The sequence below is a fragment of the Scyliorhinus torazame genome, chromosome 27 (genome assembly GCF_047496885.1).
Source record: "Scyliorhinus torazame isolate Kashiwa2021f chromosome 27, sScyTor2.1, whole genome shotgun sequence".
Lineage (NCBI taxonomy): Eukaryota > Metazoa > Chordata > Chondrichthyes > Carcharhiniformes > Scyliorhinidae > Scyliorhinus > Scyliorhinus torazame.
In genome coordinates this window covers 6193762-6264189 of record NC_092733.1, presented here as the reverse complement: position 1 = coordinate 6264189, position 70428 = coordinate 6193762, and the positions used below count along the sequence as shown (strand labels likewise).

General features: G+C 50.7%; 1 protein-coding gene across 1 annotated transcript; it reads left to right on the top strand.

Moving 5' to 3' along the window:
- Positions 1 to 9765: 9765 nt before the first annotated feature.
- On the top strand, positions 9766 to 46212 carry cdc37 (cell division cycle 37 homolog (S. cerevisiae)). Its single transcript, XM_072490852.1, has 8 exons — positions 9766 to 9943; positions 11183 to 11464; positions 16498 to 16606; positions 19895 to 20010; positions 23985 to 24107; positions 32590 to 32772; positions 35445 to 35516; positions 44846 to 46212. Exons 1-8 carry the CDS (start codon positions 9842 to 9844, stop codon positions 44990 to 44992), a joined length of 1134 nt encoding a protein of 377 aa, XP_072346953.1. The 5' UTR covers positions 9766 to 9841; the 3' UTR covers positions 44993 to 46212.
- The last annotated feature ends 24216 nt before the right edge of the window (positions 46213 to 70428 follow it).

Here is a 70428-nt window from a genome sequence, read left to right as displayed (position 1 = left end):
CACACAGCTCTCCCTGTGTAACACACTCACACAGCTCTCCCTGTGTCACACACTCACACAGCTCTCTCCCTGTGTAACACACCCACACAGCTCTCTCCCTGTGTAACACACTCACACAGCTCTCCGTGTAACACACTCACACAGCTCTCTCCCTGTGTAACACACTCACACAGCTCTCCCTGTGTAACACACTCACACAGCTCTCTCCCTGTGTAACACACTAACACAGCTCTCGCCCTGTGTAACACACCCACACAGCTCTCCCTGTGTAACACACTCACACACCTCTCCCTGTGTAACACACTCACACAGCTCTCTCCCTGTGTAATACACTCACACAGCTCTCTCCCTGTGTAACACACTCACACGGCTCTCCCTGTGTAACACACTCACACAGCTCTCTCCCTGTGTAGCACACTCACACAGCTCTCCCTGTGTAACACACTCACACAGCTCTCTCCCTGTGTAATACACTCACACAGCTCTCTCCCTGTGTAACACTCACACAGCTCTCTCCCTGTGTAATACACTCACACAGCTCTCTCCCTGTGTAACACACTCACACGGCTCTCCCTGTGTAACACACTCACACAGCTCTCTCCCTGTGTAACACACTCACACAGCTCTCCCTGTGTAACACACTCACACAGCTCTCTCCCTGTGTAACACACTCACACAGCTCTCTCCCTGTGTAACACACCCACACAGCTCTCCCTGTGTAACACACTCACACAGCTCTCTCCCTGTGTAACACACTCACACAGCTCTCTCCCTGTGTAACACACTCACACAGCTCTCCCTGTGTAACACACTCACACAGCTCTCTCCCTGTGTAACACATTCACACAGCACACTCCCTGTGTAACACACTCACACAGCTCTCCCTGTGTAACACTCTCACACAGCTCTCTCTCTGTGTAACACACTCACACAGCTCTCTCCCTGTGTAACACATTCACACAGCTCTCTCCCTGTGTCACACACTCACACAGCTCTCTCCCTGTGTAACACATTCACACAGCTCACTCCCTGTGTAACACACTCACACAGCTCTGTCCCTGTGTAACACACTCACACAGCTCTCACTGTGTAACACACTCACACAGCTCTCTCACTGTGTAACACACTCACACAGCTCACTCCCTGTGCAACACACTCACACATGTCTCTCTGTGTAACACACTCACACAGCTCTCCCTGTGTAATACACTCACACAGCTCTCTCCCTGTGTAACGCACTCACACAGCTCACTTCCTGTGTAACACACACAGCTCACTCTCTGTGCAACACACTCACACATGTCTCTCTGTGTAACACACTCACACAGCTCACTCCCTGTGCAACACACTCACACAGCTCACTCCCTGTGTAACACACTCACACAGCTCTCCCTGTGTAACACACTCACACAGCTCTGTCCCTGTGCAACATACTCACACAGCTCTCTTCCTGTGTAACACACTCACACAGCTCTCCCTGTGTAACACACTCACACAGCTCTGTCCCTGTGTAACACACTCACAACGATGAGTCAGAGTACAGGAGGGAGATAGAGAACCTAGTGGCATGGTGCAACGACAACAATCTCTCCCACAACGTTAGCAAAACTAAGGAGCGGGTCATTGACTTGGGGAAGCAAAGTATCGTACACACCCCTGTCAGCATCAATGGGGCTGAGGTGGAGATGATTGACAGCTTCAAATTCCTAGATCACCAACAATCTGTCCTGATCCACCCACGTCGATGCTATGATCAAGAAAGCACAACGGCGCCTATACTTCCTCAGGAAACTAAGGAAATCCGGCATGTCCACACTGACTCTTACCAATTTTTACAGATGCACCATAGAAAGCATCCTATCAGGCTGCATCACAGCCTGGTATGGCAACTGCTCGGCCCAGGACTGCAAGAAACTTCAGAGAGACGTGAACACCGCCCAGTCCATCACACAAACCCGCCTCCCAACCATTGACTCCATCTACACCTCCCGTTGCCTGGGGAAAACGGGGGCAGCATAATCAAAGATCCCTCCCACCCAGGTTATTCTCATAGCGCCAGAGACCCAGGTTCAATTCCTGGCTTGGGTCACTGTTTGTGCGGAGTCTGCACGTTCTCCCGTGTCTGCGTGGGTTTCCTCCGGGTGCTCCGGTTTCCTCCCACAAGTCCCAAAAGACCTACTTGTTCGGTGAATTGGACATTCTGAATCCTCCCTCCGTGTACCCGAACTGGCGCCGGAATGTGGCGACAAGGGGATTTTCACAGGAACTCCATTGCAGCGTTAATATAAGCCTACTTGTGACACGAAGAAGATTATTATTATCTTGTCTACTGAGTACTACTACACTCCGTATGCTTCACCCGATGTCTGTGTCTATGTATTTACATTGTGTATTTATCGTACGTCCTAATTTTTCCACGTATGGAACGATCTGCCTGAACTGTCCGCTGAAAAATACTTTTCCCTGTACCTCGGCAAACGTGACAATAATAAACCCAAATCCACGTCTCAGAGCCAAGGCAGTGCAGAAAACCTTTGTAACAGCATTTTTGAAATTTCGTTGTAGGACCAGGAAAATGTTGGTTCCCAGATTTGAATACCATCCCCGTAATATGTGGTAATTATAGCTGGTTATTCAATTTAGATGTTCTTTGGGGAACAGGGGTGAGGTATGGTAGATATGATTTACAACTAGGGGCACATTCTATATAAACTCTGCGTTTCATCATTCATCTAATTTGAGTGGGAGTTGAGTAGTCTGGTTTGTGGGCTGGATTCTCCGGTCCCCCAGCCGCTGGCGGACGGATTCTCTGTTCCTGCCTCCCATATCGCCGGTGTGCTACCGGTGGGAATGGCCTGATAATTCTGGCCTGTGTGTATTTGTCTTTGCTCGAATAAATAGTCATTAATAATTGTTTAATAATGGCGACTGGGCCATTTACCCTCACTGGGGCTTCACTTGTGTCCTGATACCAGAACAAAAGTGCACACCCCCATGCGGTGTTCCAGGTTGGGATACCCTCGCAGATAACATCAGCCGGCTTTGTTACAGAACATTGGAGGCTCGTATCGGATGTGTTAAAAAGGCTTCGTGGTGTGTGGAAATTCTGCCTTTTGGGCGCACTGAGAGTGAGAAACAATTGGAACTAAGTAAGGACGTGTTAAATGAAGAAGGCTGCAGGAGATGGCTCAATCTTATCTGGACGTCGCTGTCATGATATTCAAGTGAACATCACAGCACATACACACATACATAGTGATGGACAGATCAACGGACCAATTAGCACACAAACACGACAGCCAATCACAGACAAGAGCACACACAGTACAAAACAAGGAACACGACACTTCCTGGGCAGTCCAGCAGGAGACGGCTCAGGGCAAGGACCTCCAAGCCAGACACTCAGACAGTCACCATGTGCTGAGTACCAGAGTTTGTTATATAAATAGTTAAAAGAAATAAAACTGCGTTGTTCCAATCGCAACCGTGTTGGTTCGTCTGTGTCTCAGAGTACCCAACACTTCAGTCGCCAACGTAACAGTCACAAGTTTGAAGAGTGTGCCTGAACCCAAATTCATGGAATGGTCCGATAAATTGGAAGTGGTCGTATCCACAGGAGCTGAGGAGGACGAGATAATTGAAAGCCTAGCAACACATTTGAGTCTCCAAAAGGGGTTAACCCGACGAGAAGTGAGAGTTTTGAATTAACCAAGTTTCAATTACAGAGAGGCATCGAAATTAAAAAGTTACCGGGTCACTGTCCGTGTGGAGTTTGCCATAATACATATAATGTACTGCTAGTGGTGTTCACCACAACAACAGTCTGTTTAAGGATGAGAGATATGAAAAAAGGTTGGATGTTTTCTTTGTGACAAACTGGCCCACACCAAATCACTACGCTGGAGATTAAACTGTCGGTCGCAGGGTGTTGCAGAACTTAAAACTGAAATATGAATTAAATTAAATATGAAATGAGAGGCTGCAGAACAGGAGAAGCAGGTGGGATTTGTACACCCAAGTAAAGGAACAGATAACAGGAGGGAACATGTGTGCACAACTTACACAAGGGCAGAATGACCAGCCAGGGTAAAAAATTTCCATGTGGACAGGATCAAGGGGGAAAAGATGTCAAATGTTACAAGATACAAGCATAAGTCAAGATATTTGTGGTCCAGAAAGGATACTAAAAAAAACGGTGCTGATCAGCAGCATTCGCGGAAAAAGGAACAAAATTCCTTTCGTAAAAATAAGCTTACAGAGTCGCTTGAAGAAGGGGAAGTCATGGTAGGCGAGGTAGAAACCTTGCCCATTGCAGGCATTCAGTTAATTCCAGGGAATGATGTCGCAGGATCCCAGCTGGTCGTGGTCCTGACTGTAGTTGAACAGCTGATAGAGAATCCTACCACCAGATTACAACTGGACCCCCCTGGAGTATTTCTGGATTGCATGGTGATGCAATCAGAGGTTCATAATTCAAGACAAAAGATGGAGGAGTTGTGAGGCCAGAGAGATCAGGTTCCCTGATACAATTTTTAGCCAGCAAAATGAGAATGAGACAGACACAGAGAACGAGGCAAATGTATTCAATTCAAAGAGGTTGGTTGAATTACAACAGAGTGACTCAAAAGTAACACATTTAAAGACAGCCCAGCAGAGAGTAAAAGCCAGGGCAGATAGCAAGGCCCAGACACGGAGTTCTTTAATCGGAGAGAGAATGCTTGGGTTATTAACTGCGTCAGAATGGCATATTGAAAGGAAAATGAGAGAGGAAATCTATCTGGTACGTGGCCCAGACAAACGCAAATCACAGAGTTTGTCAAGTGAACGTGTTAAAAAGGTCTTGGGTTAGAGGAGATGGGAAGAAGCAGAATAGCTTGTTAGTAATGAAGCAACGGGAAGGCGAGGGGTCACAATCTGACAGTGACTTCCCTATAATTCAGTTGGACAATTAAAAAGCATTGGAACATTGTTTTTGATAATGATCTTTATTAGTATCACAAGTAGGCTTACATTAACACTGCAATGAAGTTACTGTGAAAAGCCCCTAGTCGCCACACTCCGGCGCCTGTTCGGGTAGATGGAGAGAGAATTCAGAATGTCCAATTCACCTAACAAGCACATCTTTCAGGACTTGTGGGAGGAAACCGGAGCACCCAGAGGAAACCCACGCAGACAGGGGGAGAACGTGCAGACTCCGCACAGTGACCCAAGCCGGGAATCGAACCCGGGTCCCTGGAGCTGTGAAGCAACAGTGTTAACCACTGTGCTACTATGCCGCCTAAAACACTGGAATGTTCCAGATAAGAGCCAGGGCAAACTGACAAGAGTTACTGAAGTTCTATAAATGAATTGGTGGGAATAACCTCCGTATAACAGGTTTAACAATTCATGCTGTAGATGTAAGGGACGTGGTTTCAATCAAACATCTGTGTAGGTTAAATCCAACTATAGTTACCGCACAATATATGGTTGATACGCAAATCTGGGAACCGTCTTTTTGTGGTCCAGCAAAGATATTTTAAAACTTAGGTCATGAAGGTTTTCTGCACTGCCTTGACTTTGAGGCTAGAAGCTTGTTTGCTGTAAACTTGGCCTTCAGGCCTGGTGGCTGGAATCTGGCCTGTCTGCTTCCTGAGACTGTTAGATGGGAATTGCCTCTCCTGGCTTCTCAGGATCTGGGAAATTATACCTTTGTGGTTCTTTTATTATGCCTTCTGTGTATTTGCCTGTTTGCCCCATCATGGAATCCCTACAATGCAGGAGGCCATTCAGCCCATCGAGTCTGCACCAACCCTCTAATCGAATACCTTACCGATGTCCACTCCGCTCTCCACCCTGCCCTATCCCGTAAGCTAACCTGGACACTTCGTGGCAATTTAACGTGTCCAATCCAGCTAACCTGCATATATTTGGACTGTGGGAGGAAACCAGAGCACCCGGAGGAAATCTACGCTGACAGTGGGATAATGTGCAGACTCCAGTCACCCAAGCTGGGCATTGAACACAGGTCCCTGGCATTGTGTGGCAGAAATGCTGGCAACTGTGCCTCCAAGCTCCTTGACTATCCATTAACATATGTATATCTCAGGGGCCTTCCTCATCGTCCAGAAGCTGTTTCTCCTGCATAAGCTATTCACACTTGATTATTATCTAAACTGCTGTTCTAAACTTGTTACCAGGACAGATGCACACCAATTGAGGCCCTTTGAATACTTACTAACGCTGTCTCCAGGCAGATTCATTTTTTAAAAATATATATTTATTAAAGTTTTTTAACACAATTTTTCTCCCTTACAAACAATAACCCGCTACCCCCCCCCCCCCCCCCCCCCTCCGCAACAAAAAAAACGAGAAATTGCGCAGAGCAAGATATATACATGGCAAAATGATATATTTACACAGCTGTGGACTGGCCCTCACCCGTACGTGCCAGTTTCCCCAACCCTTCATGTTATCTCTTGCTCATCCACCCTCCCAGGCAGTCCCCCCTTTCCCCCCCCCCCTCCCAGGACGTCCCCTCCCCCCCCCCCCCCAAGGTTGCTGCTGCTGCTGACCGACCTTCCTCTAACGCTCCGCGAGATAGTCGAGGAACGGTTGCCACGGCCTGTAGAACCCCTGCGCAGACCCTCTCAAGGCGAACTTAATCCTCTCCAACTTTATGAACCCAGCCATATCATTTATCCAGGCCTCCAGGCTGGGGGGCTTCGCCTCCTTCCACATTAGCAAGATCCTTCGCCGGGCTACTAGGGACGCAAAGGCCAGAATGCCGGCCTCTTTCGCCTCCTGCACCCCCGGTTCGTCCACTACTCCAAATATTGCTAGCCCCCAGCTTGGCTTGACCCGGACTTTCACCACCTGAGATATTGCTCCCGCCACTCCTCTCCAGAACCCCTCCAGTGCCGGGCATGACCAAAACATGTGGACATGGTTCACCGGGATCCCTGAGCACCTTCCACATCTGTCCTCTACCCCAAAGAACCTGCTCAACCTCGCCCCTGTCACGTGCGCTCTGTGGACCACCTTAAATTGTATCAGGCTGAGCCTGGCACACGAGGAGGAGGAATTAACCCTACCTAGGGCATCAGCCCACAGACCTTCCTCGATCTCCACCCGCAGCTCCTCCTCCCATTTACCCTTCAACTCTTCTACCAGCGCTTCCCCCTCTTTCAACTCCTGGTGTATTTCCAACACCTTGCCCTCCCCGACCCATACACCCGAGATCACCCTATCTTGAACTTCTTGTGCCGGGAGCAACGGGAATTCCCTCACCTGTCGCCTGACAAAAGCCCTCACCTGCATATATCTAAAGGCATTTCCCAGGGGTAACTCGAACTTCTCCTCCAGTGCCCCTAGGCTCGCAAACGTCCCGTCGATGAACAGGTCCCCCATTCTTCCAATCCCCGCCTGATGCCAGCTCTGGAACCCCCTGTCCATCTTCCCCGGGACAAACTGGTGGTTACCCCTGATCGGGGACCACACCGATGCTCCCATTGCACCCCGGTGCCGTCTCCACTGGCCCAGATCCTTAGCGTTGCCGTCACCACCGGGCTCGTGGTATACTTTGTCGGCGAGAGCGGCAGCGGTGCTGTCACCAACGCCCCCAGGCTCGTTCCTTTACAGGACGCCATCTCCATCCTCTTCCATGCCGCCCCCTCTCCCTCCATAACCCACTTGCGGATCATCGCCACATTTGCTGCCCAGTAGTAGTTCCCCAGGTTTGGCAGCGCCAACCCTCCTCAGTCCCTACTGCGTTCCAGGAACCCTCTCCTTACTCTCGGGGTCTTATTCGCCCACACAAACCCCATAATACTCCTGCCTACTCTCTTAAAAAAGGCCTTAGTGATCACGATGGGAAGGCACTGAAACACAAACAGAAACCTCGGAAGGACCACCATTTTGACCGACTGCACTCTACCCACCAGCGAGAGCGGTAACATGTCCCATCTTTTGAAATCCTCCTCCATTTGCTCCACCAACCTCGTCAAATTCAGTTTATGTAGGGTCCCCCAACTCCTGGCTATCTGAATCCCCAGATACCGAAAGCTCCCCTCCGCCCTCCTCAGCGGTAGGTCCCCTATCCCTCTTTCTTGGTCCCCCGCCTGTAATACAAAGAGCTCACTCTTCCCTACATTGAGCTTATAGTCGAAAACTCCCCAAACTCCCTTAGCGTCTGCATGACCTCCACCATCCCCTCCATTGGATCCGCCACATACAGCAACAGGTCATCCGCATATAGCGACACCCGATGCTCTTCTCCCCCTCGGACCACCCCCCTCCATTTATTAGACTCCCTCAATGACATGGCCAATGGTTCGATCGCCAATGCAAACAACAGGGGGCACCCCTGCCTCGTCCCTCGGTACAGTCAAAAGTACTCCGACCTCCGCTGGTTCGTCACTACATTCGCCATCGGGGCTCTGTAAAGGAGCTTAACCCAATTGATAAACCCTACCCCGAACCCAAACCTACGCAGCACCTCCCAGAGGTACTCCCACTCTACTCGGTCAAAGGCCTTCTCCGCGTACATAGCTGCCACTATCTCCGCCTCTCCCTCCTCCGATGGCATCATTATCACGTTTAAGAGCCGCCGCACATTGGTGTTTAGTTGCCTGCCCTTTACAAATCCCATCTGGTCCTCGTGGATTACCCCCGGGACACAGTCCTCGATCCTCGTGGCCAGCACTTTTGCCAGCAACTTTGCATCCACATTGAGGAGCGAGATCGGCCTGTATGATCCACATTGCAGTGGGTCCTTGTCCCGCTTTAGGATCAAAGAAATTGTCGCTTCCGACATTGTCGGGGTCAGGGTCCCCTCCTCTCTTACCTCATTAAAGGTCCTCACCAGTAGCAGGGCCAACAGGTCTGCGTATTTCCTGTAGAACTCCACCGGGAATCCGTCCAGTCCCAGGGCCTTCCCCGCCTGCATGCTCCCCAAACCCTTGCTCAGCTCCTCCAACCCAATTGGTGCCCCCAAACCAGCCACCTCTTGCTCCTCCACCCTCGGGAATCTCAGCTGATCTAGGAATCGTCTCATCCCCTCTTCCCCCGCTGGGGGCTGGGATCTGTACAGCTCTTCATAAAAGGCCTTGAATACCTCGTTTATTTTCGTCGCACTCCGAACCGTGGCTCCCCTTCCATCTTTGACTCCCCCTATTTCCCTCTCTGCCATCCTCTTACGGAGCTGGTGTGCCAGCATCCGACTAGCCTTTTCCCCATACTCGTAGGCCGCCCCCTGCGCCTTCCTCCACTGTGCCTCCGCCTTCCCTGTGGTCAACAGGTCAAACTCCGTCTGGAGCCGTCGTCTTTCCCCAAGTAATCCCTCCTCAGGGGCCTCTGCGTATCTCCTGTCCACTCTCAAAATCTCCCCCACTAACCTCTCCCTTTCCATACCCTCTGTCTTCACCCTATGAGCCTGATCACCGCCTTCAACGCCCTCCAGGCAGATTCATGACAACATTGGGTGTACTCTGGGATTCTCCCTGGGTGAACAGTAAGAAGTCTTACAACACCAGGTTAAAGTCCAACAGGTTTGTTTCAAACGCTGGTGTTGTAAGACTTCTTACTGTGCTCACCCCAGTCCAACGCCGGCATCTCCACATCATAGGTGAAAGGAACCATGCTGGGACTCTCAGAGTGTACAGTGTCCATTGGGTGTACTCTGGGACTCTCGGCCTCTGCGTGAAACGCAACATCCGGTATCAAGCGGAAATGACGTTTCACAATGTAAGGCAGTGCCTCGGCCAGGGAGAGTTCCGGCGGAAGTGAGGCGGTGCACGGGGAGTTCCGGCGGAAGTGAGGCGGTGCTGGGTGCAGGGAGAGTTCTGGAAGGTCCGCCGGGAAGATGGTGGATTACAGCGTGTGGGACCACATCGAGGTGTCGGATGATGAGGACGATACTCACCCGAACATCGACACGGCCAGCCTGTTCCGCTGGAGGCATCAGGTACAGAGCCCGGTCCCGACACCCCCCTCCCTCCACTCATTTCCCCCCCCCATCTCCCTCTCTTTCCCCCCCCCCTCCTCTCCCCACCCCCCCTCTCCTCTCCCCACCCCCCCTCTCCTCTCCCCACCCCCCCCTCTCCTCTCCCCACCCCCCCTCCTCTCCCCACCCACCCCCCCTCCTCTCCCCACCCACCCCCCCTCCTCTCCCCACCCCCCCCCTCCTCTCCCCACCCACCCCCCCTCCTCTCCCCACCCACCCCCCTCCTCTCCCCACCCACCCCCCTCCTTTCTCCCCCCACCCCCCTCCTTTCTCCCCCCACCCCCCTCCTTTCTCCCCCCACCCCCCTCCTTTCTCCCCCCACCCCCCTCCTTTCTCCCCCCACCCCCCTCCTTTCTCCCCCCACCCCCCTCCTTTCTCCCCCCCTCCTCCCCCCCTCCTTTCTCCCCCCCCTCCTTTCTCCCCCCCTCCTCTCCCCCTCCTTTCTCCCCCCCTCCTCTCCCCACCCCCCTCCTCTCCCCACCCACCCCCCTCCTCTCCCCACCCACCCCCCTCCTCTCCCCACCCACCCCCCCTCCTCTCCCCACCCACCCCCCCTCCTCTCCCCACCCACCCCCCCTCCTCTCCCCACCCACCCCCCCTCCTCTCCCCACCCACCCCCCTTCCTCTCCCCACCCACCCCCCTTCCTCTCCCCACCCACCCCCCCTCCTCTCCCCACCCACCCCCCCTCCTCTCCCCACCCACCCCCCCTCCTCTCCCCACCCACCCCCCCTCCTCTCCCCACCCACCCCCCTTCCTCTCCCCACCCACCCCCCTTCCTCTCCCCACCCACCCCCCTTCCTCTCCCCACCCACCCCCCTTCCTCTCCCCACCCACCCCCCTTCCTCTCCCCACCCACCCCCCTTCCTCTCCCCACCCACCCCCCTTCCTCTCCCCACCCACCCCCCTTCCTCTCCCCACCCACCCCCCTTCCTCTCCCCACCCACCCCCCTTCCTCTCCCCACCCACCCCCCTTCCTCTCCCCACCCACCCCCCTTCCTCTCCCCACCCACCCCCCTTCCTCTCCCCACCCACCCCCCCCCCCCTCTCCCCACCCCCCCCCCTCCTCTCCTCTCCCCTGTGGTACTGTAATCCCTTGAAAGCTCAATATCCTTTCCACGTTATTGTGACAGAATTACAGAATATCCTTTGCACATCAAATGCTGTTGATTTCTAAAAGCACCACTTGTTATCTGTTGCAGGCCCGTGTTGAGCGGATGGAGGAAGCGCAGAAAGAACGAGAGGAATACGAGAAAGCATGTGGGGATTGTCAGCGTAAACTGGGTGAGTGCCAAAAGAAGTTGAAGGATTTGATGCTGCTGGGAACGGACGATGCAAAGAAAGATATTGAAAAGTTACAAGCTGAAGTCAAGCAACTGAAAAAGGAGGAGAAGGACTGGGATAAGAAAGGAACATCGCTGAAGAAGAAGGAAAAGTCAATGCCTTGGAATGTCGATACACTGAGCAAAGAAGGATTCAGTAAGGTTAGTCGTGTATTGAACTATGTTAGCTCATAGATCAAGTGCAAACTCCCCGAGATGTCTGCTAATCCTAAATCGGTTACTGGAGGAAAATACTCCCATTTATTTCTCTGTCTGCTCCTGTTCACTGACCAGGCTACTGTTGCTGACCAATATTGTCACCCAGAAATGACTGCATTTTGCAATTCTCATCCTTGCTTTATTCATCCAGATTCACCATGTTGAAGAGTCCTAATCCATTCTGGCCTTTTTATTCTTTACACCGTATATTCTGGAGCCACGTGCATTTTGCAGGTTAGTTTAGTGAGTCAGATAACAAGAGCATCAAGTCTCGACGGTTTGAATCACCGTTTTGTATTGGGTCTTCTCCTCTGCATGTTTGTGGGTGTTTAGATTAAGACAGGGTCAGGCTTGACAGCGATCCTTTCACAGCAGACTTGTGTACACATCTCTCTGCAGGTTTCTTGTGTGAATCGTGACAAACTGATTCTGATATTGCAGGGCCCTGTGGAACTCAAGGTTGGCTCTGGTCAAAGGAGGGGTGAAAGAAAATGGACTGGGTACGTCTGTTGATGAATATATTAAGACGTTGGGAAGAGAGTCCGAAAGCTGCCTGATAATGCTGACTGAATCTGGAATGTTCTCCAGCCCGACATCCCCTGTGTTTCACAGACTCGGCCCATTTGAGTATTCTGTCATGAGAATGTCGCTTTAAGAAATGTTTGGCTGCTCATATACTGCAGTGATGTCAGAGTGTGGGTGGAGCTGGGCTGTCGGTCAGCTTTTTACTTTTGTTTTAGGCTGTTTGCTGCAGGGTGTGTTTTAGTTTCGTTTTCAGAGCTGGATAGCTGCAGTCACAGCCAGAAGGTGTATTAGAGTCTCTCTGTAATCTAAAGACTGTAAATCGATCCTGGTGACTTAAAACTAATAACAGTAATGACTTTAACCTGATGTGCTTCTGGTAAAAGGTGTTTTAAGTCTTAAGGATGTTAAAAGGAAAGCTTACGGATTACTTAGTGTTGTATTCTTTGGGGGTTATATTTGAATTGATGGTTGCTGAGATGTTCCCTGTATGTTTTAAAAAGGTTAACTTGAGTTCATAGAATAAACATTGTTTTGCTTAAAAATAATACTTTTCATTTCTGCTGTACCACACCTGTAGAGTGGGCCGTGTGCTCCTCATACCACAATCTATTAAAAGTTGTGGGTCAGGTGAACTCCATGATACACTTGCGGTTCTCTAAACTCTGGCCCATAACAATTCCCCGCTTCCTTCCCCCGAGCATTAGCAGTTGAATCTTCAGCCACTGGGCTGCAGGCTCTGGAGTTTCTTCCTCAAACCTTTCCACTTTATCACTCTTCCTGCTTTTTAAGATGTTCCTTCAAACCGATTTCTTTGACAAAAGTGTTCAATCGTCTGCCCGAGCATCATCATCTTTGACCTAAGTGTGGATTTTGTCTGATTCCACTCTTGTGAAGTACTGTTGAAAATGAAATGTAAATCGCTTATTGTCACAAGTAGGCTTCAATGAAGTTACTGTGAAAAGCCCCTAGTCGCCACATTCCGGCGCCTGTTCGGGGAGGCTGTTACGGGAATTGAACCGTGCTGCTGGCCTGCCTTGGTCTGCTTTCCAAGCCAGCGATTTAGCACGGTGCTAGCCCTGTTGAGCGGCTTACTCCTTTAAAGGCACTATGTAAATGCAAATTGTGTATTTACACCCCAGAAAGCGACTGATGATTATCCATCTGTCAGGATCCACTTTATCATTTGTACACTTATTACATGTTGTAATCTGGAAGCCTAGGGGCAGCACGGTGGGGCAGTGGTTAGCACTGCTGCCTCAAAGCGCTGAGGTCCCAGGTTCATTCCCGGCTCTGGGTTGCATGTGGAGTTTGCACATTCTCCCCGTGTTTGCGTGGGTTTCACCCCCACAACCCAAAGATGTGCAGGGTAGGTGGATTGGCCACGCTAAATTGCCCCTTAATTGGAAAAAATGAGTTGGGCACGAATATGGAAGCCTGTCTATTGTTGCTCATTTATTTATTTTCAGATTGAAATTCGAGGTAAGCTCTGACTGTATCTCGACACGAACGGGCTGTTGGTGAGAAAAAACAAGCTGGAGTTCTACCAAATCAGGAATAGATTTTTTTTAAAAGTCTGTATTTAGTATAACAATTGAAATATCATACGGAATCTTCGAATGTTGATTTATTAATTGAGATCCTCAGGCAAGTTGCGAGTTGGTGGCATAGTGGTATTGTGACTGGACCAGTATTCCAGAGCGCCCGGGTAAAGCTCCGGGTTCCAATCCTGCTCTGGCAGAGTCTGCAGTTTTAATTAGTTTTGATGAAGCCAATGTTAATTGTTGGGGAAATCCATCTGGTTCACTAATGTCCTTCAGTGTCCATCACCAAGACTGGCTCGGGAGCAGCACGACCGACTGAGCTGGCTGAATCTTAAAGTACTGAATTGTGAGACTGGGTCTGTGTCAGGTGGTGAGGGAACCTCATTCTCACCAACCTACCTGCCGCAGGTGCATTTGTCCATGACAACATCGTTGGGATTGTCCACTGCACAGTCCTTGTGGCGATAGTCCCATCTTCACGTTGAGGATACCATCCATCATTTAAAAAAAAAAAAAAAAAAATTTTGAGTACCCAATTCATTCCCGTAACAGCCTCCCCGAACAGGCGCCGGAATGTGGTGACTAGGGGCTTTTCACAGTAACTTCATTTGAAGCCTACTTGTGACAATAAGCGATTTTCATTTTCATTTCATTTCATTTTTTCCAATTAAGGGGCAATTTAGCATGGCCAATCCACCTGCCCTGCACATCTTTGGGTTGTGGGGGTGAAACCCGCACAGACACGGAGAGAATGTGCAAACTCCACACCGACAGTGACCCAGAGCCGGGATCGAACCTGGGACCTCGGCGCCGTGAGGCTGCAGGGCTAACCCACTGCACCACCGTGCTGCCCAGATACCCTCCATCATGTTGTGCGGCACTACCACGTGCTAAATGGGTAGATTCAGAACACCTAGCAACTCCAGACTGGGCATCCATGAGGTGCTGTGGTCCATCAGCAGCAGCAGAATTGTTCTTGACCACATCTGTAACTTCATGACCCGGCATATCCCCACTCTACCATTACCACCAAGCGAGGGGACCAACCTGCTTCAATGCAGGAGAGCATGCCAGGCGCAACATCAGGCATACCACAAAATGAGCTGTCATTTGAGGGGTGTAGCTACAAAACAGGTGAGGGGTGTAGCTACAAAACAGGACTATTCGCCAAACCGCATAAGAAGCAAGTAATAGAACTAAGTGATCAGACTGCCAATGCAGTCACATCCAGTTGTGAATGATGGTGGACAATCAAACAACTCGCTGGAGGAGGAGGCTCCACAATGAAGCCCAGCACATAGCACAGAAGTGCTGAGTAGCTGATCAATTACCGCCCCATCTGTCTATTCTCGACCATCAGTAAAGTGATGGAAGGGGGCATCAACAGTGGCACTTATCAAGCGGCACTTACTCAGCAATAACCTGCTCACGGACGCTCAGTTTGGGTTCGCCAGGGTCACTCAGCTACTGACTTCTTTACAACCTTGGTTCAAACATGGACAAAAGAGCTGAACTCCAAAGTTGAGAGTTACTGCCATTGTCTTCAAGGCAGCATTGGACCGAGTATGACATCAAGGAGCCCTAACAATGGCAGCACAGCGCCAAGGTCCCAGGTTTCATCCCGGCTCTGGGTCACTGTCCGTGTGGGGTTTGCACATTCTCCCTGTGTCTGCGTGGGTTTCGCCCCCACAACTGAAAATATGTGCAAGGTTAGGTGGATTAGCCGTGTTAAATGACCCCTTAATGGGAAAAAATGAATTGGGTACTCTAAATGTAAACAAAAAGGAGCCCTAACAAAACTGGAGTCAATGGGAATTAGGGGGAAACTCTCCACTGGTTGGAGTCATACCCGGCACAAAGGAAGATGGTTGTGGTGGTTGGAGGTCAGTCATCTCAGTCCCAGGATTTCACTGCAGGAGTTCCTCAGGGTAGTGTCCGAGGCCCAACCATCTTCAGCTGCTTCATCAATGACCTGCCTTCCATCGTAAGGTCAGAAGTGGGGATGTTCACTGATGTTCAACATCATTCGCTCAGATGATGAAGCTGTGCATGTCCAAATGCAGCAAGACCTGGACAATATCCAGGCTTGGGCTGACAAGTGGCAAGTTACATTCGGGCCACACAAGTGCCAGGAAATTACCATCTCCTACAAGAGAGGATCTAACCATCGCCCCATGATATTTAATGGCATTACCATCGCTGAATCCCAAACGTATCAACATTCTGGGGGCCACCATTGACCAGAAACTGAACTGGACTGGTCATATAAATGCTGTGGCAACATGAGCAAGTCAAAGACTAGGAATCCTCCCCTCCTGACCTGCCCAAAGCCTGTCAACCATTTCCAAGGCACAAGTCAGGAGTGTGATGGAATACTCTCCATTTACCTGGATAAATGCAGCTCTGGCAACACTCAACATCTGGGACAAAACAGCCCCACTTTATTGGCACCCCATCCACAAACATTTACTCCCTCCATCACTAACTAAGTGACAGCCGTGCGTACTATCTACAAGATGCACTGCAGTAAACTCACCAAGGCTTCTTACACAGAACTTTCTTAACCCACAACCTCTGCCATCTAGAAGGACAAGAGCAGCAGATACCTGGGATCCCCACCACCTGGAGGTTCCCCTCCAACTCACTCACCAACCTGACTGGGAAATATATCGTCGTTCCTTCACTGTCCTTGGGTCAAAATCTTGGAACTCCCTCCCTAACAGCACAGTGGGTGTACCTGCACCAAATGGACTGCAGCGGTTCAACGAGGCAGCTCACCACCACTTTGAGGCCAATAAGGTTTGGGCAATAAATGCTGGTCCAGCAACACCCACATTCCGTAAATGATTTGAAGACAATAAATGGGTATTGTTTAAACACTGATTTTTTTTGTTTTGTGTTGTCCCTCAGAGTGTCATTAATGCAGCACCAGAATCAAGCAAGGCTGAAACTGAAGAAGACAAAGAAAAGAAACACAGGACCTTTGTAGAAAAATACGAGAAACAGATCAAGCACTTTGGTAAATTGAATTTCTCTCTCAGCAGGGCTTTCTGGAATTGGCCTGTCGGCGCTCGCCGCACTCGGCCTGTCGGCGCTCGCCGCACTCGGCCTGTCGGCGCTCGCCGCACTCGGCCTGTCGGCGCTCGCCGCACTCGGCCTGTCGGCGCTCGCCGCACTCGGCCTGTCGGCGCTCGCCGCACTCGGCCTGTCGGCGCTCGCCACGCTCGCCGCACTCGGCCTGTCGGCGCTCGCCACGCTCGCCGCACTCGGCCTGTCGGCGCTCGCCGCACTCGGCCTGTCGGCGCTCGCCGCACTCGGCCTGTCGGCGCTCGCCGCACTCGGCCTGTCGGCGCTCGCCGCACTCGGCCTGTCGGCGCTCGCCGCACTCGGCCTGTCGGCGCTCGCCGCACTCGGCCTGTCGGCGCTCGCCGCACTCGGCCTGTCGGCGCTCGCCGCACTCGGCCTGTCGGCGCTCGCCGCACTCGGCCTGTCGGCGCTCGCCGCACTCGGCCTGTCGGCGCTCGCCGCACTCGGCCTGTCGGCGCTCGCCGCACTCGGCCTGTCGGCGCTCGCCGCACTCGGCCTGTCGGCGCTCGCCGCACTCGGCCTGTCGGCGCTCGCCGCACTCGGCCTGTCGGCGCTCGCCGCACTCGGCCTGTCGGCGCTCGCCGCACTCGGCCTGTCGGCGCTCGCCGCACTCGGCCTGTCGGCGCTCGCCGCACTCGGCCTGTCGGCGCTCGCCGCACTCGGCCTGTCGGCGCTCGCCGCACTCGGCCTGTCGGCGCTCGCCGCACTCGGCCTGTCGGCGCTCGCCGCACTCGGCCTGTCGGCGCTCGCCGCACTCGGCCTGTCGGCGCTCGCCGCACTCGGCCTGTCGGCGCTCGCCGCACTCGGCCTGTCGGCGCTCGCCGCACTCGGCCTGTCGGCGCTCGCCGCACTCGGCCTGTCGGCGCTCGCCGCACTCGGCCTGTCGGCGCTCGCCGCACTCGGCCTGTCGGCGCTCGCCGCACTCGGCCTGTCGGCGCTCGCCGCACTCGGCCTGTCGGCGCTCGCCGCACTCGGCCTGTCGGCGCTCGCCGCACTCGGCCTGTCGGCGCTCGCCGCACTCGGCCTGTCGGCGCTCGCCGCACTCGGCCTGTCGGCGCTCGCCGCACTCGGCCTGTCGGCGCTCGCCGCACTCGGCCTGTCGGCGCTCGCCGCACTCGGCCTGTCGGCGCTCGCCGCACTCGGCCTGTCGGCGCTCGCCGCACTCGGCCTGTCGGCGCTCGCCGCACTCGGCCTGTCGGCGCTCGCCGCACTCGGCCTGTCGGCGCTCGCCGCACTCGGCCTGTCGGCGCTCGCCGCACTCGGCCTGTCGGCGCTCGCCGCACTCGGCCTGTCGGCGCTCGCCGCACTCGGCCTGTCGGCGCTCGCCGCACTCGGCCTGTCGGCGCTCGCCGCACTCGGCCTGTCGGCGCTCGCCGCACTCGGCCTGTCGGCGCTCGCCGCACTCGGCCTGTCGGCGCTCGCCGCACTCGGCCTGTCGGCGCTCGCCGCACTCGGCCTGTCGGCGCTCGCCGCACTCGGCCTGTCGGCGCTCGCCGCACTCGGCCTGTCGGCGCTCGCCGCACTCGGCCTGTCGGCGCTCGCCGCACTCGGCCTGTCGGCGCTCGCCGCACTCGGCCTGTCGGCGCTCGCCGCACTCGGCCTGTCGGCGCTCGCCGCACTCGGCCTGTCGGCGCTCGCCGCACTCGGCCTGTCGGCGCTCGCCGCACTCGGCCTGTCGGCGCTCGCCGCACTCGGCCTGTCGGCGCTCGCCGCACTCGGCCTGTCGGCGCTCGCCGCACTCGGCCTGTCGGCGCTCGCCGCACTCGGCCTGTCGGCGCTCGCCGCACTCGGCTGCTGCATCTCAGTGGGCTTGAAATCGGGCTTGTTCGCCAACCGTGAACCCATTAATAATAGAGAGGTAGTTCGTACAGCACAAAGAGGCTATTCGGCCCATGTCTGCACCGGCCGTTAAGCACTTTTCTACTCTAATCCCATTTCCCAGCACTTGGTCCGTAGCCTTGTATGCTCGGGCATTTCAATCGCTCATCTAAATACTTCTTAAATGTTGTGAGGATTCCCTTCTCTACCATCCTTTCAGGCAGTGAGTTCCACATCCCCACCACCCTATTGGTGAAAAGATTTTTCCTCACATCCCCTGTATTTATGCCCCTCATCATTTTATACATCACAAATCAGGTCCCTCCTCCGCCTTCCCTGCTCCAAGGAAAACAACCCAGCCTATCCAGTCTCTTGATAGCCAAAACGCTCCAGCCCAGGCAACATCCTGGTAAATCTTTACTGCACCCTCTCTGGGGCAATCACATCCTTCCTATAGTGTGGCGACCAGAATGGCGCACAGTTCCTTACCTGTGTCCTAGCCAGCGTTACGTACATCTCCCATCATAACCCCCCTGCTCTTATATTCTACGCCTTGGTTAATAAAGACATGTATCTCATATGCCTTTACCAACTTGTCTACCTGTCCTGCTGTCTTCAAGGAACTATGGACATGCACAACATGGCCACTCTGATCCTCTGTATTTCTTAGCGACCGACCATTCATTGTATTACCCCTTGCCCTGATAGTCCTCCTAAAATGCATCACCTCACACTTCAGAGTGAAATTCAAGATTAAAAGCATTTAATTATAGGTCAAATATTTCATAACCATTTCAGAAAATGCTCAAACATTTGTATATTAACAGAACTATTATCTACTTCAAATGGTAAAAACAAAAGAAATGTTTGAGCTTTGGGTGCAGAGGGAGCGCACAGGTCTCACAGTGAATGTTGTTTTCAATCAGCACGCACCTCTCTTCACGTGCCCTGGCTTTACATGGGTATCACTTCCGTCGTACTGGCAGGAAAAAGACCACGTGGTCGGAAATCGGTGGAATGTGGCAGCCCTACACGTGGTCACCAAAATGCCTTGTGGACTGCACTCGGAACCCTGATGGGTTGCATGTGGCCCCCGGGCCGCGTTTCCCACCACTGTTTTAGCGATTAGTTCAGTGCGTGTGCTGAGTCAGGTAGCCAACAAGCGCAATCAGGTCTTGATGGTGATACTGAATCATGATTCCGTATTGCATCAGCTCCTCTGCTTGTTTGCGGATGTTTAAATGAAGACCGGATCAGGTTTTGACAGCGATGCCTTTCACGGCCGACTTGCTGCATCTTGTGTGCAGAGTGAGAAACTGGCTACGGTTTTGCAGGGCGCTGGATGTTGGCCAGGGGCAGAGGATGGGGAAAGAAAATGAACTTGTTGCATGTCTATTCACAGGCATGCTCAGCCACTGGGATGACAGCCAGAAGCACCTGTCTGATAATCCTCACCTTGTTTCCGAGGAGACGGCGAATTACCTGGTCATCTGGTGCATCGACCTGGAGGTTGAAGAGGTACACGTTCATACTGTTCTTTATGCACTTGTGAAACATTGAGAATGCAAGTCTCAACTGTCCAGCGGGTGAGACGGTCAAGTGGTTAGGTTCCTGGACGAGTAATCCAGAGACACAAGTTCAAATCACACCACGATCGCACCTGGGAATTTAAATTCAATTTGTAAGTAACCCAGATTTCAGATCAGTCAACCTCCCTCCTATTGAATTTCAAAATGTAGCATCAGAGAATCATAGACTGGTTACAGCACAGAGGAAGCTATTCAGCCTGTCTGCGTCGGGGATGACTCTCTGTAAAAGTTACTCAGCTAGTCTCACTCCTCTACCTTTTTCCTGTAGTGGTTTTCCTTTTTCGGACAGCATGGTAGCACAGTGGTTAGCACTATTGCTTCACAACGCCAGGGTCCCCGCTGGGTCACTGTCTGTGCACAATATGCACGTTCTCCCCGTGTCTGCGGGTGCTCTGGTTTCCTCCCACAAGTCCTGAAAGACGTGTTTGTTAGGTGAATTTGACATTCTGAATTCTCCCTCTGTGTACCCGAACAGGCGCCGGAGTGTGGCGACTGGGGGATTTTCACAGTAACTTCATTGCAGCGTTAATGTAAGCCTACTTGTGACACTAATAAAGGTTATTATTATTAATTCTGCAAACTTACTTTCCCTTAATCAAGTCCCTTTGGAAAACCAGGATTGAATATGCCTTGACACATAGACTGATGATTCCAGATTCTAATACATTAAAAAGCCACTGCGTCTTTTGCCAAATCAACTTAAATCAGTATCTGTGGTTCTCCATCCTTTAGCACAGGGCTAAATCGCTGGCTTTGAAAGCAGACCAAGGCAGGCCAGCAGCACGGTTCAATTCCTCAGTAACTTCATTTGAGGCCTACTTGTGACAAGCGATTTTCATTTCATTTCATTTGGAGGAAAATGTAACTGGTCTGATTAGTAAGTTTGCAGACGACACAAAGGTTGGTGGAATTGCGGATAGCGATGAGGACTGTCTGAGGATACAGCAGGATTTAGATTGTCTGGAGACTTGGGCGGAGAGATGGCAGATGGAGTTTAACCTGGACAAATGTGAGGTAATGCATTTTGGAAGGGCTAATGCAGGTAGGGAATATACAGTGAATGGTAGAACCCTCAAGAGTATTGAAAGTCAAAGAGATCTAGGAGTACAGGTCCACAGATCACTGAAAGGGGCTACACAGGCGGAGAAGGTAGTCAAGAAGGCATACGGCATGCTTGCCTTCATTGGCCGGGGCATTGAGTATAAGAATTGGCAAGTCATGTTGCAGCTGTATAGAACCTTAGTTAGGCCACACTTGGAGTATAGTGTTCAATTCTGGTCGCCACACTACCAGAAGGATGTGGAGGCTTTCGAGAGGGTGCAGAAGAGATTTACCAGAATGTTGCCTGGTATGGAGGGCATAAGCTATGAGGAGCGATTGAATAAACTCGGTTTGTTCTCACTGGAACGAAGGAGGTTGAGGGGCGACCTGATAGAGGTATACAAAATTATGAGGGGCATAGACAGAGTGGATAGTCAGAGGCTTTTCCCCAGGGTAGAGGGGTCAATTACTAGGGGGCATAGGTTTAAGGTGAGAGGGGCAAAGTTTAGAGTAGATGTACGAGGCAAGTTTTTTACGCAGAGGGTAGTGGGTGCCTGGAACTCACTACCGGAGGAGGTAGTGGAGGCAGGGACGATAGGGACATTTAAGGGGCATCTTGACAAATATATGAATAGGATGGGAATAGAAGGATACGGACCCAGGAAGTGTAGAAGATTGTAGTTTAGTCGGGCAGTATGGTCGGCACGGGCTTGGAGGGCCGAAGGGCCTGTTCCTGTGCTGTACATTTCTTTGTTCTTTGTTCTTTGTTGTTCAATGTGGACAGTTTCTCCCTCTACTGTCATAATTTTGAAGACCCCTATCAAATATCTCCTCCACCTTCTCTGAAGAGAACTCCAGCTTTTGTTAATCTATTCACTTAGCTGAAGTTTCTTGTCCCAAAACCATTTTTGTAAATCTTTTCTGTGTCCCCTGTAAGGTGTTGACACCCTTGCCTCCAGAGTTGTGCCCAGAGTTGGACACACTTCTCTCGTTGAGGTTGAATCCGTGTTTTACAAAGCTTCTGAATAAGCTTTGTTTTTAAACTCTCTGTCTCCATTTGTGAAGCTCAAGGATCCAGTAAACCATTTAATTGCTTTGTCAGCTTGACCTGCCATCTTGTTTTAAGACAATTATTCTTCCAAGGGATGTGGGCCTCGCTGATAAGCCAGCATTTATTGTAAATGCTCATCCCGATCTGCCCTTTAACTGAGTGGCTGGCTCGGCCATTTCAAAGCCAAACACACTGCTGTGGGTCTGGAGTAGGCCACACCAGGTCAGGACACCAGATTTCTTTCCCTGATGGACATTATTGAACCAGATGGATTTTTACAATTGATAGTTTCATAGTCACCAGTACTGAGGCGAGTTTGTATATTCCCGAATTAATCATTCAGATTTCACCAGCTGCCATGGTGGGATTCAAGCCTAGGCCTCTGGATTACTGGTCCAATGAGATGACCACTATGCCACCATTTCCACCCATCTAATGATTTGCGCAGATATACCCCGGGGTCTTCTGCTTCTGAACATCTCAACATTAAATTTGTTTGCCAATTGTTCGCCCATTCCATTAACCTGCGTTATCCTGACGTCCGTCACCATCCTTCTCACAGTTCACAATGCTTTCAATCTGTAGATGTTGAAATTGTGTCCTGACCGTACATGCCATTGGCATGGGTTTACCAAGTAGGTGACCTAAAACAGACCCCGGGGAGCCCCATTTTATACCACCTTCCAATCTCATGAACAACTGTTCACCATTGCTCCTGTCACTATGCTAACATTGTACCCATGCTGTCTCTGTCCCTTTTATCCTGTGGTGTTTAATTTTGATGACAAGCCTGTTAGGCGGCACTCTCCACTTGCTTGGATCAGTGTAGCTGCATCAACACTCAAGAAGCTCGGCACCATCCAGGACAATGCAGCCCGTTTGACTGGCTCCCCATCCACCACCTTCAGCATCCACTCCTCCACTGGCGCACAGCAGCAGCCGTGTGCACCATATGCAAGATGCACTGCAGCAACTCTGTAAGTCTCCTTCAACAACCCCTTCCATACCCATGGCCAGTACCATGTAGAAGGGTTCCACCCTTCCTCAGTATCCTTGGATGCATCCCGTTTAGTCCTGGTTATAGACGGCCATTCTGATATCTCCTCATCCATTTTTAATTCATCCAGTGTTTCAACTGCTGCCTCTTTCAAGGTGCAAAATCCCCATTTAACTAACCTACCTGCCTTTGTACATCTCATTTTCTGTCCCTAATCGGTCCCAATTCTACATGTGGAATTAGCTGGATGTATTACCCAGGAAGGTGAATCACTTTTAACATATTATCAGATGTAATTTTGTGTAATAAGATGGTGTTGTGCTGCTGTTAATGTGGGCTACAGGTGCATACTCTGTTTTACTGGTGATGCTTATCCCTTGATGCTCCTGGTTTGCAGGTGTATCATTGTGAATTAGCCCTTTAGGATGGATTGTCTACTGTGTAATTCCATGGAATGTGACTTTTTTTTAATAACCAGTGTCTATGTGAAGTTCATTAATTTCAGCTTCTGGCAGTGTTCCACTCTGCACGTGGAGGTACATCTTGTATTGTGGGTAGTCTGTAACCTGCCGAGTATTCAGTCATTGCAGACAATTGATGGAGTCCGAAAAAGAAGGTTAGGGTGATAGTCCAGGCATGGTTTCTCATTTAGACTGTGTCTCAAATGAAATGAGATTTCAACACCGGTAGAAAGACACCTGGACTGGGGATTTGCTGCGTCACAATCAACAGGAATAAATTGAATGTCAGGGTTGTTTCTGATTGCTTTTGGCTTGCATTATGTTAAACTTGTATTCATGGATTCCATTTGCAGAAACACGCACTGATGGAGCAGGTAGCTCACCAGACAATAGTGATGCAATTTATTCTGGAACTTGCCAAGAGCCTGAAGGTGGATCCCAGAGCTTGTTTCCGACAGTTCTTCACCAAAATCAAGGTCTGGAAATGGCTGACAGTCTTTCTAATTTCAAGCAGCTGGGCGTTTACTTCACCTGTTTCATTCCAAGTTGGCCTCTATGAAATATTGATTCATATTTGACCTTGTGCTCCAGCTATTATTAACTTGGAATGATTATCATCACCGGTGATAAATTTTAACCCTGCACTTCAACCAAGTGCCTAATACGTGTCAGAGTGAGGGGTGAATAATTGACTTTCTTTTTTTCTTCTCCTTTATTGCTTATAAATTCATTTATTTTGGATTGGCAATGAATTTAAATAAGTGAGATTCTTGTGGTTTAATTTCCTCCTTGCACATTCATGAATTTGCATTAGATTTCTGCCTGCGCTGTTCTGACAAGTAGCCGCTGTTCGAATGCAGTTCCCGGTTGTGAAGTAAAAACCGAGTGTTGGGCAGTGGAGGAATGGGACTTAATGATTGTTCCACAGGAAGCCAAATGGCATTCTCTTGTGCTACAAGGACTGAGAAAGTTAAACGTAACAGTATTAGCCAAATAAATTATTGCTCCCAAGGTGACTCAGATCGGCAGGTCTCTCTGCAGAACAGTAAGCACTGCTGCATGACAGGGACCCGGGTTAATTTCTCACCTTGGGTGACTCTGTGTGAAGTTTGCACGTTCTTCCCGTGTCTGCGTCGGTTTGCTCCGGTTTCCTTCAACAGTCCAATAATGCGCAGGTTAGGGAGATTGGACATGCTAAATTGCCCCTTAAGGTGAGGTTACTTAGCGGGGGATTGGGCCCAGGTAGGATGGTCTTTGAAAGGGTAGGTGCAGTCTCCAATGGTCACATGGCCTCTTTCTATACTGTAGGGGTTATATGATTCTATAAAAACATGCTGGATTTCACTGGGGGCAGCAATAGGGTCTAACATTGACTATTAATGAGGGGGAAAGTCAAGTCAGTAACCTTGCTAATTAGGATTGGAACAGGAGGAAGCCATTCAGCCCCTTGTCCCTGTTCTGCCGATTAAATCAGATCATGGTTGATCAATGTTAACTGCTTTCAACTGTTATTCCATATCCCATAATCTTTTTTATAAATTTAGAGTACCTAATTTTTTTTCCAATTAAGGGGCAATTTAGTGCGGCCAATCCACCTACCCTGCACATCTTTGTGTTGTGGGGGTGAAACCCACGCAAACATGGGGAGAATGTGCAAACTGCACATGGACAGTGACCCAGAGCCGGGATGGAACCCGGGTCCTCAATATTCCAAATAATCTTACCAGAAATCCATTGATCCGAGTCTTGAACATGTCAACTGATCCAACATCAACAGCCTTTGAGATAACTGAACTTCCATTAGCTCGGATGTGAGATTCACTGAATGGCCTGCCTGTAATTTAATCGAAAGAGTGTACCCAATTATTCTGCTTTCCCTCACGAGAGGAAATGTTTCTTCTGCATCAACTTGATTGAATACTTTGGTCATTTTCTTTTATAAATTTAGAGTACCCAATTATTTTTGTACCCAATGACGGGGCAGTTTTTAAAAAAAATATTTTATTGAAAATTTTTGGCCAACCATCACAGTACATTGTGTATCCTTTACACAGTAATATAACAATATAAATAACAATGGCCAGTTTTATAAACAAGAAATAAATAATATATAAACAAAAACAAAACTAAATGGCAACTGCCTTGTCCCAGATAAATATTCTCCAAAAATGTTTTTTTTTAAATTAAATATTTTATTGAAAATGTTTGGTCAACCAACACAGTACATTGTGCATCCTTTACACAATATTATAACAACACAAATAACAATGACCTATTTTATAAACAAAAAATGAATAAATAATAAATAACAAAAATGAAAACTAGCCCTAATTGGCAACTGCCTTGTCACAAGTAACACTCTCCAAAAATATAATTTAACAGTCCAATATATAATTATCTGTAGCAACGACCTATACATACTATACAGTATATATTAACAACCCTGAGAGTCCTTCTGGTTCCCCCCCGATCCTGGGCTGCTGCTGCTGCCTTCTTTTTTCCATTCCGTCTATCTTTCTGCGAGGTATTCGACGAACGGTTGCCACCGCCTGGTGAACCCTTGAGCCGACCCCCTTAGGACGAACTTAATCCGCTCTAGCTTTATAAACCCCGCCATGTCATTTATCCAGGTCTCCACCCCCGGGGGCTTGGCTTCTTTCCACATTAGCAATATCCTGCGCCGGGCTACTAGGGACGCAAAGGCCAAAACATCGGCCTCTCTCGCCTCCTGCACTCCCGGCTCTTGTGCAACCCCAAATATAGCCAACCCCCAGCTTGGTTCGACCCGGACTCCTACTACTTTTGAAAGCACCTTTGTCACCCCCATCCAAAACCCCTGTAGTGCCGGGCATGACCAAAACATATGGGTATGATTCGCTGGGCTTCTCGAGCACCTCGCACACCTATCCTCCACCCCAAAAAATTTACTGAGCCGTGCTCCAGTCATATGTGCCCTGTGTAATACCTTAAACTGAATCAGGCTTAGCCTGGCACACGAGGACGACGAGTTTACCCTGCTTAGGGCATCTGCCCACAGCCCCTCCTCGATCTCCTTCCCCAGCTCTTCTTCCCATTTCCCTTTTAGTTCATCTACCATAGTCTCCCCTTCGTCCCTCATTTCCCTATATATATCTGACACCTTACCATCCCCCACCCATGTCTTTGAGATCACTCTGTCCTGCACCTCTTGTGTCGGGAGCTGCGGGAATTCCCTCACCTGTTGCCTCGCAAAAGCCCTCAGTTGCATATACCTGAATGCATTCCCTTGGGGCAACCCATATTTCTCGGTCAGCGCTCCCAGACTCGCGAACTTCCCATCCACAAACAGATCTTTCAGTTGCGTTATTCCTGCTCTTTGCCACATTCCATATCCCCCATCCATTCCCCCCGGGGCAAACCTATGGTTGTTTCTTATCAGGGACCCCCCCAAGGCTCCAGTCTTTCCCCTATGCCGTCTCCACTGTCCCCAAATCTTCAGTGTAGCCACCACCACCGGGCTTGTGGTGTAGTTCCTCGGTGAGAACGGCAATGGGGCTGTCACCATAGCCTGTAGGCTAGTCCCCCTACAGGACGCCCTCTCTAATCTCTTCCACGCCGCTCCCTCCTCCTCTCCCATCCACTTACTCACCATTGAAATATTAGCGGCCCAATAATACTCACTTAGGCTCGGTAGTGCCAGCCCCCCCCTATCCCTGCTACGCTGTAAGAATCCCTTCCTCACTCTCGGGGTCTTCCCTGCCCACACAAAACCCATGATGCTCTTTTCAATCCTTTTAAAAAAAAGCCTTCGTAATCACCACCGGGAGGCACTGAAACACAAATAGGAATCTCGGGAGGACCACCATCTTAACCGCCTGCACCCTCCCTGCCATTGACAGGGATACCATATCCCATCTCTTGAAATCCTCCTCCATCTGTTCCACCAACCGCGTTAAATTTAACCTATGCAATGTGCCCCAATTCTTAGCTATCTGGATCCCCAGGTAACGAAAGTCCCTTGTTACCTTCCTCAACGGTAGGTCCTCTATTTCTCTACTCTGCTCCCCTGGATGCACTACAAACAACTCACTTTTCCCCATGTTCAATTTATACCCTGAAAAATCCCCAAACTCCCCAAGTATCCGCATTATTTCTGGCATCCCCTCCGCCGGGTCCGCCACGTATAGTAGCAAATCGTCCGCATACAAAGATACCCGGTGCTCTTCTCCTCCCCTAAGTACTCCCCTCCACTTCTTGGAACCCCTCAACGCTATCGCCAGGGGCTCAATCGCCAGTGCAAACAATAATGGGGACAGAGGGCATCCCTGCCTTGTCCCTCTATGGAGCCGAAAATATGCAGATCCCCGTCCATTCGTGACCACGCTCGCCACTGGGGCCCTATACAACAGCTGCACCCATCTAACATACCCCTCTCCAAAACCAAATCTCCTCAACACCTCCCACAAATAATCCCACTCCACTCTATCAAATGCTTTCTCGGCATCCATCGCCACTACTATCTCCGTTTCTCCCTCTGGTGGGGCCATCATCATTACCCCTAACAACCTCCGTATATTCGTGTTCAGCTGTCTCCCCTTCACAAACCCAGTTTGGTCCTCGTGGACCACCCCCGGGACACATTCCTCTATTCTCATTGCCATTACCTTGGCCAGGCCCTTGGCATCTACATTTAGGAGGGAAATAGGTCTATAGGACCCGCATTGTAGCGGGTCCTTTTCCTTCTTTAAGAGAAGCGATATCGTTGCTTCAGACATAGTCGGGGGCAGTTGTCCCCTTTCCTTTGCCTCATTAAAGGTCCTCGTCAGTACCGGGGCGAGCAAGTCCACATATTTTCTATAGAATTCGACTGGGAATCCATCCGGTCCCGGGGCCTTTCCCGCCTGCATGCTCCTAATTCCTTTCACCACTTCTTCTACCTCGATCTGTGCTCCCAGTCCCACCCTTTCCTGCTCTTCCACCTTGGGAAATTCCAGCCGATCCAAGAAGCCCATCATTCTCTCCCTCCCATCCGGGGGTTGAGCTTCATATAATTTTTTATAAAATGTCTTGAACACTCCATTCACTCTCTCCGCTCCCCGCTCCATCTCTCCTTCCTCATCCCTCACTCCCCCTATTTCCCTCGCTGCTCCCCTTTTCCTCAATTGGTGTGCCAGCAACCTGCTCGCCTTCTCCCCATATTCGTACTGTACACCCTGTGCCTTCCTCCATTGTGCCTCTGCAGTGCCTGTAGTCAGCAAGTCAAATTCTACATGTAGCCTTTGCCTTTCCCTGTACAGTCCCTCCTCCGGTGCTTCCGCATATTGTCTGTCCACTCTCAAAAGTTCTTGCAGCAACCGCTCCCGTTCCTTACTCTCCTGCTTCCCTTTATGTGCCCTTATTGATATCAGCTCCCCTCTAACCACCGCCTTCAACGCCTCCCAGACCACTCCCACCTGGACCTCCCCATTATCATTGAGTTCCAAGTACTTTTCAATGCACCCCCTCACCCTTAGACACACCCCCTCATCTGCCATTAGTCCCATGTCCATTCTCCAGGGTGGGCGCCCTCCTGTTTCCTCCCCTATCTCCAAGTCCACCCAGTGTGGAGCGTGATCCGAAATGGCTATAGCCGTATACTCCGTTCCCCTCACCTTCGGGATCAATGCCCTACCCAGCACAAAAAAGTCTATTCGCGAGTAGACTTTATGGACATAGGAGAAAAACGAGAACTCCTTACTCCTAGGTCTGCTAAATCTCCACGGGTCTACACCTCCCATCTGCCCCATAAAATCTTTAAGTACCTTGGCTGCTGCCGGCCTCCTTCCAGTCCTGGACTTCGACCTATCCAGCCCTGGTTCCAACACCGTATTAAAATCTCCCCCCATTATCAGCTTTCCCATCTCTCGGTCCGGAATGCGTCCTAGCATCCGCCTCATAAAATTGGCATCATCCCAGTTCGGGGCATATACGTTTACCAAAACCACCGTCTCCCCCTGTAGTTTGCCACTCACCATCACGTATCTGCCCCTGTTATCCGCCACTATAGTCTTTGCCTCGAACATTGCCCGCTTCCCCACTAATATAGCCACCCCCCTGTTTTTCGCATCTAGCCCCGAATGGAACACCTGCCCCACCCATCCTTTGCGTAGCCTAACCTGGTCTATCAGTTTCAGGTGCGTTTCCTGTAACATAACCACATCTGCCTTAAGTTTCTTAAGGTGTGCGAGTACCCGTGCCCTCTTTATCGGCCTGTTCAGCCCTCTCACGTTCCACGTGATCAGCCGAGTTGGGGCGCTTCCTACCCCCCCCCCCCCCCCTTGTCGATTAGCCATCACCTTTTTCCAGCTCCTCACCCGGTTCCCACGCAGCTGTATCTCCCCCAGGCGGTGCCCCCCCCGCCCATCCTCTCCCATACCAGCTCCCCCCTCTCCCCAGCAGCCCCCCCCTCCACCAGCTCCCCCCCTCTCCCCCAGCAGCAGCAACCCAGTAATTCCCCCCTCCCACCCCCCCCCCCCCCCCCGCTAGATCCCCCGCTAGCGTAATTACTCCCCCCATGTTGCTCCCAGAAGTCAGCAAACTCTGGCTGACCTCGGCTTCCCCCCGTGACCTCGGCTCGCACCGTGCGACGCCCCCTCCTTCCTGCTTCTCTATTCCCGCCATGATTATCATAGCGCGGGAACCAAGCCCGCGCTTCTCCCTTGGCCCCGCCCCCAATGGCCAACGCCCCATCTCCTCCACCTCCCCTCCTCCCCCCATCACCACCTGTGGGAGAGAGAAAAGTTACCGCATCGCAGGATCAGTACATAAAACCCCTCTTTGCCCCCCACATTCGCCCCACCACTTTGTTCGAACGTTCTTTTTAATAACCCGCTCATTCCAGTTTTTCTTCCACAATAAAAGTCCACGCTTCATCCGCCGTCTCAAAGTAGTGGTGCCTCTCTCGATATGTGACCCACAGTCTTGCCGGTTGCAGCATTCCAAATTTTATCTTCTTTTTATGAAGCACCGCCTTGGCCCGATTAAAGCTCCGCCTCCTTCTCGCCACCTCCGCACTCCAGTCTTGATAAACGCGGATCACCGCGTTCTCCCATTTACTACTCCGAGTTTTCTTCGCCCATCTAAGGACCATTTCTCTATCCTTAAAACGGAGGAATCTCACCACTATGGCTCTGGGAATTTCTCCTGCTCTCGGTCCTCGCGCCATCACTCGGTATGCTCCCTCCACCTCCAACGGACCTGCCGGGGCCTCCGCTCCCATTAACGAGTGCAGCATCGTGCTCACATATGCCCCGACGTCCGCTCCCTCCACACCTTCAGGAAGACCAAGAATCCTCAGGTTGTTCCTCCTTGCGTTGTTTTCCAGTGCCTCCAACCTTTCCACACATCGTTTCTGATGTGCCTCCTGCGTCTCCATCTTCACCACCAGGCCCTGTATATCGTCCTCATTCTCGGCTGCCTTTGCCTTCACGACCCGAAGCTCCCGCTCCTGGGTCTTTTGTTCCTCCTTTAGCCCTTCGATCGCCTGTAGTATCGGGGCCAACAGCTCTTTCTTCATTTCCTTTTTTATCTCCTCCACGCAGCATTTCAAGAACTCTCGTTGTTCAGGGCCCCATGTTAAACTGCCACCTTCCGACGCCATCTTGGTTTTTGCTTGCCTTCCTTGCCGCTGTTCTAAAGGATCCACTGCAATCTGGCCACTTCCCTCTCCTTTTTCCATCCGTATCCAGGGGGGATTCCCTTCTGGTTTACCGCACAGTGTTTTTAGCCGTCAAAATTGCCGTTGGGGCTCCTATCAAGAGCCCAAAAGTCCGTTTCACAGGGAGCTGCCGAAATGTGCGACTCAGCTGGTCATCGCCGCACCCGGAAGTCCAAAAATATGTTTTAACAGTCCAATATACAATTATCTATAACAACAACCTATACATATTATACTTATATATTAGCATCCCTGAGAATCCCTCTGGTTCCTCCCCCCCCCCATCCCCCTGGGCTGCTGCTGCTGTCTTCTTCTTTTCCATTCCCTCTATCTTTCTGTGAGGTATTCGACGAACGGTTGCCACCGCCTGGTGAACCCTTGAGCCGATCCCCTTAGGACGAACTTAATCCGTTCCAGCTTTATAAACCCTGCCATGTCATTTATCCAGCTCTCCACACCTGACGGGGCAGTTTTAACGTGGTCAGTCCACCTAACCTTTTTTAAAATAAATTTAGAGTACCCAATTCATTTTTCCAATTAATGGGCAAGTTAGCATAGCCAATCCACCTACCCTGCACATCTTTGGGTTGTGGGGGTGAGACCCACGCAGACACGGGGAGAATGTGCAAACTCCACACGGACAGTGACCCAGAGCCGGGATCGAACCCAGGACCTCGGTGCTGTGAGGCAGCAGTGCTAACCACTGTGCCGCCATGGTGCCCTCTGTCCACCTAGCCTGCATATCTTTGGGTTGTAGGGATGAGACCCACACAGACACGGGGAGAATGTGCAAACTCCACACGGACAGTGACCCATGGCCGGGATTCGAACCCAGGTCCTCAGCGCCATGAGGCAGCACTGCGCCACCGTGCCGCCCCATACTTTGGTCATTTTTAAGTACATCAGTAAAATCGGTCTTCAACATTCTCAATGCAGCAAAATATGAGCAAACTTTCATCAGCCTGCCCTCCTTCCAAGGAGTGAAATGCCCAGAGCTCATCACAGTTTGAGCGTCACTTCCTGCCCATGGTATTCCAGTCTGATTGGGATAATGGTCAACATTCCTTAGCCATTTTGTTTTCTGTTTTTATGGGTGCATTGGCTTTTAGCGATGAGTATCGTTTGTGATTCCCAGCTGCAGGATGAGGGATAGCTAATTGGTGAGGAGCCTGTGCAACCAGGTGCATTGTGTAGGGGAGAGGGGACAATGGCCTCGATGATAAAGTCACCGTGTCCGACTGATCATGTTGATTTGATGTTTTAAACGGCTTCCCTTTTTACAGACAGCAGATAAACAATATATTGAGGCATTTAATGATGAGCTTGGAGCATTTAAGGAGAGGGTCAAAGGTCGTGCTCAGGCAAGGATAGAAAAGGCAATGAAGGAATACGAAGAGGAGGAGCGTCAGAAACGGCTGGGACCTGGTGGGCTCGATCCTGTGGAGGTGTACGAAAGCCTGCCTGTGGTGAGGGGATTATTTTTTAATGATGCCTTGACTCTCTGGAGGGTTAACTGAGGAGTTCCATCGAAGACCTATTCGATATGTGATTTTTGTGCCTGTTTTCTTTCCGTTCCAACTGCGTACCTCGCTGGAGCCTGCCCCCCTCACATAGACTGGGGATTTTAGCTGCGATTTCTGTATCTGGGCCGTTCAGTCGCAAGTTCAAGTAGTTTCCTCACTTTCAATCTCTGGCACAATAAGTTCACGTCCCACCAGACATTTATTTTTCCAAAGTAAACCCAACTGCTGGTGTCAAAGCCTTGCCGATTACTGCACAACTTTCCAAACTGCCCAGTGCAGCTACTTGGTGGACCACGCAACCTGTCACAGATCCCGTAACAGCCTCCCCGAACAGGTGCCAGAATGTGGCGACTAGGGGCTTTTCACAGTAACTTCATTTGAAGCCGACTTGTGACAAAAAGCGGTTTTCATTTAACATAACATTTATAATTTGCTGATCTTGCCTGGCATTGCTCTCTGCCAGAGGATGCCCTCTTTTCAAGGTGGGTTCCTGATAACCGCCTGAGGTACAATGTGAACAAAAGTCACCCAGGCCAGTTCAGAGATGTACAGGTTAGGTGGATTGGCCATGCTAAATTGCCTCTTGGTGTCTAAAAGGTTAGGTGTGGTTACTGGGATAGGGTGGAGCCGTGGGCTTAAGTAGGGTGCTCTTTCCAAGGGCCGTTGCAGACTTGATGGGCCGAATGGCCTCCTGCACTGTAATGATTCTATGATGGGGCTTCCAAGTGACAAAAACTGGTAATTTCACTTCCTCGACTGATTTTTGGTTGATGTGGGAAAATGGAGGGAATTCCTGAGCTCAGTACTAATCTTATCGTGCATCACATTAAAAGGAGCAACGTGCTTGGAAATCCGAAATATAATTCGACTAGGGCCTGATGGGATCTACTCCAGAATACGGAGGGAGGCAAGGGAAGAAATTGCTGGGGCCTTGACTGAAATCTTTCTATCCTCGGGTGAGGTCCCAAAGGACTGAATAGCTAATGTCGTTCCTTTGTTTAAGACGGGTAGCAAGGATAATCCAAGAAATTACAGGCCAGTGAGCCTTACGTCAGTGGCAGGGAAATTATTGGAGAGGTTCTTTGAAACAGGATCTACTCACATTTGGAAGAAACTGTTTGAAGAGCGAGAGGCAGCATGGTTGGGTGAAGGGGAGGTCGTGCCTCACTAACTTGATCGAGTTTTTTGAGGAATGACGAAGGTGATTGATGAAGATAGGGGTTGGATGTTGTCTACATGGACTTCGGTAATGCCTTTGACAAGGTTCCTCATGGCAGACTGGTACAAAAGGTGAAATCGCACTGGATCAGAGGTGAGCTGGCAAGATGGATACAGAACTGGCTCGGTCATAGAAGACGGTAGCAGTGGAAGGGTGCTTTTCTGAATGGAAGGTTTGTGATTAATGGTATTCCGCAGGGTTCAGTGCTGGGGATTTTGCTGTTTGTAGTATATATAAATGATTTGAAGGAAAATGTAACTGCTCTGATTAAGTTTGTGGACGACACAAAGATTGGTGGAATTGTGGATATAGATTGGTTGGTGTCTTGGGCGGGGAGATGGCAAATTAAACATTTGTCTAATCCGGACAAATGAGAAGTGATGCATTTTGGAAGGTCTAATACAGGTGGGAAATACATAGTAAATGGCAGAACCCTTGAGAGTATTGATAGGCAAAGGGACCTGGGTGTACAGCTCCACAGGTCACTGAAAGTAGAGAAGGTAGTCAAGAAGGCATACGGCCTGCATGCCTTCCTTGGCCGGGGCATTGAGTATAAGAATTGGCAAGTCATGTTGCAGCTGTATAGAACCTTAGTTAGGTCACACTTGGAGTATAGTGTTCAATTCTGGTTGCCACACTACCAGAAGGATGTGGAGGCATTAGAGAGGGTGCAGAAGAGATTTACCAGAATGTTGCCTGGTATGGGGGGCATTAGCTATGAGGAGAGGTTGGATAAACGCGGTTTGGTCTCATGGGAACAACGGAGGTTGAGGGGCGACCTGATATAAATCTACAAAATTGTGTGTGGTCATAATTGTGGATGGTCAGAAGTTTTTTCCCACGGTGGAGTGGTCAATTACGTGGGGACATAGGTTGAAGGTGCGAGGGAAAGTTGCGCGAGGGCTGTTTTTGCACAGAGGGTAGTGGGTGCCTGGAACACACTGCCGGGGGAGGTGGAGGAAGCAGGGACGATGGTGACGTTTACATGAATAGGATGGGAAAAGAGGGATCCGGACCCCAGAAGTGTAGAAGGTTTTAGGTTAGGCGGGCAGCATGGTCGGCACAGGCTTTAAGGGCTGAATGGCCTGTCCGATGCTGTACTGTTCTTTGTTGAAGAGGAAATGGTGGAAATACTCGGCAGGCCTGGTCATTGGTGAAGAGGGATGTCTCTGATCGCCGTCTCTGACCAGGAGAGTCACAGAGCTCAGAAACGTTCTCCACCGATTTCCAGTTTATTCAGCTTTTTTAAAATGGCACTTGCCTCTTCATAATCCTTGATACTCCTCGTGAGTCTTAGAATTAGCAATGATAGATTTTCCAAATTCTAATAAATACTTGCGTTATTGGAGAGTTCCCCCTTTTGCTGATTCAAATTTTGCCAAAATCTTCTTTGCAGGAGATGAAGAATTGCTTTGATTCAAAAGATATTCAGATGTTGCAGGATGTCATCAGCAAATTGGAACCAACAGTGAGTATTTTTTGTGATACACCGGAAGCCCGTGCTGCTAGCTTAATCTGGAATTGCTGCGTCTGTGCTTTTCCTTTAGAGTCCCGCTTCCCGTTGCCTCACTCCCTGGTCAGGAACGTGAGAGACCTGGTGTAATTTTGGTTGAATATCAAAGCAGATTACAACAGCTGAGAAAGTGTCCGATAGGAGAGAAACTGTTTGAAGCGGTGCACTGCTTTGTAGAAGTTTCGTCAAGGAGCCAGCCCTTGCACATTGCACGTTCAGTCCCTAACCCAACTTGGTTGTGTTGACAGCTGTCACAGCAGCACTCAGACCAAGGACATGAATATAGAACATAACAGCGCAGTACAGGCCCTTCGGCCCTCGATGTTGCGCCGACCTGTGAAACCACCCTAAAGCCCATCTACACTATTCCCTTATCATCCATATGTCTATCCAATGACCATTTGAATGCCCTTAGTGTTGGCAAGTCCACTACTGTTGCAGGCAGGGCATTCCACGCCCTTACTACTCTGAGTAAAGAACCTACCTCTGACATCTATCCTATATCTATCTCCCCTCAATTTAAAGCTATGTCCCCTCGTGCTAGACATCACCATGCGAGGAAAAAGGCTCTCACTGTCCACCTTATCCAATCCTCTGATCATCTTGTATGCCTCAATTAAGTCACCTCTTAACCTTCTCTCTAACGAAAACTGCCTCAAGTCCCTCAGCCTTTCCTCATAAGATCTTCCCTCCATACCAGGCAACATTCTGGTAAATCTCCTCTGCACCCTTTCCAATGCTTCCACATCCTTCCTATAATGCGGCGACCAGAATAGCACGCAATACTCCAAATGCGGCCGCACCAGTGTTGTATAGCTGCAACATGACCTCATGGCTCCTAAACTCAATCCCTCTACCAATAAAAGCTAACACACCATATGCCTTCTTAACAACCCTCTCAACCTGGGTGGCAACTTTCAGGATTCTATGTACATGGACACCGAGATCTCTCTGCTCATACACACTGCCAAGAATCTTACCATTCAGCACTCAGTCTTCCTGTTATTCCTTCCAAAATGAATCACCTCACACTTTTCTGCATTAAACTCCATTTGCCACCTCTCAGCCCAGCGCTGCAGCTTATCTATGTCCCTCTGTAACTTGTAACATCCTTCCGCACTGTCCTCAACTCCACCGACGTTAGTGTCGTCTGCAAATTTACTCGCCCATCCTTCTCAGCAATTTATAAAAATGACAAACAGCAGTGGCCCCAAAACAGATCCTTGTGGTACACCACTAGTAACTGGACTCAGGTCTGAACACTTCCCATCAACCACCACCCTTTGTCTTCTTCCAGCTAGCCAATTTCTGATCCAAAATGCTAAATCACCCTGAATCCCATGCCTCCGTTTTTTCTGCAGTAGCCTACCATGGGGAACCTTATCAAACGCTTTACTGAAATCCATATACACCACATCAACTGCTTTACCCTCATCCACCTGTTTTGTCACCTTCTCAAAGAAGTCTATACGGTTTGTGAGGCACAACCTACCCTTCACAAAACCTATCTCTAATCAAATTATTCCTTTCCAGATGATTATACATCCTATCTCTTATATAAACCTTTCCAAGATTTTTCCCACAACAGAAGTAAGGCTCACTGGTCTATAGTTACTGGGGTTATCGCTACTCTCCTTGAACAAGGGGACAACATTTGCTATCCTCCAGTCTTCTGGTACTATTCCTGTAGACAAAGATGACTTAAAGATCAAGGCCAAAGACTCAGCAATCTCCTCCCTAGCTTCCCAGAGAATCCTAGGATAAATCCCATCCGGCCCAGGTAACTTATCTATTTTCACACGTTCCAGAATTGCTAACACCTCCTCCTTATGAACCTCAAGCCCTTCTAGTCTCGTAGCCTGAATCTCAGTATTCTCCTCGACAACCTTGTCTTTTTCCTGTGTGAATACTGACAAAAAATATTCATTTAGCGCCTCTCCTATCTTCTCGGACTCCAAGCACAACTTCCCACTACTGTCCTTGAATGGCCCTACTCTTACCCTAGTCATTCTTTTATTCCTGACATATCTATAGAAAGCTTTAGGGTTATCCTTGATCCTACCTACCAAAGACTTCTCATGTCCCCTCCTCTTAGCTCTCTCTTTAGGTCCTTCCTAGTTAACTTGTAACTCTCGAGCACCCTAACTGAACCTTCATGTCTCACCTTTACATAAGTCTTCCTCTTGACAAGTGTTTCGACTGCTTTAGTAAACCACGGTTCCCTCACTCGACCACTTCCTCCCTGCCTGACAGGTACATACTTATCAAGGACATGCAGTAGCTGTTCCTTGAACAAGCTCCACATTTCCATTGTGCCCATCCCTGCAGTTTTCCTCTCCATCCGATGTATCCTAAGTCTTGCCTCATCGCATCATAATTGCCTTTCCCCCAGATATAACTCTTGCCCTGCGGTATATACCTATCCCTTTCCATCACTAAAGTAAACGTAATTGAATTGTGGTCACTATCACCAAAGTGCTCACCTACCTCCAAATCCAACACCTGTCCTGGTTCATTACCCAGTACCAAATCCAATATGGCCTCGCCTCTCGTTGGCCTATCTACATACTGTGTCAGGAAACCCTCCTGTACACATTGGACAAAAACAGACCCATCTAATGTACTCGAACTATAGCGTTTCCAGTCAATATTTGGAAAGTTAAAGTCCCCCATAACAACTACCCTGTTGCTTTCGCTCCTATCCAGAATCATCTTTGCAATCCTCCCCTCTACATCTCTGGAATTTTTCGGAGGCCTATAGAAAACCCCTAACAGGGTGACCTCTCCTTTCCTGTTTCTAACCTCAGCCCATACTACCTCAGTAGACGAGTCCTCATCAAACTTCCTTTCTGCCACCGTAATACTGTCCTTGACTAACAATGCCACCCCTCCCCCTCTTTTACCACCTTCCCTGAGCTTACTGAAATATCTCAATCCTGGCACCTGCAACAACCATTCCTGTCCCTGCTCTATCCATGTCTCCGAGATGGCCACAACATTGAAGTCCCAGGTACCAACCCATGCCGCAAGTTCACCCACCTTATTCCGGATGCTCCTGGCATTGAAGAAGAAACACTTTAAACCACCTTCCTGCCTGCTGGTACACTCCTGCAACTTTGAAACCCTACTCATGACCTCACTATTCTCAACCTCCTGTATACTGGAGCTACAATTCAGGTTCCCAAGCCCCTGCTGAACTAGTTTAAACCCTCCCGAAGAGCATTAGCAAATCCCCCCCCCCCCCCCCCCCAGACTATTGGTACCCCTCTGGTCCAGGTGTAGACCATCCCATTTGTAGAGGTCCCACCGACCCCAGAATGAGCCCCAATTATCCAGAAATCTGAAACCCTCCCTCCTGCACCATCCCTGTAACCACGTGTTCAACTCCTCTCTCTCCCTATTCCTCGTCTCGCTATCACGTGAGATGGGGTGCTGCATGGCAGGACTCCAGAAATAGGGAGGGGCAAAGTACTTTTGTGGCCAGCGGTAAGAGGCGAGTGAAAGAGCACAGCAGAGCAATTCATTATGCGGAATTCGATTTTTGTATTCATGGGGATTGCAAATTAGTTCCTAAGAAGGTTTATACAGCCCCTTGAGTGTGACCCTGGATAAGTGTCACCCTGGATTATATATCTAAATCCTGGGGTAGAATTTCGACCCAGTGGGCCGAACTGAATTAAGTTGTCGCTTACGAGCATGGGAAATGGGCAGAAGTAGACCATTTGGCCCCTCGAGCCTGCTTCAGCGTGCAAGCAGATCATGACTGCTCCAGTTGTGGCCTTGGCTCCACTTTCCCCATAACCATTGGCCCACTTGTCGATCTAACATCTATTTAACTCTGCCTTGAATATATCACTGACCCAGCCCCGATATATCTCTGACCCAGCCCCCGATATATCACTGACCCAGCCCCCGATATATCACGGACCCAGCCCCCGATATATCTCTGAGCCAGCCCCCGATATATCTCTGAGCCAGCCCCCGATATATCTCTGAGCCAGCCCCCGATATATCTCTGAGCCAGCCCCCGATATATCTCTGAGCCAGCCCCCGATATATCTCTGAGCCAGCCCCCGATATATCTCTGAGCCAGCCCCCGATATATCTCTGAGCCAGCCCCCGATATATCTCTGAGCCAGCCCCCGATATATCTCTGAGCCAGCCCCCGATATATCTCTGAGCCAGCCCCCGATATATCTCTGAGCCAGCCCCCGATATATCTCTGAGCCAGCCCCCGATATATCTCTGAGCCAGCCCCCGATATGTCTCTGACCCAGCCCCCGATATATCACTGACCCAGCCTCCGATGTATCACCGACCCAGCCTCCGATGTATCTCTGACCCAGCCTCCGATGTATCTCTGACCCAGCCTCCGATGTATCTCTGACCCAGCCTCCGATGTATCTCTGACCCAGCCTCCGATGTATCTCTGACCCAGCCCCCGATATATCTCTGACCCAGCCCCCGATGTATCTCTGACCCAGCCCCCGATGTATCACTGACCCAGCCCCCGATATATCTCTGAGCCAGCCCCCGATGTATCACTGAGCCAGCCCCCGATGTATCTCTGACCCAGCCCCCGATGTATCACTGAGCCAGCCCCCGATATATCTCTGACCCAGCCCCCGATGTATCACTGAGCCAGCCCCCGATGTATCTCTGACCCAGCCCCCGATGTATCACTGAGCCAGCCCCCGATGTATCACTGAGCCAGCCCCCGATATATCACTGACCCAGCCCCCGATATATCACTGACCCAGCCCCCGATATATCACTGAGCCAGCCCCCGATATATCACTGAGCCAGCCCCCGATGTATCTCTGACCCAGCCCCAGATGTATCTCTGACCCAGCCCCCGATGTATCACTGAGCCAGCCCTCGATGTATCTCTGACCCAGCCCCCGATGTATCGCTGACCCAGCCCCCGATGTATCACTGAGCCAGCCCCCGATATATCTCTTGAGCCAGCCCCCGATATATCTCTGACCCAGCCCCCGATGTATCACTGACCCAGCCCCCGATATATCTCTGACCCAGCCCCCGATATATCACTGACCCAGCCCCCGATGTATCACTGAGCCAGCCCCCGATGTATCACTGAGCCAGCCCCCGATGTATCACTGAGCCAGCCCCCGATGTATCACTGAGCCAGCCCCCGATATATCTCTTGAGCCAGCCCCCGATATATCTCTTGAGCCAGCCCCCGATATATCTCTGACCCAGCCCCCGATATATCTCTTGAGCCAGCCCCCGATATATCTCTGACCCAGCCCCCGATATATCTCTGACCCAGCCCCCGATATATCTCTGACCCAGCCCCCGATATATCTCTGACCCAGCCCCCGATATATCTCTGACCCAGCCCCCGATATATCTCTGACCCAGCCCCCGATATATCTCTGACCCAGCCCCCGATATATCTCTGACCCAGCCCCCGATATATCTCTGACCCAGCCCCCGATATATCTCTGACCCAGCCCCCGATATATCTCTGACCCAGCCCCCGATATATCTCTTGAGCCAGCCCCCGATATATCTCTGACCCAGCCCCCGATGTATCACTGACCCAGCCCCCGATGTATCACTGACCCAGCCCCCGATGTATCACTGACCCAGCCCCCGATGTATCTCTGACCCAGCCCCCGATGTATCACTGAGCCAGCCCCCGATGTATCACTGACCCAGCCCCCGATGTATCACTGAGCCAGCCCCCGATGTATCACTGAGCCAGCCCCCGATGTATCACTGAGCCAGCCCCCGATGTATCACTGAGCCAGCCCCCGATGTATCACTGAGCCAGCCCCCGATGTATCACTGAGCCAGCCCCCGATGTATCACTGAGCCAGCCCCCGATGTATCACTGAGCCAGCCCCCGATGTATCACTGAGCCAGCCCCCGATGTATCACTGAGCCAGCCCCCGATGTATCACTGAGCCAGCCCCCGATGTATCACTGAGCCAGCCCCCGATGTATCTCTGACCCAGCATCCGATGTATCACTGAGCCAGCCCCCGATGTATCACTGAGCCAGCCCCCGATGTATCACTGAGCCAGCCCCCGATGTATCACTGAGCCAGCCCCCGATGTATCACTGACCCAGCCCCCGATGTATCACTGAGCCAGCCCCCGATGTATCTCTGACCCAGCCCCCGATGTATCACTGAGCCAGCCCCCGATGTATCACTGAGCCAGCCCCCGATGTATCACTGAGCCAGCCCCCGATGTATCACTGAGCCAGCCCCCGATGTATCACTGAGCCAGCCCCCGATGTATCACTGAGCCAGCCCCCGATGTATCACTGAGCCAGCCCCCGATGTATCACTGAGCCAGCCCCCGATGTATCACTGAGCCAGCCCCCGATGTATCACTGAGCCAGCCCCCGATGTATCACTGAGCCAGCCCCCGATGTATCACTGAGCCAGCCCCCGATGTATCACTGAGCCAGCCCCCGATGTATCACTGAGCCAGCCCCCGATGTATCACTGAGCCAGCCCCCGATGTATCTCTGACCCAGCCCCCGATGTATCACTGACCCAGCCCCCGATGTATCTCTGACCCAGCCCCCGATGTATCACTGAGCCAGCCCCCGATATATCTCTTGACCCAGCCCCCGATGTATCTCTGACCCAGCCCCCGATGTATCTCTGACCCAGCCCCCGATGTATCACTGAGCCAGCCCCCGATGTATCACTGAGCCAGCCCCCGATGTATCACTGAGCCAGCCCCCGATGTATCACTGAGCCAGCCCCCGATGTATCACTGAGCCAGCCCCCGATGTATCACTGAGCCAGCCCCCGATGTATCACTGAGCCAGCCCCCGATGTATCACTGAGCCAGCCCCCGATGTATCACTGAGCCAGCCCCCGATGTATCACTGAGCCAGCCCCCGATGTATCACTGAGCCAGCCCCCGATGTTTCACTGAGCCAGCCCCCGATGTATCTCTGACCCAGCCCCCGATGTATCTCTGACCCAGCCCCCGATGTATCTCTGACCCAGCCCCCGATATAACTCTGACCCAGCCCCCGATGTATCACTGACCCAGCCCCCGATGTATCACTGAGCCAGCCCCCGATGTATCTCTGAGCCAGCCCCCGATGTATCACTGAGCCAGCCCCCGATGTATCACTGAGCCAGCCCCCGATGTATCTCTGACCCAGCCCCCGATGTATCTCTGACCCAGCCCCCGATGTATCTCTGACCCAGCCCCCGATGTATCTCTGACCCAGCCCCCGATGTATCACTGACCCAGCCCCCGATGTATCACTGACCCAGCCCCCGATATATCTCTTGACCCAGCCCCCGATATATCTCTGACCCAGCCCCAGATATATCTCTGACCCAGCCCCCGATATATCTCTGACCCAGCCCCCGATATATCTCTGAGCCAGCCCCCGATATATCTCTGAGCCAGCCCCCGATGTATCTCTGAGCCAGCCCCCGATGTATCACTGAGCCAGCCCCCGATGTATCACTGAGCCAGCCCCCGATGTATCTCTGAGCCAGCCCCCGATGTATCACTGACCCAGCCCCCGATGTATCACTGACCCAGCCCCCGATGTATCACTGAGCCAGCCCCCGATGTACCTCTGACCCAGCCCCCGATGTACCACTGAGCCAGCCCCCGATATATCTCTGACCCAGCCCCCGATGTATCACTGACCCAGCCCCCGATGTATCTCTGACCCAGCCCCCGAAGTATCACTGAGCCAGCCCCCGATGTATCACTGAGCCAGCCCCCGATGTATCACTGAGCCAGCCCCCGATGTATCACTGAGCCAGCCCCCGATGTATCACTGAGCCAGCCCCCGATGTATCACTGAGCCAGCCCCCGATGTATCACTGAGCCAGCCCCCGATGTATCACTGAGCCAGCCCCCGATGTATCACTGAGCCAGCCCCCGATGTATCACTGAGCCAGCCCCCGATGTATCACTGAGCCAGCCCCCGATGTATCACTGAGCCAGCCCCCGATGTATCACTGAGCCAGCCCCCGATGTATCACTGAGCCAGCCCCCGATGTATCACTGAGCCAGCCCCCGATGTATCACTGAGCCAGCCCCCGATGTATCACTGAGCCAGCCCCCGATGTATCACTGAGCCAGCCCCCGATGTATCACTGAGCCAGCCCCCGATGTATCACTGAGCCAGCCCCCGATGTATCACTGAGCCAGCCCCCGATGTATCACTGAGCCAGCCCCCGATGTATCACTGAGCCAGCCCCCGATGTATCACTGAGCCAGCCCCCGATGTATCACTGAGCCAGCCCCCGATGTATCACTGAGCCAGCCCCCGATGTATCACTGAGCCAGCCCCCGATGTATCACTGAGCCAGCCCCCGATAGATCTCTCTATGCTCATTTTCAGTAATTATTATTTTTGAAATGTCACGCAAGTGCCTCGTTAAGAATGGATTTGCGTATTTTCCCAATGACAAACATTGTTAACTAATCTCTAGGTTCTGGCTTCCTGTCTCTCTCGGTTCTTTAATGTAGGTGTTAGTATTGCTGCTTTCCAATCTGCTGGGACCCTCCCAGGATCTCGGGAATTTTGGAAGATTACAACCAATGCCTCCCCTATCTTGGCAGCCATTTTTAAGACCCTAGGATACAGGTCAGCAGGTCCAGAAGTTGTCAGTCTTCAGTCCCATTAACGTTGCTTCTGCTTGGGTGGCACGGTGGCGCAGTGGTTAGCACTGCTGCCTCACGGCGCCAAGGACCCGGGCTCGATCCCGGCCCTGGGTCTCTGTCCGTGTGGAGTTTGCATATTCTCCCCGTGTCTGCCTGGGTCTCACCCCACAACCCAAAGATGTGCAGGGTAGGTGGATTCGCCGTGCTAAATTGACCCTTAATTGGAAAAGAAAATTGGGTACTCTAAATTTATTTTAAAAACACTTTTCTTCTTTCTCTCTACTGATGGTGGTTGTTTTTACGTTCCTCCCTCTCGTTCGCCTTTTTTGTTGTTATTGGGATTCTTTTTGTGTTGTCTACTGGGAAGACGGATACAAAATATACTTTAACACTAAATGCTGCAAGTGGTCTGTATCTCTGACTCTCTGGTCATTGGGGCTGGCCGTGTCGGGGCTGAGCATGTCGGGATATTGGACCAGGTGTGTCTTGTGAAGACCTTGGTGAGCATCTGCCCTTCTTATACACTCAACACACCTCCCAAAAAACCAATCCTGGGGTATTTGAGGGCACCCTGACGCTCTGCTATAGTTTTCATTGCCTTCTCTGGAAGAGCAGGTTTGAATATTGTTGAAACTGAATGCACTGTGCTGTTTCCAGGATGCCAAGTACTATATGCAGCGCTGTATTGACTCGGGGCTTTGGATACCGAATGCAAAGGCTGCAGAGGAGGAAGGAGAGAAGAGTGCAGAGGATGAGGATCCTGTGTATGAAGAAGTTAAAAAGGAAAGCAGTGAAGAAAAATAAACCTATTTTCTGTTTCTATATCTCCTAGTTTAAAATGCTGTGTTGAGTTACAGACTACATCCTGTTCACTGACCCATAGGGGTTCACGTATGTTCAATATGTCAATCTATTGAATGAAACGTTAAAGTCCTGTACAAATCAACTGCTTTTTGTATGAAAACACAAGTTTTGAGAGCATGCAGGCTGCTTTACTCTTTTGCAGTAACTCTGGATCAGCTGGCATCTGTGCAAGTGAAACCTCGATTGTCCGAGCGGCTGACTGCTTTCCCCATTGCTTCATTGAGTTAGTGCACGCCCCTCCGTGTGTGCTGAGCCGTGGAGCTGGGGAGGAGCCAGGTTCAGCTCCTGATATGTGCTGGGTTACCCCATTGTGATATCCTCCTGAGCAGCCTCCCACCTCTCGCTGCTGAGTCCTGTGCAGAGAAATAGGTTTCCTGGGAGAGGTACTGGAGAGAGAGAGAGAGAGAGCATATGAGCTGCCGTTGCCTATGGAAACAGACCCCCCCCCCCCCCACCCCACCCCCCACACACACACACACAAGAGTCACCGTCTTCAGGAGAGGAAGAAGTAATGTTTGGAAAGAATCCTTGGGCTGTTGAAAATTCTTCCAGGAACCAGGATGGGGGGGGGGGAGGGGGGTCTGTAAATCTCACTTATTTGATGTGTAAATAAAATTGGAACAGGAATATAATGGGGTGGGGGTGATGGAAAATTAAAAGCAGAAGCCCTGAATGAAAATATTGCAGACACTAAAATGTTTTTGCAATCCTGACTGGCAATGGCTTTGTATTTGAGTGTCCTTGCTGCACGGGTCCTTTCGCTCCCTCAGTCTGAACACTTACTGTGAGGTGACAGGTAAAATTGGTTCTGAATTTTCAGTGCCTGGTTTCATGGACAAGTTCTTTATTTTGCTTGGGTAAGGGAATTCCATCAGTCTCCATTCGTGCTTTTGTTTTCAATTCTTTTGAATGTTGAAACCATAATAGTATTCTCCATACCGGGTTTGACTTGTTACATTGTCTTCACATATTTGAAAGAATCCTGTGTGCTGCACAGATAATGGTTCAGATTATTCTGCTGAGGCCTGTGTTGCTGATGCTGCCTGCTACGGTGACCTGTTTGATCTGAGGTGGTTGCTGCTTACGAGCGAGGTAGTGGTTGTAACCTTTGTTTCTTGTTTTGACTACCATGTATGCAAATAAAGATACGATGCAGTAAATTATTGTCTTGGCGTTGTGTCGAAGATACCGGATAACTTTGTGCACATTTTTATTTTATCATTTTTTTTTTAAAATTGAGTCCCCAATTCATTTTTTTTTTCCTATTAAGGGGCAATTTAGCGTGGCCAATCCACCTACCCTGCACATCTTTTGGGTTGTGGGGGTAAAACCCACGCAAACACGGGGCGGATGTGCAAACTCCACATGCAACCCAGAGCCGGGATCGAACCTAGGACTTCGACGCCGTGAGGCAGCAGCGCTAACCCACTGCGCCACCATGCTGCCCCTCTTTGTGTGCATTTAAACTCTCTAAATTAGTTGTTTCTGTCCTAGATATCACTTTTAGTGCAGTGTTAACAGGGAACCACGATCTAAACTCTTGCTGGTAAGTGTTGATGGTGTATATGTTTGAACACTTGTAGTACGCATGTTTTCTTCACGCTTTACAGCTCCAATATTACCCTGTTCAGATGCACATTTCCAAGCTACCAGCTAACTCTCGGTAAGTGAATTTCTGTTCTGGATCCTTGTTCACGTGTATGTCCCAGTTTCAATTCCACTTTCGAGTTACATTGAGTTTCGGCGGTGTGTGTACAACTGTTGGCCTCAATATCTTCATCGAACGCGTTAAATTTGGTGTAAGGGAGACCGTTTAGATCTAGACTAATCCAAATCTATAACTCAGCAGACTGGGGGACCTCTGGTGGCAGCGCACAAGGTGGCCCCCATCTGAGTACTTGGTTTTATTTAAGCTCTTTTTGCCCAGATTCTGGGGGTGTTTTTACGCAAAATTGATGGTACAAGGTGCCCACGTGAGGTAAATGCCAAGAAAGACTAGGGCAAAAAAAATTGCTGATAAAAATTCTTGGTGGATTTGGAGGCATCTCGGTGGAGAAAATGGCAGAGGCTGCTCCTGTGACTCCGGCCACGATGCTTACCGGCGGCTTAGCAGTGGAGTTTGACAACTACAGGTGGGTTGTGTCCGGAGACCTTCGTAAGTCAATAAGAGGATGCCCTGGCTCCTATCTGATTGAAGTTGGAAAAGACCTCTGCTCGATAGACGGGCTTGGTGGGCGATTTGGGGAGTGGAGGCGGATCTTTCAAAGCACGGCGAACAAATCGCCTCACTAGAGGCTGAGATCACCCTGATGGATGGTGAAAATAAAGCACGCAGGGCCAAGATGTAGAGAACCGGGCTAGAAAGCAGAATCTCATAATTGTGTGGTTACCTGTGAGAGTTTGGAAGGCCCAACTCCAGAAAGTACTTCTCCGGGAGGGTGGATTCACATCGCTTCCCAAACTGGATCGAGCCCATCAGATACTCTGGCAGAAGTCCCGGCCCAACAAACCACCTCGGGAAGTTGTTTGTTTCCACGGTTTCCAGGAGATGGAACCGTCCCTGAAATAGGCTAAGGAACATTGGGGTTACAAGTGGGAAGATCCTCCGGGTTTACCAGGACGTTTGAGCTGAGCTGACAAAGAAGACAGGAGGCATTCAACAAGGCCAAAGCTGCCCTCTATAGAGTTTGGTTTGGGGTGGTGTACCCAGCTCAGATCCGAGTGACTTATAAGACGAAACATGAGCTTGGGTCGAGTTTATCGTGTTTTTTTTCTTTTAATAAATTTATAGTACCCAATTCATTTTTTCCAATTAAGGGTCAATTTAGCATGTTCAATCCACCTATCCTGCACATATTTGGGTTGTGGGGGCGAAACCCACTAAAACATGGGGAGAATGTGCAAACTCCACACGGACAGTGACCCAGAGCAGGGATCGAACCTGGGACCTCGGAGCCGTGAGACTGCAGTGCTAACCACTGCGCCACCGTGCTGCCCTGAGTTCATTGTGTTTTTGTGAGGTTTATGCTTGTTGGGGTGGGCAAATGGGAGTGGAGAGTTGTGGGGGTTCCTTGCACATACGTGTTTGTATTTGTATGTTCTTGGGTGAGATAATTGTCTCACGTTGGTGGGGCCTGAATGTTACGAGGGGTGTTCTTTGTATTAAGGTTGTTATGGGGAATATATAGCTTCCGTTGGAATGTGATGTTTGAAGGAGTTTTGTTCTACTTGCGTTTTCTGCTTGGGCAGTATGTATTTTCCCCTGGGTGGGGGCTGCCTTGCCAGCTGAAGAGTTTGCTAGTTAACGGGAGTGAAGTGATGGGAGTGCAACTCATTATATTACTTTGGTGTGGGATAATGAGCTTATTGTTGTGGGGGGTGGGGTTCATTTTGTTTTGTCGTTATTGGAATGTAAATTTGGGTGTGGTGTTTTAAGGGTTGGGATGGGGGTTACGTTAGTTTGCTGACGGCAACTACAGATCTCTTGGTTTTGTCTTGCTGGTGGGTTTGGTGGCCATCTTGGGTGGGCCTCATGCCTGTACACTAGTTGTTGCGTAACCCCTTTTGGTGGAAATGACTGACTCCAGGTTAATGGAGGGCTGGGAAGCCCCCTTTTTCAGATGGTCATCTGGGACTGAAGGGTTGGGTGGCCAGGTGAAAAGGTTGAGGGTATTCACTCACCTGAAAAGTTTGAGTGCTGATGTGGTGTTTTTGCAGGAGACTCATTTGCGGATAAGGGACCAGACCATGTCGCGGAAGGGGTGTGTGAACCAGTGTTTCATTCGGGCTTTGCTGGTAGGGCCCGAGAGGCGGCGATTTTGATTAATAAACGAGTTCCATTTTCGGCTACTGGTGGGAGATATGTTATGGTCAGTAGGTCTTTGGCCACTTTGGTGGTCCTGGTCAATGCACATGTGGCAAACTGGGATGATACAGAGTTTGTTGGAAGGTTGCTGACATCCATTCTTGATTTGGACTCGCATCTACTAGTCTAGAGGGAAGAATTCAAACTCTGTCCTAGATCCGAATTTGGATCGATCTAGGCCCAGGCCGCTGGCTCGGACAGGGTTGGCAAAGACGCTGTTGGCTTTTATAGAGCAAGTTGGGGGGGGGCACATCCATGGCGTCTTTTGCATCCGAGGGATAAGGATTTTTCATTTTTTCCCATGTCCATCAGGTGTATTCACGGATTGACCGTTTTCTGATGGGTCAGTCTATTCTCCCCTGGGTAAAGGGGGCAGGGTATTCGGGTGATTTTGGACCATGCTCCACACTTTGGATTTGGTCCTCGAGTCTGGTCTCCCTCAGCGCCCACCATGGAGGTTGCATACGCTGTTAGCAGATAAAAAATTTTGCAAATGTATATCCTCCTCCATTCAGCAATATGTCAATTTAACTAGAGCGAGTCTTTATCACCCTCTACGCTATGGCGAGCTTGAAGGTGGTTATTAGGGGCGAGATAGTCTCCTGTAAAGCTCATGTGGAAAGGACTGCGAGAGTGGAATGGCAAAGGCAGATGGAATCCATCCTTGAGATGGACTATTAGTACTCGCTTGCTCGTATCCCCGAGTTGCTTGCGAGCAAGAAGAAGTTGCAGATGCAATTGGAATTGTATTAACAGGTAAGGCGGTGAGTCAGCTGCAATGCCCGAAGGTGATATCTTCTGAGTGCGAGGGAAAGGCTGGTCACCCTGTTAGCTCATGAGGTGGCAGACAGCTTCGAGTGAGATTATACAGATTAGGGACTCGGGTGCCAGTTTGGTTTCCGCTCCGCTTAAAGTCAACACGGCTTTCGAAGGATTCTATAGGAATCTGTAGCTCGCAGCCCCAGAGGAGAGTTCAGTTATTGTGGAATTTTTAGATGGGTTGTCCTTACCATTGGTGGAGCGAGAAAGATGGGAGGAGTTGGAATCCCCGTGGAGCCCTGAGAAGATTGTGAAAGGTATTGAGTTAATGTAGACTGGTAATGCCTCCGGCCCTGATGCATTTCTCATTGAGTTCTACAAGACGTTTGCGGGTCAGTTGATTCCATTAATATTGGACATGTTCAATGATTCTGTGTCTCGGTGTTCGTTGCCCGTTACGCTTGTGTTGCAGGGAAAAAGTCAGCCTGAGTCAGAAGTTTGAATCGCAAGACCGGGTTTATTGTCTGAAGCTCCAGGGAGAACAGCGGGCCGGCGTTCAAAGACAGCACGGTCCACACTGAACGCAAAATACATACAGAAAGGCTTTATCTTATACAGTACAGATTACTTACAAGCTTTAGCGGGCTTTTGGGTTCATGCATATTTGCAGGTTTACCCTGCAGACATGATTCTTGGCGGGCTTATTCATGAAGGTTTTATCATAGGTTAGTTTCAGTGGGCCATTACCGGTTCCCACTTCACAGCCCATTCATTCATGATTTCATTCATTCATAGTTTTTGTGGGCTTCCTGGCTCTGACGTCAATACCATGCATTTTAATAGGATTTATTTAGGTTCACAATAGAGCTCCCTTTAACTAGATTAAATGGTGATGACTTTTGGGTGGTGGTTGAGATATGTTCCGGGTTTCATAACGAGGTATTAAATGCAGGCTTTGTATTGATTGGGAATACTTTATTGTCCTGATAGGATCTGTCTCTGCTTTTTAAGTGTGGTCTTTCTGTGCTACCCATCTGATTTAACCCTTTGCCTGTTTCTGGTACAGTGTCAGCCATGATTTATGGTCTGGATCCGTTGTCCCGAATTATCCCCTTACACTTGCAATGGTTTGTATTTCTCTGATCCTGAAGAAGGAAAAGGATCCTACAGAATGTGGATCGTAACTACCCATACCGCTTTTGAATGTGGATGCCAAATTACTTGCCAAAGTATTAGCAATGCAATTGGAGCATTGCCTCCCAGAGATGATGACGGAAGACCAGACAGGCTTCGTTAAGGGTTCGCAATTGTCAGCCAATATCCCTTGGCTATTGAATATTCTTCTTTTCCCCCTGTCCTGTGCCTGAGACAGGTGATTGTATCCATGGATGCCAAAAAAACATTTGATAGGGTGGAGTGGGGATATCTTATCAGGATCCTTGGGAGGAAACCTTGGTTTGGGGCAAAAATTCATTTCTTGGTTTGGGTACTGTTATCGAGCTGCCACAGCTAGTGTCTGCACTAATGCCTTGAGCTCGGGGTATTTTTTGTTGAACGGGGACGAGACGGGGATGTCCAGTCTCAGCTTCTATTCACTTTGGCGATTGAACCGTTGGCTATAGCATGAAGTTCTCCGATAGGTGGAAGGGATTAAGTAGGGAAGGGAGGGAACATAGGGTGTCCTTGTACACAGATGGTCTGATTCTTTATATTTCGGGCCTAGTCTCCACTGTGGATTAGATAGTGAAGCTTCCTGGGAGTTTTGGCCATTTCTTTGGGTATATTAGGAAAAATCGAATACTTTCCGGTCAACCCCCCGGGAGGGGAGCCTATCTGGGGCGTGTTAACTTTCCGTCTTGTCAGATCTATCTTTTGTTATCCGGGTATCCAGGTGGCCCGCAATTGGTCCTCACTTAATAACTTGAATGATGCCAGTCTGGTGAGTGGAATCAATTCTGACTTGCAGAAGTGGGATAACCTCTCCCTGTCCTTGGTGGGCAGGATTCAGACTATTAAAATGAATGTCCTCCCGAGGTTTCTTTCTTTTTCAATGTCTCCCCATTTTTCTCCCTAAATCCTTTTATGTTGCGGTGAACAAATTTGTTTAATTGGGCGAACAAGACCTCCAGGATCCGTAAGGCATTTCTCCAGAGACTTAGACAGTTGGGGGGGGGGGGGGGGGGGGGGTTTAGCTTTACCCAACATTGAGAAAGTGCTTCTTAATCTGGGTTCGATATGGGGGCAGATGGAGATGAGTTCATTTCGGGACACTAGTTTGGGTGCCTTAGTATCTGCCTCACTTCCGTTCTCTTCGCCATTCTCTCCTGCGAGATCCTCTTCACATCCAGTGGTGGCGTCCACCCTGAGGATCTGGAAGCAATTCCGGTTTGGCAGGTGGTGTTTGATGAGGTAGGTGGGTGGGACTCTGAGTTCTGCTGTTTACTCTTGGTCTCCGCGTGCTCTACCCCACCACGCTCGGGGTGATTGGCACCTTCGCGGATGTTTCTCCAGTTTGTGCATTCTGAGGCAAGCGATTCCCACGTGTCGATGGGGGCTTTGCATTTATTTAGGGAAGCTTTCAGAGTGTCCTTGTAGCATTTCCTCTGCCCTCTTTGTGATCGCTTGTTATTGTGGAGCTCGGATTAGAGCACTTGTTTCGGGAGCATAGTGTCGGGCGTGTGGACAATGTGGCCCGCCCATCGCAGCTGGTCATGTGTGACCAGTGCCTCGACACTGGAGATATTGGCCTGGGAGAGGACACTCACTTTGGTATGCCTATCGGCAGAATTTTACAGAGGCGACGTTGGTGATATCTCTCCAAGGATTTGAGGTGTCTGCTGTACATTGTCCATGTTTCTGATGCGGACAGGAGGGCAGGGACCACAGCTGCTTTGGAGACCATGAGCTTGGTGCTGGGTTTCGGGTCGGTCTTCGAATAATCTCCTCCTCGGGTGTATGAAGACTGCACTGGCGCATTGGAGTCCATGTTGGATTTTGTTGTCAACGTTTGCTCGCACCAAGAGGAGGCTCCTGAGGTATGGCATATGATCCACATTGTCCAGGGGCTCACTGCACTTCTTGATGGTGGGTGGGGTGTGGTTGGGGGGGGGCAGTTTTGTGTGGCAGGGGCGGGTTGCTGGTGAACCTCTGTTTTCCGGATGTTTTGTCTGAGGCCCATTTGCTTATATACCTCTGAACGAGTCTACAATGGAGTGGACTCTGTCTCTGTGAGCACAGGCGTTGTCTACGTACTGCAGCTCGATGGAGGTTGGAGGGGTCAACTTGGTGAAGCCATGACACTTGCATGTCGAATACCAGGGCAGCACGGTAGCACAGTGGTTAACACAATTGCTTCACAGCTCCAGGGTCCCAGGTTCGATTCCCGGCTTGGGTCACTGTCTGTGCGGAGTCTGCACATCCTCCCCGTGTGTGCTTGGGTTTCCTCCGGGTGCTCCGGTTTCCCCCCTCAGTCCAAAGATGTGCAGGTTAGGTGGATTGGCCATGCTAAATTGCCCTTAGTGTCCAAAACGTTTAGGTGGGGTTATTGGGTTACGGGGATAGGGTGGAGGTGGGGTTTAAGTAGGGTGCTCTTTCCAAGAGCCGGTGCAGACTCAATGGGCCGAACGGCCTTCTGCACTGAAAATTCTATGATTCTATGAACATAAGCAGCAAGTGATGGAGCTAAGCGATCCCACAACCAAGAAATCTCTAGCCTCAGTTGGCTAACCGTATTTAAAAGTGGATTTTGACCTTAGATGGGAGTTGCTTGAGTGGAGATAAAAGATAGAAGTTAGAAGTTCGTGTTTCATTGTTATTGGTAAGTGTTGTTTAGTTAATGAGTAATTGTAAGCTGTTTTCTTGTATGACAAAGTTATTTCAATCCTGTGTTGGCAATAACGTTTACTTTAATACACCATAATCCTTGTGAGCGAAATCACTCCTGGAGCGAAGTGTCCTTTCCCCACAATCTTACAAATTAAATCAAATATTGAGGTTTCTGTCCGGTATCCGAGCAGCTGTTGGGAATTGATCCGGGATTGTAATATTCTCCCATGGTTCTCCCCTGCTGTTTGAGATGAAGCTACAGTGAGATACCCATTAATGGGTGAGTATTCCTAGGGCTATTCTTGTGGATAATTACAGGGTGTTACTGTCCGGATTTGGTGATGCCTTTCTGATTTGATAACGTAACAAAGCATGTATCTGATTCCCATTAAGATTTCAGCTTGTCCACATTGACATTGCTATTTGTTGGTGGAGCCACCAGAGGGAGCAGTCTGACAGCCCACAAACTCCTCAAATCTCAACTTTTGATTTGGTGCAGAAAAATAAAAGATAGGCGCAGAGGTTGTGTGTTCCTGACAGTTATCACCCGCATGGGTCCTACGGGTGGGAATGATACCCCGTGCGGAATACGGTCTCCCCCGATAAGGGGGTGGGGGACCTCTCAATGTCTGGCTATGTATAAATAGAGTTGGCCAGGAAGGCACTGACTAGTGAAGACCCAGTAGGGAGTTACTAAAGCTGAATATAATAATAATCTTTATTATTGCTACAAGTGGGCTTACATTAACACTGTAATGAAGTTACTGTGAAAAGCCCCTAGTCGCCACACTCCGGCGCCTGTTCGGGTCACAGAGGGAGAATTCAGAATGTCCAATTCACCTAACAGCAGGTCTTTCGGGACTTGTGGGAGGAAACTGGAGCACCCGGAGGAAACCCACGCAGACACTGGGAGAACGTGCAGACTCCGCACAGACAGTGACCCAGCGGGGAATCGAACTCGGGACCCTGGCGCTGTGAAGCAACAGTGCTAACCACCCAATAGTAAAATGTAAAATCCCCTAAGTTTTCCTTTCTACAGACTCGGTGTGGAATCTTTGTGGCTCTGACAAAACTGACAATGGCTCTTTTTGCAGCAATGCCCGATCGACCAATCCGTCCCAGTATAACCGTTGCATGTTCCCATTGGTCGAACGTTTTGGTTTAAGATACAATGAATTGGATACAGTGCTCCAATTAGAATCCCAGCATGTGCAGGAGGAAACTTAAAACTACTTGGTGTTTTTTTTCCTTCCATACAATTTTACAACAGGCCAGATGTTGGTGATCTAGTTTGTTCAAAATGAAGCATCATCATCACTCAGTTTATATTCTATCTTGCTGCACACAGTCAAGATTACTTTCACAATCACAACCTCTCATTGCGAAGATGTTTGCCACATTTAATCAACAAAGATTTTGAGACTCCTCGATTCCAGATTCTACAAGGTTACATGCTTCATTTTAATGGTTTCATGCATTAACTTGAATATCAATTTCCACTCATCGAAGCATTAAGCTCTGTGAATCCATTTGGATGATATCTGACCCCTCTCCCTCGGAACGAATTACCTTCCCACACAATACAGTGTGGTCAGCAATCCCATATCAAGGTCACTGCTGTGCTTGGTAACTTGCACCGGGTGAGACTGGTCCCAGTGGAGACCCCCATTGCAGCCAAACCTGAGTAATTTCTATTTCTGGTTTTTTTTTCCTTTCCTATTGTGTAACTGATGCTTCCCCCAGCTCCAGTCTTCACTTTGTTTCAAGTACAGAAAATTCTGGAAATGAGTTGACGATTGCCGGCATGAAAAAGGCGTTGGCATGATTTTCTCCACAACGGTTGTGATTTTCTTTTTGTTGCCAGGTTTTTCTCGCTACTTTAGCTGAAGTATTGCACAAAGGTATCACTGGTGCCAATGGAATTTACCAATACCTCTTTCATTGGGGCTATTACAACTAAAACCAATCCTGATATCCACATTGTGTATTTCAGCAAGCACCATTGGATTTTATCTGATGCGGAAAGGTTGGATAGATTGGGATTGTTTCCACTGGTGTTTAGAAGAGTGACGCCTGATTTGATTGAAGTCTATAAGATGCTGAATGGTATTGACAAGGTGTATGTGGCTAGAATGTTTCCTCTTGTGGTTGAGTCCAGAACTAGGGGGCACAGTTTTAATATGGGCCGCCCATTCTGCAATCCTATCTTTGCCATTATTTTTCTTTACATATGGAGTACCCAATTATTGCTTTTTTCAATTAAGGGGCAATTTATATTTAGCATGGCCAATCCACCTCGCCTGCCATTCTTTGGATTGTGGAAGGGCAGCACGGTGACACAGTGGTTAGCACTGCTGCCTCACAGCGCCGAGGTCCCAGGTACGATCCCAGCCCTGGGTCACTGTCCTTGTGGAGTACGCACATTATCCCCGTGTCTGCGTGGGTTTCACCCCCACAACCCAAAGATGTGCAGGGTAGGTGGATTGGCCACGCTAAATTGTCCCTTAGTTGGAAAAAAATTAGGTACTCTAAATTTATTTTTAAATTTAAAAAAAATCTTTGGGTTGTGAGGGTGACACCCACGCAGACATCGGGAGAATGTGCAAACTCCACACTGGAACCCACCTCTTGGATATGTTTATTGTCACGTGTACTGAGGTACAGTGAAAAGTATTTTTCTGCGAGCAGCTCAACAGATCATTAAGTACATGAAAAGAAAAGGAAATAAAAGAAAATACAGAATAGGACAACACAAGGTACACAATGTAACTACATAACACCGGCATCGGATGAAGCATACAGGGTGTAGTGTTAATGAGGTCAGTCCATAAGAGGGTCATTTAGGAGTCTGGTGACAGCGGGGAAGAAGCTGTTTTTGAGTCTGTTCGTGCGTGTTCTCAAACTTCTGTAACTCCTGCCCGATGGAAGAAGTTGGAAGAGTGAGTAAGCCGGGTGGGAGGGATCTTTGATTATGCTGCCCGTTTTCCCCAGGCAGCGGGAGGTGTAGATGGAGTCAATGGATGGGAGGCAGGTTTGTGTGATGGACTGGGCAGTGTTCACGACTCTCTGAAGTTTCTTGCGGTCCTGGGCCGAGCAGTTGCCATACCAGGCTGTGATGCAGCCTGATAGGATGCTTTCTAAGGTGCATCTGTAAAAGTTGGTAAGGGTTAATGTGGACATGCCGAATTTCCTTAGTTTCCTGAGGAAGTATAGGCGCTGTTGTGCTTTCTTGGTGGTAGCGTCAACGTGGGTGGACCAGGACAGATCTTTGGAATTTGAAACTGCTAACCATCTCCACCTCGGCCCCGTTGATGCTGACAGGGGTGTGTACAGTACTTTGGTTCCTGAAGTCAATGACCAGCTCTTTAGTTTTGCTGGCATTGAGGGAGAGATTGTTGTCGCTACACCACTCCACTAGGTTCTCTATCTCCCGCCTGTATTCTGACTCGTCGTTATTCAAGTTCCGGCCCACTATGGTTGTATCGTCTGCAAACTTGTAGATGGAGTTGGAACCAAGTTTTTGTAGCGCACAAAGACTCACGAGAGACAAATAGAGATGAAGTCGATGAGGCTTTATTAAGCGTGACTTGTTCCCTGCAGTTCAGTAACAGACTGGCCTGCGGGGGAGAACTCCTGGTTCTTATACTCCGCCTTCAGGGCGGAGCTAGAGGTCAACAGCCAACCAGGACCCGGGATCTGTCAGCCAATGACATCACGGCTTCACAGTCCCACATGACCCCTAATGCATACTACCACAGTTTTGCCACGCAGTCGTGTGTGTACAGGGAGTAGAGTAGAGGGCTAAGTACGCAGCCTTGCCGGGTGCCGGTATTGAGGACTATTATGGAGGAGGTTTTGTTGTTCATTCTTACTGATTGTGGTCTGTGGGTCAGAAAGTCGAGGATCCAGTTGCCACAGTTGGAGTATAGTGTTCAATTCTGGTCGGCACACTACTAGAAGGATGTGGAAGCTTTAGAGAGGGTGCAGAAGAGATTTACCAGAATGTTGCCTGGTATGGAGGGCATTAGCTATGAGGAGCGGTTGAATAAACTCGGTTTGTTCTCACTGGAACGACGGAGGTTGAGGGTCGACCTGATGGAGGTCTACAAAATTATGAGGGGCATAGAGAGAGTGGATAGTCAGAGGCTTTTCCCCAGGGTAGAGGGGTCAATTACTAGGGGGCATAGGTTTAAGGTGAGAGGGGCAAGGTTTAGAGTAGATGTACGAGGCAAGTTTTTTTACGCAGAGGGTAGTGGGTGCCTGGAACTCGCTACCGGAGGAGGTGGTGGAAGCAGGGACGATAGGGACATTTAAGGGCATCTTTTTTAAAAATATATATTTTTATTCAAATGTTTACATTTTCAACAAACCCCGCCCCCCTTACAGAAAAAAGAAAAACAAAAAACGCATTCATAAACCTCTTACAACTGCATAAACACAACGTACACCCCCATGCCCAGAACATGGGGGTATGATTTGCTGGGCTCCCCGAGCACCTCCCACACCTGTCTTCCACCCCAAAGAACCTGCTCAGCCTCGCCCCTGTCATATGCGCTCTGTGAAGAACCTTAAATTGGATCAGGCTAAGCCTGGCGCAAGAGGGGGGAAGAATTAACCCCACCCAGGGCGTCCGCCCACACACCTTTGTCTATCTCCCCCCCAAGCTCCTCCTCCTATTTACCCTTTAGCTCCTCCACCGAGGCCGCCTCCTCCTGCATCTCCTGGTAGATCGCCGAGACCCTGCCCCCTCCAACCCATCCCCCCGAGAGCACCCTATCCTGGATCCTACGTGCTGGAAGCAGTGGGAACTCCCTCACCTGCCGTCTTACAAACGCCCTTACCTGCATGTACCTGAAGGCATTTCTGGGGGGAAGCCCAAATTTTTCCTCCAGCGCCCCAAGGCTCGCAAATGTCCCATCTAAAAACAGGTCCTTCTAATTCCTGCCCTGTGCCAGCTCAGGAACCCTCCATCCATTCTCCCCGGGACAAACCGATGGTTCTACCGGATCGGGGACCAAACCGAAGCCTCCACCTCACTCCTGTGGCGTCTCCACTGATGTGTTGGGTGTTCTGGATCACATACAGGTCACCAACACTTGAAGTAGTGCAACACTATTTTGTTAAAAGGTTAACTATTTAAACCTACTTGAACTGTGGGTAAATACGATACCAGCTTTAATAAAGACCTTTACCTTGTCTTAACCAGTTGATGCACTCAGCACATGGTGAACGTCTGTGTTGCAGGCTGTGAGCTCTGTGCTCCGAGCTGGCTGCTACTCGAATGAGCGGGAACTCTGATGCCCCCTGTCTTTATAAAGTGTGTGCTCTCACTGGTGATTGGCTGCGGTGTTGTGTATGTTGATTGGTCTCACTGTGTGTCCATCCGAGTGTGTCTGTACCGTGATATACTGGTGTATATTATGACATCCCCCCCTTTTATATAAAAAAAATGTGCCTGCGTGACAATAAATAGTGTGTGGTGAATGTTCCTGACTACGTGTGTGCGAAATATTTACAGGACTATGTACATAAAACGAAGCTATTTACATGGGAAGGTGCCTGGTGCAGAAAAACAGTTTGTCACAAGAATAACGAGATGAACACTATATATAAACCATGTAAACGGAAGAACAGAACAGACCAGAGAGTCCATTAGAGCAAAGTTCACAAATTAAGTCTCTGAGGTGGGCGATGAATTCTGGTTGACCGCCTCAAGGGTGGGTCAGGAGCCACCGGCTGAGGAGCGGGCTGGACTGCATCAGAGTGAGGAGGATGCAGAGTAACCGGAATCTCTGCATAGTCCAGGTCAGGGTCAGCAGGAGGGCGTGGCACTAGCGGAGGGTCACGTAGCGAGCGCGGAACGAGACGAAGGGCACGTCGATCACTGCGCAGAATGGAACCATCTGGCAGACGAACCAGGAACGAGCGGGGAGCCACCTGCCGAAGAACCACAGCGGTTGCAGACCAGCCACCATCCGGAAGATGGATACGGACGTTGTCATCTGGAGCCAGAGCAGGGAGATCAGCTGCACGGGAGTCATGAGGCGCCTTGTGTTGTGCGCAAGACAGCTGCATCCGTCGAAGGACTGGAACGTGGTCGAGGTCTGGGACATGAATGGACGGCACCGTCGTCCTCAGGGTGCGACCCATGAGCAGCTGGGCTGGCGACAGGCCAGTGGACAGTGGGGCGGAGCGATAGGCCAGCAAGGCAAGGTAGAAATCGGACCCAGCATCAGCCTTGCAGAGGAGCCGTTTGACTATGTGGACACCCTTCTCTGCTTTGCCATTGGATTGGGGGTACAGGGGACTGGATGTCACATGCACAAAGTTGTACCTCCTGGCAAAGTTGGACCATTCCTGGCTTGCGAAGCAGGGGCCATTGTCCGACATCACAGTGAGTGGGATGCTGTGTCGAGCAAAGGTGTCCTTACAGGCACGGATGACTGCAGACGATGTGATGTTGTGCAAACGAACTACCTCCGGGTAGTTTGAAAAATAGTCAACAATCAGAACATAGTCCCTGCCCAGTGCGTGGAACAGGTCGATGCTGACCTTGGACCAAGGGGACGTGACCAACTCATGGGGCTGTAGGGTCTCGAGTGGTTGGGCCGGCTGGAACCGCTGACAGGTGGGGCAGTTGAGCACTGTGTTGCCGATTGTCGTCATTGATGCCGGGCCAGTACACTGCCTCTCGGGCCCGTCGGCGGCACTTTTCCACGCCAAGGTGGCCCTCGTGTAGCTGTTCCAAGACAAGCTGGTGCATGCTGAGTGGGATAACAATGCGGTCCAGCTTCAGGAGGACACCATCGACTACCGCCAGATCATCTCTGATGTTGTAGAACTGCGGGCATTGGCCCTTGAGCCACCCGTCTGTTAGGTGACGCATGACACGCTGTAGCAAAGGGTCAGCCGCCGTCTCGCGGTGAATTTGGACGAGGCGTTCATCCGTGGCCGGTAGATTGGAGGCCACGAAGGCCACATGGGCGTCAACCTGGCAGACGAATCCCGCTGGGTCACACGGGGTGTTGACTGCCCTGGACAGAGCGTCGGCTATGATCAGGTCTTTGCCCGGGGTGTATATGAGCTGGAAGTCGTATTGCCGGAGTTTGAGCAGAATCAGCTGGAGGCGAGGCGTCATGTCGTTCAAGTCTTTTTGTATTATATTGACCAGCGGGCGATGGTCGGTCTCAACGGTGAATTGGGGAAGGCCGTACACATAATCATGATATTTGACAACACCGGTCAACAGGCCCAGGCACTCCTTTTCTATCTGCGCGTAGTGCTGTTCCGTGGGGGTCATGGCGCGTGACGCATATGCAACGGGGGCCCATGATGAGACCTCATCACGTTGCAGGAGCACTGCCCCAAATTTTTGTCTCTTTTGCTGGATCAAAAAAGGCCAATACCGGGGCCGTGGTGAGTTTTGTTTTGAGTTCTCTCCATTCGCGCTCGTGGGCAGGAAGCCATTGGAAGTCTGTCGTCTTCCTGACCAGGTTCCTGAGAGCCGTGGTATGAGAGGCGAGGTTAGGGATGAACTTCCCGAGGAAGTTGACCATCCCCAGAAATCGGAGGCCCGCCTTCTTGTCCTCTGGCGTTTTCATAGCTGTGATGGCAGCCACCTTGTCCGTATCCGGCCGCACACCCAACTGGGAGATGTGGTCCCCTAGGAACTTGAGTTCCGTCTGGCCGAAGGAGCATTTGGCTCTGTTGAGGTGTAGGCCCTGCTCCCGTATGCGTTTGAACACGCGCTGGAGGCGACTGATATGCTCCTGCGGGGTGGTGGACCAAATGATTATGTCGTCAACATAGACGCGAACACCTTCAATGCCTTCCATCATTTGTTCCATGATCCTGTGGAATATTTCTGATGCCGATATGATCCTAAACGGCATCCTGTTGTAACAATATCTGCCAAAAGGGGTGTTAAAGGAACACAGTTTCCTGCTGGATCTGTCTAGTTGAATTTGCCAGAATCCTTTCGAGGCGTCAAGTTTGGTGAAGAGCTTGGCCCGAACCATCTCGCATGTGATCTCTTCGCGCTTGGGAATTGGATAATGCTCCCTCATGATATTGCGATTCAGATCCTTTGGATCAATGCAGATTCTGAGCTCGCCGGAGGGCTTTTTTGCGCACACCATGGAATTGACCCAGTTGGTTGGTTCCGTACTCTGGAGATCACTCCTTGGTCTTGGAGGTCCTGCAGCTGCTGCTTGAGGCGGTCCTTAAGGGGTGCTGGGACCCTGCGAGGTGCGTGCACCACAGGCGTGGCGTTCTGTTTGAGTATGATCTTGTATGTATGTGGGAGCGTGCCCATGCCTTCGAAGACGTCGCGGTGCTGGTCGATGATGCCGTTGAGTTGCGCCCTGAAGTCAGCGTCCTGGAAGGCAGACGTGTCATCAGGAGAGAGAGAGTGAACTCTTTGAAAGAGGTTTAGCAATTTGCACGCCTATGCGCCAAGCAGAGAGTCCTTCGAGGAGCCCACTATCTCGAAAGGAAGGATGGTTTTTTGTGACTTGTGTGTCACTTCGAGTTGGCATGAGCCGGTCGCAGGAATGACGTTGCCATTGTAGTCCAATAGCTGGCAGGCCGATGGGAGAATGGTTGGTTTGACACGAAGGCTTTGGAAAGCAGACCACGCCATGAGACTGGCAGAGGCACCAGTGTCCAGGCGGAATCGTATTTGGGACCGGTTGACCATGAGGGTGGCACACCGCTCATCGTCTGGATCGATGCTGTATACCAACAGCGGCTGGTGTCCTTGCTTCGGGAACAGCCTGTTTTTCGTTACGACACCGACTCGAAAAGGCGCCTTCGTGTCTTCGGTGTCACTGCTGTGCGAGAGGTCGGAATCGCACTCGGTGACCGTGGGTTGAATTGCCCGAACGTTCCTGCGAGGCTGGCTGAAGCGATATGAATTGGCAGGCTGAGCTGTTCGACAGCAGGCAGCAAAGTGGCCAAGTCTTCCACATCGTAGGCATTGTTGAGACTTTGCGGGGCATTGCCGCTTTAAATGGGCGGAGCCACAGTTGCCACACGTCGTGACGTCAGCACGATTGCTGCGCCACCGCGCGTGCGTGGTGCGCACCTGCGCATTACGTTCCTCCATGTTGCTGTCCCCTCGTTTGGTGCGTACAAGCGCGGGAGTCCGCAAAAAGCGCGCGAGATGGCCGCCCTCATCCAGGCTCAGGCCCTGAAGTTGCTCAATCACTTGGACCCATTCCGCCTCGTGGGGACCTTGCCGCGCCGTTTAAGCCGCTTGGATGTGGGAATACCGACTGGTGGCGTTTTCATGTAAGACACAGGTCTCAATGGCGGTCGCTAGGGTGAGCTGCTTTACTTTGAGGAGCTGCTGGCGTAGGGGGTCCGACTGAACACCGAAAACGATCTGATCGCGTATCATGGAGTCGGAGGTGGGCCCGTAGCTGCAAGACTGCGCAAGGATGCGGAGGTGCGTTAAAAAGGATTGGAAAGGTTCGTCCTTACCCTGCAAACTTTGCTGGAACACGTAGCGTTCAAAACTTTCATTCACCTCTACGCTGCAGTGAGTGTCAAATTTGAGGAGGACCGTCTTGAACTTCGTCTTGTCTTCGTCATCTGCAAAGGTGAGAGATTTGAAAATATGGATGGCATGGTCTCCGGCCGTGGAGAGGAGCAGAGCGATCGTCCTGGTATCCGAGGCATCCTCCCTGTCTGTGGCCTCAAGGAAGAGCTGGAAGCACTGTTTGAAAATCAACCAGTTGGCCCCGAGCTTGCCGGCGATGCGGAGCGGCGGCGGCGGGCTGATGTTGTCCATCAACATAAAAAGTGTGAGGTGATTCATTTTGGAAGGAATAACAGGAAGACAGAGTACTGGGCTAATGGTAAGATTCTTGGCAGTGTGGATGAGCAGAGAGATCTCGGTGTCCATGTACATAGATCCCTGAAAGTTGCCACTCAGGTTGAGAGGGTTGTTAAGAAGGCGGACGGTGTGTTAGCTTTTATTGGTAGAGGGATTGAGTTTCGGAGCCATGAGGTCATGTTGCAGCGGTACAAAACTCTGGTGCGGCCGCATTTGGAGTATTGCATGCAATTCTGGTCACCGCATTATGGGAAGGATGTGGAAGCATTGGAAAGGGTGCAGAGGAGATTTACCAGAATGTTGCCTGGTATGGAGGGAAGATCTTATGAGGGAAGCCTGAGGGACTTGAGGCTGTTTTTGTTCGAGAGAAGAAGGTTAAGAGGTGACTTAATTGAGGCATACAAGATGATCAGAGGATTGGATAGGGTGGACAGTGAGAGCCTTTTTCCTCGGATGGTGATGTCTAGCACGAGGGGACATAGCTTTAAATTGAGGGGAGATAGATATAAGACAGATGTCAGAGGTAGGTTCTTTACTCAGAGAGTAGTAAGGGCGTGGAATGCCCTGCCTGCAACAGTAGTGGACTCACCAACACTAAGGACATTCAAATGGTCATTGGATAGACATGGACAATAAGGGAATAGTGTAGATGGGCTTTAGAGTGGTTTCACAGGTCGGCGCAACATCGAGGGCCGAAGGGCCTGTACTGCGCTGTAATGTTCTATGTTGCAGGATGACGGAATGCTGGCGGAAGGCAGATCACTTGCAGGTAGGTCTAAGAAGTGCCAGTATGCAACTACTCCTGGTATCATGATGTGTTGGGTGTTCTGGATCACATACAGATCACCAACACTTGAAGTAGTGCAACACTATTTTATTTAAAGGTTAACTATTTAAACATACTTTTAAAAAATATATATATTTTATTAAAGTTTTTCGATCAAACAAAAACAAAAATTTCCCATTTTACAACTTTGTAATAATATATACATTGATCGTTTTTTAAATAAATAACATGCTAACTAACGGCAACTGCCAACAACAAAATAAGAAACAACAGAAATAATAACTAAAATAGTAACTTTGTAACATCTAATATAAATAACTAATATATAAACACACACATAAAACCCCTGAGGACCCAAATGAGTCGTCGTCCCCTGGGCTGCTGCTGCTACCTTTCCTATTTTCCCTTATTGCTCTGCGAGATAGTCGAGGAACGGTTGCCACCGCCTGGTGAACCCTTGAGCCGAACCTCGTAGTGCGTACTTTATCCGCTCCAATTTTGTAAACCCTGCCATGTCGTTTATCCAGGCCTCCACGCCCGGGGGGTTTAGCTTCTTTCCACATAGGTAGAATCCTTCGCCGGGCTACTAGGGACGCAAAGGCCAAAACATCGGCCTCTCTCGCCTCCTGCACTCCCGGCTCCTCTGCAACCCCAAATATAGCCAACCCCCAGCCTGGTTTGACCCGGACCCCCACCACCTTTGAAATCACTTTTGCCACACCCACCCAGAACCCATGCAATACCGGACATGACCAAAACATGTGGGTGTGGTTTGCCGGGCTTCCCGCGCATCTCCCGCACCTATCCTCCACCCCAAAAAACCTACTCAGCCTTGCTCCAGTCATATGCGCCCTGTGTAGAACCTTGAATTGTATCAGGCTGAGCCTGGCACACGAGGACGAAGAGTTTACCCTACTTAGGGGATCTGCCCACAGCCCCTCCTCAATCTCTTCCCCCAGCTCCTCCTCCCATTTTCCCTTCAGCTCCTCTACCATCGTCTCCCTCGTCTCTCATTTCCCTATATATATCTGACACCCTGCCATCCCCCACCCATGCCCCCAAAATCACTCTGTCCTGGATCTCTTGCGCCGGGAGCTGCGGAAATTCCCTCACCTGTTGCCTCACAAATGCCCTCACTTACATATAGCGAAATGCATTCCCAGGTGGCAGCCCATATTTTTCTGTCAGTGCTCCCAGACTCGCGAACGTCCCGTCTAAGAACAAGTCCTGCAATTTCGCAATTCCTGCTCGCTGCCAAGATTTAAATCCCCCATCTATCCTTCCCGGGACAAACCTATGATTGTTCCTTATCGGGGACCACGCTGAGGCACCCGTCACTCCCTTATGTCATCTCCACTGCCCCCAAATTTTCAGAGTTGCCACCACCACTGGGTTTGTGGTGTATTTTTTCGGGGAGAACGGCAACGTCGCCAGTGCTTTTCGGCTAGTTCCCCTACATGACGCCATCTCCAGTCTTTTCCACGCTGCTCCTTCCCCTTCCCTCATCCACTTACATATCATTGACACGTTGGCGGCCCAATAATAATCACTTGGACTCGGCAGTGCCAGTCCCCCTCTGTCCCTACTGCGCTGCAGGAACCCCCTTTTTACTCTTGGGGTCTTTCCAGCCCACACAAAGCTCATAATACTCTTGTCCACCTTTTTAAAAAAGGCCTTTGTAATCAGTACAGGGAGGCACTGGAACACAAAAAGAAACCTCGGAAGGACCACCATTTTAACCGCCTGCACCCTGCCCGCCAATGACAGGGGCACCATGTCCCACCTCCTAAAGTCCTCTTCCATCTGCTCTACCAGTCGTGCCAAGTTAAGCTTATGCAAGGTTCCCCAGTTCCTGGCCACCTGGATCCCTAAATACCGGAAATCCCTTGTTACCCTCCTCAACGGTAAATCGTCTATTCCCCTGCCCTGTTCCCCGGGGTGCATCACAAACAGTTCACTCTTCCCCATATATCCTGAAAATTCTCCAAACTCCCTGAGTGTCTGCATTATCTCAGGCATCCCCTCCACTGGGTCCGCGACATACAACAACAAATCATCCGCGTATAATGACACCCGATGCTCTTCTCCTCCTCTAAGTACCCCCCTCCACTTTCTGGAGCCCCTCAGCGCTATGGCCAGTGGCTCAATTGCCAACGCAAACAGTAACGGGGACATCCCTGTCTTGTACCCCTATATAGTCTGAAGTGGTCAGATCGTTGCCTATTTGTAATCACACTTGCCACTGGGGCCCTGTACAGGAGCTGAACCCATCTAATGAACCCCTCTCCAAATCCAAATCTCCTCAGTACTTCCCACAGGTAGTCCCATTCCACTCTATCAAATGCTTTCTCTGCATCCATCGCCACCACTATCTTCGCCTCCCCCTCCGGTGGGGGCATCATCATCACCCCCAACAGCCTCCGCATGTTAGCATTCAATTACCTCCCTTTAACAAACCCCGTTTGAACATCATGCACCACCCCAGGGACACAGTCCTCTATCCTCGTCGCCATCACCTTGGCCAAAAGTTTGGCATCTACGTTCAAGAGGGAAATAGGCCTGTATGACCCGCACTGCAGCGGGTCTTTGTCTCTTTTCAGGATCAGCGATATCGTCGCCTCCGACATCGTCGGGGGTAGTGTCCCCCTTTCCCTAGCCTCATTAAAGATTCTCGTCAGAAGTGGGGCCAGCAGGTCCACGTATTTCCTATAGAACTCCACCGGGAACCCATCCGGTCCCGGGGCCTTCCCTGCCTGCATGTTCCCAATTCCTTTTACCACCTCCACCTCAATCTGCGCTCCCAGTCCTGTCATCTCCTGTTCCTCAACCTTCGGGAACTCCAGCTGGTCTAGGAAACGCATCATTCCCTCTTTCCCTTCCGGGGGTTGAGCCTTAAATAACCTCTCGTAAAATACCTTAAACACCCCGTTCACCCTCCCCGCTCCCCGTTCCATCTTTCCCTCCTCGTCTCTAACCCCTCCGATCTCTCTCGCCGCCCCCCTCTTCCTAAGTTGTTGGGCCAGCAGCCGGCTCGCCCTCTCTCCATATTCATACTGCACTCCCTGTGCCTTCCTCCATTGTGCCTCCGCCTTACCCGTGGTCAACAAGTCAAAGTCAGTGTGCAATCTCCGTCTTTCCCTGTATAGCCCTTCATCTGGAGCCTCCGCATACTGCCTATCCACCCTCAGAATCTCCCTCCACAATCTCTCCTTTTCTTTACCCTCTTGTTTCCCCTTATGGGCCCTTATGGAGATCAGCTCCCCTCTAACCACCGCCTTCAGCGCCTCCCAGACCACTCCCACCTGGACCTCTCCGTCATCATTGATCTCTAGGTACCTTTCAATACATCCCCTCACCCTTACACATACCCCCTCGTCCGCCAACAGTCCCATATCTAATCTCCAGAGTGGGCGCTGTTCCTTTTCCTCTCCTACTTCCAGATCTACCCAATGTGGGGCATGATCTGAAATGGCTATAGCCGAATACTCCGTTCCTGCCACCTTTGGGATCAGCGCCCTTCCCAGGACAAAGAAGTCTATCCGGGAGTACACTTTGTGGACATGGGATAAGAAGCAAAACTCTTTACTCCTTGGTCTAGTAAATCTCCAGGGATCCACTCCTCCCATCAGCTCCATAAAGCCCTTAAGCACCTTGGCCGCTGCCGGCCTCCTCCCGGTCCTAGATCTGGACCGGTCCAGCACCGTGTTGAAGTCCCCCCCCCATTACCAACTTTCCCATCTCCAGGTCCGGGATGCGCCCCAACATACGCTTCATAAAGTTTGCGTCATCCCAGTTCGGGGCATATACGTTCACCAGCACCACCGCCTCACCTTGCAATCTGCCACTCACCATCACGTACCTACCCCCACTGTCCACCACTATGTTCTTCGCCTCAAATGATACCCGTTTCCCCACCAGTATTGCCACCCCTCTATTTTTCGCATCCAAGCCCGAGTGGAATACCTGTCCCACCCATCCTTTCCTTAATCTGACCTGATCCGCCAGTTTCAGGTGCGTCTCCTGAAGCATAACCACGTCTGCCTTTAGCTTCTTTAGGTGCGCAAATACCCTTGCCCTCTTAATCGGCCCATTCAACCCTCTCATGTTCCACGTGATCAACCGGGTTGGGGGGCTCTTTACCCGCCCCCCCCCCCCCCCCCTCGTCGACTAGCCATCCCCTTTTTTAGACCAGCTCCTCACCCGGTTCCCACGCACCCGCTTATCCCCTGGACGGTGCCCTCCCGTCCCGACCATCCCATCCCGTAACAGCTCCCCCTTCCCCTTAGCAGCAGCAACCCAGTTCATCACCCCCCCCCCCCCCCCTCCCCCCTCCCCCCCCCCCCCCCTGCTAGATCCCGCTCTAGCTTAGTTGCTCCCCCCATATTGCTTCCGGAAGTCAGCAAACTCTGGCTGACTTCCCCCGTTTATCCTTAGCCTCCCGTCATGTGAGGCCCCCTCCTTCCTGCGCCCCCTTTTCCCGCCACAATTTCCATAGCGCGGGGACAAAGCCCGCGCTTCCCTCTCGGCCCCGCCGCTGATGGCACAGCTCCCTCTCTCCTTCCCCCCCCCCCCTATCTGATTCACAGTCCCTTGCCACCACCTCACTACTTCATTTCAAACACTCTTTCTCCAATCTAGTCCAACTTCTCCTCTTCGATAAATGTCCACGCCTCTTCTGCCGTCTCGAAGTAGTGGTGTTTACCCTGGTGTGTAACCCACAGTCTTGCCGGCTGCAACATTCCGAATTTCACTTTCCTCTTGTGGAGCACCGCCTTGGCCCGATTGAAACTCGCCCTCCTTCTCGCCACCTCCGCACTCCAAACCTGATACACGCAGATCACCACGTTCTCCCACCTGCTGCTCCGTGTCTTTTTCGCCCATCTCAGGACCATCTCCCTGTCCTTGTAGCGGTGGAACCTCACCACTATTGCTCGAGGTATTTCTCCTGCCTTTGGTCTTCTCACGAGGACTCGGTACGCTCCCTCCACTTCCAGGGGGCCCGTCGGGGCCTCAGCTCCCATTAGCGTGTGGAGCATCGTGCTCACATACGCCCCAACGTCCGCTCCCTCTGCCCCTTCGGGAAGACCCAAGATTCTTAAGTTCTTCCTCGAGCTATTTTCCAGGGCTTCCAGTCTCTCCATAGACCTCTTGTGTAGCGCCTCGTGCGTCTCCGTCTTCACCACCAAGCCCTGTATCTCGTCCTCGTTTTCGGCAGCTTTTGCCTTCACTCCACGGAGCTCCATCTCTTGGGTCTTCTGCGCCTCCTTTAACCCCTCAATCGCCTGCAGCATCGGCGCCAGCACCTCCTTCTTGAGCTCCTCCACACATCGCCGGAGGAACTCCTGCTGTTCCAGGCCCCATACCAACTGGCCTCCCTCCGCCGCCATCTTGCTTCTCACTTCCCTTCTTTGCCGCTGCTCCAGAGGATCCTCCGTAATCTGGCCACTATTATCTCTTCTGTCCATTCACATCTGGGGGGACTCCCTTCTATGTTGCCTCACAGTGGGTTTAGCCTTCGAAAATTGCCGTTGGGGCTCCCGATAAGAGCCCAAAAGTCCGTTAAAACGGGAGGTGCCGAAATGTGCGACTTAGCTAGTCATCGCCTCACCCGGAAGTCTCGAATCTATTTAAACATACTTGAACTGTGGGTAAATACGATACTAGCTTTAACTAAAGACCTTTGCCTTGTCCTAACCAGTCGATGCACTCAGCACACGGTGAATATCTGTGTTACAGGCTGTGAGCTCTGTCCTCCTAGCTAGCTGCTACTCGAATGAGCGGGAACTCTGATGTCCCCTGTCTTTATAGTGCGTGTGCTCTAACTGGTGATTGGCTGCGGTGTTGTGTGTGTTGATTGGTCCCACTGTGTCCATCAGTGTGTGTCTGCACCATGATATACTGGTGTAGATGATGACATCCACTGCCCCCAAATTTTCAAAGTCGCCGCCACCACCGGACTCGTGGTGTACCGAGTCAGTGGGAGTGGCAGCAGTGCTGTCACCAGCGCTCCCAGACTCGTGCCCACACAGGACGCCATCTCCAGCCTCTTCCACGCCGCCCCCTCCCCCTCCATTACCCACTTGCGTATCATCACCACATTGGCAGCCCAGTGGTACCCACACAGATTAGGCAACGCTAACCCTCCTCTGTCCCGACTCCGTTCCAGAAACACCCTTCTCACCCTCGGGGTCTTTTTCGGCCACACGAATCCCATGATGCTCCTACTGACCCGCTTACAAAATGCCTTGGGGATCAGGATGGGGAGGCACTGCAATACAAAAAGGAACCTCGGGCGCACCGTC

Bases quoted from the DNA above. Each gene is read 5' to 3' on its own strand.
- cdc37 (XM_072490852.1), top strand. From the start codon at position 9,842: ATGGTGGATTACAGCGTGTGGGACCACATCGAGGTGTCGGATGATGAG. The intron at 11,465-16,497 runs GTTAGTCGTGTA...GTTGTCCCTCAG, and splicing joins GCAAAGAAGGATTCAGTAAG to AGTGTCATTAATGCAGCACC. The intron at 35,517-44,845 runs GTGAGTATTTTT...TGCTGTTTCCAG, and splicing joins TCAGCAAATTGGAACCAACA to GATGCCAAGTACTATATGCA.